The sequence below is a fragment of the Diadema antillarum genome, unplaced genomic scaffold (assembly GCF_040938485.1).
Source record: "Diadema antillarum isolate AM-2024a unplaced genomic scaffold, OU_Dant_1.0 scf00000180, whole genome shotgun sequence".
NCBI classification, from domain to species: domain Eukaryota; kingdom Metazoa; phylum Echinodermata; class Echinoidea; order Diadematoida; family Diadematidae; genus Diadema; species Diadema antillarum.
The window spans coordinates 3,961,333-4,026,664 of NW_027271069.1; the positions used below are offsets into that span (position 1 = coordinate 3,961,333).

Sequence of the window (65,332 nt, forward strand, 5' to 3'; positions counted from 1 at the left end):
CCTACAACCCCTCGACGTCTCCTTCATGGGCCCATTAAGCACATACTATGAGAAGGCAGTCCGTACATGGCTGAGAAACCACCCAGGGAAATTTGTCACCATCTACCAAGTTGGTGCTCTCTTTGGTGATGCATACACCAAGGCTGCTACTTCATCTACAGCTATCAGTGGTTTTGCAAAGACTGGGATATGCCCTGTTGATGCAAACATCTTTCGTGATCATGCATTTGCTGCCGCAGAAACCACTGACATCCAAATCGACCAGGGCCCAACTATTTTAGGCCAATCTAATGCTGCACCACCAACACATGTTCCTTCTGCTAGTGGAACCCAAGACCAGGTCCCGTGAACTTCAGGCTGAGCTAATACTACACCACCATCTCTTGTTCCTTCTGCAAGTGGAACCAAAGACCAGGTCCCATCAACATTAGGCCAAGCTAATACTGCAGCACCATCTCTTGTTCCTTCTGCAAGTGGAACCAAAGACCAGGTCCCATCAACATTAGGCCAAGCTAATACTGCACGACCATCTCTTGTTCCTTCTGCAAGTGGAACCAAAGACCAGGTCCCATCAACATTAGGCCAAGCTAATACTGCATGACCATCTCTTGTTCCTTCTGCAAGTGGAACCAAAGACCAGGTCCCATCAACATTAGGCCAAGTTAATACTGCAGCACCATCTCTTGTTACTTCTGCTAGTGATACACATGACAAAGAACCAACGTTGGCGGCGCACTAATTTAATCGGCGTATTTTGGAGCAATTTGTAGTCAACCCCACTTCCGATTGCAGGTATCGCTCCGTGCGCTATTATGCATGCATGCACGCTGCGTGCAGCAGCACGGCTAGCATCCCACATACTTATTCATCGCTTTCGTTGCATTAACACATACTTATACTTACTCGCATTTCGTCTGACCCGATTGAGTCTTATTTCGCTGCAAATTCACCGAATTGGAAAATCAACAGTGAGAATTTTGTGTAGACATCAGCATGGTATTCTTCTGTGAGGTGGCCATGTGTTGGTCGCATGATGCGAAGAGGAAGAATCCAGCGAAATACCCCTGGATGAGGAAAATCAGCTGGGTAAAATTCCCAAAGGACAAGAAAAGCCAAGGGACTTGGAATAAGTTGCTACGTCGCAAGGACGCATTTGAGGTGACCAGGAACTCACGTTTATGTTCCAAACATTTTGATTTTGAACAGTTAAATGGTGATGGAACTACAAGTGGAGAGCCAAAGTACTTTTTCTGGAACGATTTTGGCTTGAAAAGGTAAAATTTGCATGACCGATGTTGAGCAGAAGCTACCAATGCAAGTGAAACTGTGCATTGGTGTGCAGTGCATTGCCGTGCGGTGCATTGTAGCATTGTGGTGCAGTGCATTGCGTATGTAATGCGTCGGCGATAACCGGAAGTTAAGCTGACTGCATAAAAGCCAGGATGTTGATTGCGCAATGCATTCTGGGACGATATTTTGCTATATGCGATATGGAGAATTGATTTGCAATTGATTGCATATATACACATTTTTGTATGTCAAAATGGCGGATGCTGATCCTGTTCCTGTGAGGAGCGTTCCTGATAGCATCACTCCCTTTGAGCATCTATCGGCCCAAAAATTCAAAAAGAATGTAATATATCAAATGTAGGAGAGTTGTTGCTTCAAACCCAAGCTTCAACCACTACAGACATGAGGGAAAACTCCTTCATTGCTATTCTCAGAATTTTGTCCAACCCAACTGGTCATCACATCCTGTGGTCAGTCCACACGCCCTACCTCCCTAGGAGCCTAACCTCTCCCATAAACATTTCTGGATAACCTGTCTCCCCATTGTCTACCAGTGCTAAGTTCATCCCCATCATGTAATATGTGACTCATTGGTGTCAGTGACCCCTGGATTGACAGTGGGCATTATTACCCTACTCCTTTATTTTATTATAATTTGAGTCCCTCTATTTTGAATATTTGAATATTGTAGATTAAGCCCCTCCTTCGAGTATAGATGTACTATAAAAGTGACCATGTGCTTTTGGAGAGGAGTTCTCTTCTTTCACCCTCTTCGGGTAAAGACACCAGCGTTGGTCTCCCTTGCCATCCCTCTTTAGGGGCGATATATGGCCGTCGGATAGGGAGCACCTATTATTACACCTATTACATCAAATACTGTATATGTTAAATCTGGCATATTCCATCGTCGCCTGGGATATTATCACCGTTATCATAATTGCTGTCATATTCCGAAGTGAACATTTCTTCGATTAAATAAAGAGCCTGGATTGCACATGTACATGAACTGGTCTCTTGGTCCTTTCTTTGGAGCGTCGAGAAAACGTTAATACCAATGTAACACCGATTCCGCCATCGATGAACACATCAACTAAAATAAAGGTGTTACATTCTGGTGGCAGCGGTGTGTCAATTGGACGAGCCCATCTACACATTATACCGCTCTGGATTTTGCAGTTTGTGGACTGTTTATACCATTTGTTTCTCGACTGTCGATCATCTCGAGACAGTGACCTATCTCTTCTGCGGAACTGAATTCGAGCCATTGTGCAGTATAGGGCTCCTGCTGACACAATATATATATATATATATATATATATATATATATATATATATATATTTTTTTTTTTTTTTTTTTTTTTTTTTTTGCACTGTGAGATTTCAGTTTCACACAGTGAACAGCTGTGAACTATCACTTCTGCAGAGTTAACTAGATTTATCATCACTTTCCTGGATTTTGAAGCAGTGGATTGATACCACTTTTATAGTGATATTGTGCTCCTCAGCCGATTGTACCCTGTTGTGATATCGTCATCGCGGCATCATCGCCTGCTGGATTGTTTCGTGTTTTGATGTAAGCTGTTCGCCACTGCTGGAGAACCAACCTGTGCTGTTTTACAGTGCTGAGCTGTTCTTCATCCTGGATCTATTTTCATCGCTGACTTGTGCTGTGTAATACTCTTTAATGTTAACGTGAGTCTACCTGTGCTGTACCACATGGCTGTGCCTCCTGTTCAGTCGTCATCAACCAGTGACGTCATACATAGACTGTACAGAGCTACCGGTCATCTATGAGGGATCTGGATGAGTTCTTCTTATTCAAATTATTTGTTTTCCTTTTTCACTGAACATTGATTACTTAAATTTGGACAGACTCTTTTACAAATAGCCTTTTCTTTTGTCTTAATCCTGTCCTCTTTTTATGAGATTTGTTTTGATGTTGTGAGCATTGGTACATAGCTTCATTATACTCCGTTGTTTTAACAATTTATTTTTGCTTTCATTTTATATGCATGTTGATATTTGTATTTCATTGTAATTGTGTAACGTGTGTTTGTTTGTTGATGAAATTCCTTGTTTTTTTTACATTGATTACGGTTCATGATATATCGCTAGTTTTTGTGTGTCGGCTTATGCTTGATTTGGCATAAGTTTGTTTGATGAGTTTCATTTTTATGTTTGTATAGGGTGATTTATTCACAATATCTGCATATTTTTGTTCTCTTCATCTCTCTTTTTCTTCTCTCTCTCTCTCCTGTGTAATCAATTAGGTAAGTTTACATAGTACATTGATATTCGTTCTTTTCCCCATACTTTTTTTTTCAACACAATGTATTCTTCCCAGGGTCATCTTTACTCTCGAGATCGATCTCACAGTTTTCGACCCCATTCACCCTCTTACCATTCTTATGGCTCCGGCTATCACTCCCGTTCTCCCTCCCCGGAGCGCCATTCATCCTACTCCCATTGTCCTTCACACTATCGGCATCGTTCTCCTCCTCCTGGCTATGGTTCTTCCTATTCCTGACATCATCGCTATCACTCGCGTTCTCCTTCCCCTGATCATTACTCTAACTACTCTAACCGCTCCATCTCTTCAACCAGTCGGTATGGTTACGATCATTGTTATGATGATTCAAGTCATTATCGATATGGCCCCAATACACTCTCACCTGGGGTTTCATCGCAAACCACTGGTTCTCAGTCTCATGCATATCCCCAAGATCGTGAGCATTCCCATCACCCTCGTACCCCTTCATTTCTTGACACATCATATTCTTGGGATGATTCCTCCCCCCCTCGGACACCCCAACCAACCTCCACCAGACTTCATTCTCCACCCCCACCTCCACATGATACCCAAGGTGTGAGAAAGCTTTCTTCTCCACCCCCGCCTCCTTCTCCTGGTGGTCATTACAAAGGTGGTCATGACGATTTACCTGTATCTTCATCTTTCCCTTCAACAACAGACAGAGGTCATAATCCATCCCCTCTGTCATCTCCATCGCCAGCTGTACCGATTGAAGTAGCTTCACTTCCGTCATCGGCATCAGCATGTGCCGATTTATCGTCAATTTCATCTCCTCCCTCTCCTCCCGCTCCTCCTACTAACGTTGCCTCCTTTTTTAGTGTTCTGTTAGAACATGGTGTACGCCTTCATCAGGCTCAGCACCAGAATCCAATCATCCGGCAGGTCACTGCCTGGATCCGTTCTGGATATGTACCCCCAAAATCGGCCATCCCTCATTACGAGGAATGCTTGTTCAAGTGCCGACATCAGTTTGAGCGTTTCGTAATTTGTGATGGATTGTTGTGTCGGCGGAAGAGACATCCCTCTGGGATAATGATAGAACAGGTTGTCATTCCCTATTCTGTGATCCCTACTGTTCTGTCTGTCATGCATACTTCCATGTCAGCTCTTCACTTCGGTACAGCCAAGACAACTGAGCTTATTGGAGGGCTCTGCTACTGGCATGGGATGCGCAAAGACATTGCACACCTCTGCTCTCATTGTGAGGCCTGTAATTCATATCGCACCTCAGTTTTCCCACCTCCCTCACTACCACAAACATGTGCAGTGATTTCCCACCCCTCATCCCCATCGCCCCCTACTCCAATCCGACCAATGAAGTGCACTCTTCCCATCAGGGGGAAGCCCACTTTCCCCTCTTTCTATTGACTGCGACATTCTTCCCCTTGACTCTGACTCCGACGCCCTTACATCATCTTCCACTGGGACTGATTCGGACAGTTCAACCCCTCTCTCAGTCTTGACCTCATCTGACCCCATTGCAACGTCACATACACCAGATGCTTATGCAACAACCCTCCTCCACCGTTTGCACTCAGCATTTGAGCATGCCGACGCAAAGACTGAACGAGCGCGACACTCACAAAAAACGCATTACGACAGAACCGCATGTTTCATCCCGTACGAAGTAGGAGACAAAGTGCTTGCAACTGTTCCAACTTGTGACAAGCTCTCTGCGAAATGGAAAGGCCCCTATCGCACAATGCAGAAAGATGACAATGGCATTCTATACCACTTATCAGATTTGTCTAATCCCAGCTCTCCCCCTAAAGTTCTTCATTACAACCGCCTCAAACCCTATCTTGAGCCCACATCACAACCCTCGCCCCCTTCTACTCCCAACCCGCCCTCTCCACCTACATGTACATCTGAGGAACAAGTTGTTTTTCACGTACCAGTATTTCCACTTCCTACCTACTCTTCTTCTCAACCAACTGCTGAAGCTCCATCTCCTCCTCCTCCTCCTCCTCCTCCTCCTCCTCCTCTTCCACCCTCCCATGATGCCCATGCACGTAACCATGATCCTCCGAACTGTACTCGAAGCGGCCGGATTGTACACCCTCCTGATTATTATGGTAACCCCATCTCCTCAGACTTCACCACTTTCTCTCGTTGGGCCTTGGCAAACTTGACTTTCAGACAACCTTAATGAAGGATTGTTGCTATTTTGAAGTTTATTGCGTCATCTGTCTTATGTTCACTTATGTTTCTGTTGTCTGACTTCTGAATGCAAAGTAAAGAGGTATTGCCTCATAATGCCATTCCCTTGTATATATATTTTTTTTTTTCATGACCATCAACAGTTAAAGCAGGTCATGATTTATGTTTATGGACAAGTGTAGTTCCTACCGATTAACGCCTTGACATATTTGTTTGCTGTAATTTTTGTGTGATTAGCTTTTTTTTTTAAGCCAATGATGTCTTGCTCATATCTCACACGAGTGTTATGTAATTTAAGTTTTAATAATAGCCTTCCCATTGCTTTGATTTTTCCTTTCTTCTGTCTGTTCTCTGACTCCTCAGCTTTTAAATCTCCTCTCTCTATTTCATTTCACATGATACTTTCAACACATTTCTGCCTATCCACAGCCTCATGTGGACCAATAAACTTCCTTTGCACATTTCAGTGAGATTTCAATTTTTCACACAAGTATCTATGACCTTATTGCCATACCCAGATTGGCTTTTCTTTTATAAATCTCCGCCTGAATGTGTTTGTCTTTAAATTATGTTACGCAAACAATATCCTAGTTTAAGGTTTTTCATTCCATAATGCTTGAAATGCAAGATTATTGCATTTTCATTAGATTTTTTTTCAAAGTTGGCTTGATTTCTTTATGCTTATTCAAAACATGAACCTAACTCTGTTATCAAGATGAGTTTATTTTATTGACCGTTTATGCACTAAATTTAGGTGATCAGAGCAATCACTTTTCCCATGATTATCATTTTATTTAGTCGGAATTCTTTGATTCCCTTTTGTGTGTTGCGTTTAATTACACATGGAGTTAGTTGGTTTGGATTAATGTGTTCAATATTGTAGTTTTCGTATATTGTTCAGATAACATTGGTTTTTGTTTAGCTGTATAAACCCGTTGTGCACACAACTAGAGGGCGCTGTGCACCTGATAGGAAGAAAAAAATGGGGTGCTCCAGTTTGACGATTTTCATTCTTATTTTTCACTTTTCCATCTTTGGAGTTGTGAATTGATTTGGAGGAATTGAGGATAAAGAGAACAAGTAGTGCTGGCTGGATTTATATGAGGACAGGATGGGCTGTATTTCATGGTGATTTCGGAAGATTGTATGTATAATATCCACATGCACCAGGCATGTTGTTTATATCCGTTGTATATTGATGTGGTGTGAATGTACTCGGTACACACGGGTACTGAATGTACACATGTAGCATGACCATGCAGCTGCATTGTAGCCTCATACTATGTCGGGTAGAGGCTTGCTGTGTAATGTGTGACACTGTTGGACGTAATGTAACGATGAATGAATACTGTAGTTATAAGTTGCTTATTGAAAGTGATGTTATATAAGAATTTAGAATTACATGCAACATCACATTGCTGCAGTAATTTAGATATTGTGCTTTTTTTTTGTTGTAGAAATGTATTGTTATGAATGAGTGTGAACAGCACTGCACTGGCCACTGCACACTCAACACTGCCACTCACTGGTTATTAGGTTATGATTCAGAACATATAGTATAAGACAAGTATGGTTCTGAATTTTATTTTAGATTTATTCATCAGTGCAGAAAGAATATAATCTCTGCCTCCGGCAATGTTTGGATTGATTGTATTTATATACACTGTAGGCTATATGGAATGTTTATGATATTAGCACAAATTATCAGTGGCAGTACCACTACCAGTTCTGAAATTCTGACATTTTTGCTGGCTGGAGTAAATTAGCATGAGTTTGGTTTGGAGTTTCGGAAATTTATATTTAAGGATTGAAGGTTTTTTGTGTAGACAGTAGAGTTCACTGCTGTGTCTGTGGCTCTTGTGTAAAAGAGCTAGGGACTGTTTTATGAGTCTTGTGTTTAGAATTAAAGATACCGGATTGTGGATGTTATATTTGCCTGGTTTAGTATAGGTCTACACACCCCACAGTACCAGTAACAGTACTGTACATTGGATTTGCAGTTCAGACACTCGGGCTGACTGAATTTGATTTAATTTAGTTTTTATCATAATTGCTGTCATATTCCGAAGTGAACATTTCTTCGAATAAATAAAGAGCCTGGATTGCACATGTACATGAACTGGTCTCTTGGTCCTTTCTTTGGAGCGTCGAGAAAACGTTTAATGCCCATGTAACACCGATTACGCCATCGATGAACACATCAACTAAAATAAAGGTGTTACAAGAAGTACAGATTTTCAAAACATGAAGTTAGAGCGATTGCTGACATGCTTAACGATGGTGACCTTGACAGGAAAATGTGAAGGAGCAAAGCTCTTAGCAAAGGGCTGCAGATTTGCATAGCATTGAATTACTTTGCGAAGGGGTCAATCTTCGATGACATTGCAACCAACCACAATGTCGACTGCTCTACTGTATCCAGATACGTACACTGTGTGGCTCAAGCACTGTGTAACATCAAGAAACATGTGAGTATGTAAATAATCTACAATATATTCTAAATAATAATAGAACTAGACATCTATATCGATATCTTGCAAAGACAGTAGATTGCACATGGTGGAATATGTGCACAAATAAACTAGCACTAGCAGCCATCTACTGTTAGGGACAGTATAAACGAGCTTCAAGTCCAAGCTCAGAATGATCACTGGAAGCAGAGTAATTAGCTGAATTAGGCATAGACATAAACATAACCCAATGTAACCCGATCCAGGTCGCGAGAGAAATCAACAAGATCGCCGATAAGGTTGAGGAAGTCAAACGCAAGGCAAAGCACTTCGTTATCAAAGGCAAGAATCCGAAACAAGTTAAAGCACTCCTAGGTATCACCAGTTTCTGCAATTGTGCAGGGAAGACCGCAAACTCAAACAGCGACCATCCACCAACAATAGGAGTCATCAAACAAATTCCAACAAACTTAACAGAAAAAGATTTAGAGTCAGAGCTTTCATCCAAGGAGTCACTGAAGCAAAACGTATCAACAAACGCGAACAAGGAGTTCTAAAACCCACCACTGTAGTAACTTAACTTTTGCCTAAAGCAACCTGACCCCAACTGTAAGCATTGGTTTTGAAATTTTCCCTGTTACAACATACATACCGCCTGTCACCAGATGCTTTAAATGTCAAAGATTTGGCCACGGCCAAGAAACATGTCGTTTCAAGATTAGATGTGTGCGATGTGGCGACAGTGACATACACGTGTATTAGACTCATGCCCCAATAAAGAAAGCCCGAAATGTCTGAAATGTGGAGGTCCTCATAGTGCAGCGTATGCCGGATGCCCACACAACAAGAATGCCCGCCGAATTCAAAACCACAAGATCATAAACAAACTGTCATATGCAGAAGCCGCAAAACAAATTCAAGAGAAACAGAAACAACAACAAGCCCCGGCTCCCATCAATCCCCAACAGCAACTTCAACCCCAACCATTCATCCCCACTAATCATCAACCAACTCCACCCCTACCTCATCTAACATTCCAGGTCATAACCATGGAAGATCTCCTCGAGGTAATGGAGGACTTGCGCGTATTCGACGCAGAAGATCCAGCAGGGGGGGAGGGAGCCGCAGGACTCAGTCACTGAAAAAGGGGAATTCATGGAAGCAGAACAACACGAATTTGGTGCACTTCAAAACCTAGAGGACATCAAGGACATGTCTTTGTCCCCATATTTAAGGAAGCTGCGCTGAAGCTGAAGTCTGATGACTTTCACAACGGGGCAGAAATGGGCAGCCAAGTTATCCAACCAGTGGATGACATCAACCTGTCATCCAAGGCAGCCATGGAGTCGGTCAAGAGCATTGAAGAGGATATCATTGAGATCATCAGTGCCGCAGGAGACAGAACTGTTGGTCCAGTGGCCAACACATACATCCTGACAAGGTTCGAGAGGTACAGGGATGGGGAATGAGCAGCCCACCTGTTCAAGGAACTGACGCTCAATCAGCAAACCCTCCCTTGCTGCTTCCTCCAGCAGTACCTTCTGCGCGCCATGCTGGAGAAAGTCATGAAGCGTTTACGTGGAGAAGAGGCCATACCAGAGCAAGGCATGGATCCACTTTCGGTTCATGACGAGCAAGTAACACTACATCCTGTATGCCTTGTGCAAGAGGTATGGCAAACTGAAATCAGAGAGTGCACGCTCAGTGGCAGCATTTCTGAAGAAGTGGAGAAAGGCAGATGATGACCACACAGAATGTGACACATTCCTTCAATACACATCAGTTTGGCTAACTTTCCAAAGCAGAGGGGGACTGTTCATCGTTTCTGATGATGTCTACAAACTTTTCAGGTCATTCGAAATGGAAACAAGGAGGGTGCTCACACTTGGAAATGGCAAACCAATATTGCTTGTGTATCTGATATAGCCAGTACCAGTTCTGCTATGACTCAGCCTCCAGTGCATTTGAAAACAAACTAAGTGTCCACATAAGATTAGTGCAGCTTGACTCTCTTGATATTCCAGGGCCAACATCTTTTCAACCACCACATTACAAAACATCAATAAGGTCACAGCTTTCACTTGAACATTTCTCATTCTCTGAGCAGGATTCTCAGCAGGAGAAAGAAATGTATGATAAAGCCATTGTATATACTTTGGAGAGATATTTTTATGTGGTGCAGAATAAATCTTCTAACCTTCCTAGTTTAAGTGTAAATTGGCATTTGAGGGTGAACAAAATATAGAACATTCAGAGTTTTCAAACAGGTATGTACTAAATGACGTCTACGTCTTAGATCATTTTAAGAGGGGTTTGTTTGTGTCAAGTCTCACTGGAAAGGAATTTTCTCAGGTTGCAATGGATGAGGCTCATGAGATGCTGATAAATAAAGATTGCAAGACTGCATTTTCACAGCATTTACCTCAACATGTAGAAATAACTAGAATTATCACTGAAGGTGATTAATACCCCCGCCCCGAGTGTTGCTTCATAGTATGTGATGTCATGAGGGCAATGACGTCAATACCAAGTACACCAAATTTGACCTTCATAGCTTAAATGGTTTATTTTGATACAAAAATGAGTGGTTACCATGGCAACACATTTTCGTTATACTAACACATTGATGTCTTGCAAAACTACACTTCTAGATCATGATACATACTAAATTTGACTTTAATTGCTAGAATGATAGAAAAGTTATTCGATCTGCAAGGTTTTGGTAAAATTGTGGTTACCATGGCAACGGTTTGTGTGACAAACACAAAAATTATGTGTTCCACATCTATACCTCAGGGCCATACTGCCTACCAAATTTGGTTTCAATTGCTTGAAAACTGAAACTAAACACCAACTCTCATCAGTAATGATAGAAAATGAAGTTGATACTTAACATTTGAAGTAGAGGAATACAAATTATGTCCTAGTGATTTTCGAGGGATTGCTCCATTACATTAACTCGGTACATCCGATGTGTACAGGGTTTTCACCATTTAACAAAAAGGTAGGCAAATTAAAATGGACAAGAGAACATGTTGGACACTGCCTTTGCACTACCTCACATGTACACTATTTCAGTAAAGTTGTTGATAAATATGTTATGCTATATATTAAAGTCATCTGTTGGTACCTTTTTACTTTAAACAATTTCTTTTTCTCATAATGCTCATGTTTACTTATATCTGCACCTCCAATACCAAGTATTTGTAGGTATGAGGCCATTTTAAGTTTGTTAGCTTAAAAATAGTAAAGTTAAATACAGAACACATCTTATTAGTTGACTTATTTATAGCATATGTACTGTACTCTTGAATTATCAGTTTATTATGCTAACTACAGCATTTAAGTATAGAGATATTGCATTACAAGTAGCCGTCATTCTTTTTTTTTTTAAATCTTTTCTTTAAAGAATTTGGTGCACTTCAAAACCCAGAGGACATCAAGACATGTCCTTGTCCCCATATTTAAGGAAGCTGCGCTGAAGCTGAAGTCTGATGACTTTCACAACGGGGCAGAAATGGACAGCCAAGTTATCCAACTAGCGGATGGCATCGATTTGTCATCCAAGGCAGCCATGGAGTCGGTCAAGAGCATTGTGGAGGATATCATTGAGATCATCAGTGCTGCAGGAGAGAGAACTGTTGGTCCAGTGGCCAACACATACATCCTGACAAGGTTCGAGAGGTACAGGGATGGGGAATGAGCAGCCCACCTGTTCAAGGAACTGACGCTCAATCCGCAAACCCTCCCTTGCCGCTTTCTGCAGCAGTACCTTCTGCGCACCATGCTGGAGAAAGTCATGAAGCGTTTACGTGGAGAAGAGGGCATACCCCCTGCACAAGGCATGGATCCCCTTTTGGTTCACGATGAGCAAGTATTATGTTATGTTGCCGGCTACATCCCATATGCCTTGTGCAAGAGGTATGGCAAACTGAAATCAGAGAGTGCACACTCAGTGGCAGCATTTCTGAAGAAGTGGAGAAAGGCAGATGATGACCACACAGAATGTGACACATTCCTTCAGTACAAGTCAGTTTGGCTAACTTTCCAAAACAGAGGGGGACTGTTCATCGTTTCTGATGTCTACAAACTTTTCAGGTCCTTCGAAATGGAAACAAGGAGGGTGCTCACTCTTGGAAATGGCAAACCAATATTGCTTGTGTATCTGATGTAGCCAGTACCAGTTCTGCTATGACTCAGCCTCCAGTGCATTTGAAAAACAAACTAAGTGTCCGCATAACATTAGTGCAGCTTGACTCTCTCGATATTCCAGGGCCATCATCTTTTCAACCACCACATTACAAAACATCAATAAGGTCACAGCTTTCACTTGAACATTTCTCATTCTCTGAGCAGGATTCTCAGCAGGAGAAAGAAATGTATGATAAAGCCATTGTTTATATACTTTGGAGAGATATTTTTATGTGGTGCAGAATAAATCTTCTAACCTTCCTAGTTTTAAGTGTAAATTGGCATTTGGGGGTGAACAAAATATAGAACATTCAGAGTTTTCAAACAGGTATGTACTAAATGAGAAGGCAGACTCACCAGATACTTAAATTTACTGGGATGCTGGCTTGAAGGATGTGGCCAAGTTAACCCACAAGCAATCCACACTAAAAAGCTTAGGCAGCTGTACAAATTTCAAACGAATGCACAGATTTCTGTTACAAATATATGAGGCAATTCTTATGTTGCAAGTTTCTAGTTTCTTATCATATAAGAGTGATCATGAGGTTCGTTTCACCAAAGAGGTCTTCTTGGGCATTGTGAAAGATGTTTTAGCTCATGCAGATATCAAAGATGGTAAATACAAGTGTATGTAGATTGCCATAAGTTTTTGGCATCACAGCAGGTTTTTATCACACAATCTATCCAAACACCAATGCATAATGAGTTCAGTTTATTTTGTAATGAAATGTCTGAGAAATTTGAAACTTTCGGTTTTGAAACCAAGTTTTAGTAAAAGATTGCCTATGTCGGGTCAATCTTTGGTTAGCAATACGTACAGGGAATTGGAAGTTAAGGTTATCGGCTCTGAAATCAATGGTACCACTGTTCACTGCCTTTGATAGGCAAAATTATGCATATTTGATTCCGTTTTGTTTCCATCAGTTACGTTCTTTACCCCGATACATCTTAGATCATTTTAAGAGGGGTGTGTTTGTGTCAAGTCTCACTGGAAAGGAATTTTCTCAGATTGCAATGGATGAGGCTCATGAGATGCTGATAAATAAAGATTGCAAGACTGCATTTTCACAGCATTTACCTCAACATGTAGAAAAAACTAGAATTATCACTGGAGGTGATTAATACCCCCAGCCCCGAGTGTTGCTTTATAGTATGTGATGTCATGAGGGCAATGACGTCAATACCAAGTACACCAAATTTGACCTTCATAGCTTAAATGGTTTATTTTGATACAAAAATGAGTGGTTACCATGGCAACACATTTTCGTTATACTAACACATTGGTGTCTTGCAAAACTACACTTCTAGATCATGATACATACTAAATTTGACTTTAATTGCTAGAATGATAGAAAAGTTATTCGATCTGCAAGGTTTTGGTAAAATTGTGGTTACCATGGCAATGGTTTGTGTAACAAACACAAAAATTATGTGTTCCACATCTATACCTCAGGGCCATAATGCCTCCCAAATTTGGTTTCAATTGCTTGAAAACTGAAACTAAACACCAACTCTCATCAGTAATAATAGAAAATAAAGTTGATACTTAACATTTGAAGTAGAGGAATACAACTTATGTCCTAGTGATTTTCGAGGGATTGCTCCATTACATTAACTCGGTACATCCGATGTGTACAGGGTTTTACACCAGCTAACAACAAGGTGGGCAAATTAAAATGGACAAGAAGACATGTAGGACACTGCCTTTGCACTACCTCACATGTACACTATTTCAGTAAAGTTGTTGATAAATATGTTTTGCTATATCACAGTCATCTGTTGGTACCTTTTACTTTACACAATTTCTTTTTCTCATAATGCTCATGTTTCCTTATATCGGCACCTCCAATACCAAGTATTTGTAGGTATGAGGCCATTTTAAGTTTGTTAGCTTAAAAATAGTAAAGTTAAATACAGAACACATCTTATTAGTTGACTTATTTATAGCATATGTACTGTACTCTTGAATTATCAGTTTATTATGCTAACTACAGCATTTAAGTATAGAGATATTGCATTACAGGTAGCAGTCATTCTTTTTTTTTTTTGATCTTTTATTTAAAGAATTTGGTGCACTTCAAAACCCAGAGGACATCAAGACATGTCCTTGTCCCCATATTTAAGGAAGCTGCGCTGAAGCTGAAGTCTGATGACTTTTGCAACGGGGCAGAAATGGGCAGCCAAGTTATCCAACTAGCGGATGGCATCGATTTGTCATCCAAGGCAGCCATGGAGTCGGTCAAGAGCATTGTGGAGGATATCATTGAGATCATCAGTGCCGCAGGAGAGAGAACTGTTGGCCCAGTGGCCAACACATACATCCTGACAAGGTTCGAGAGGTACAGGGATGGGGAACGAGCAGCCCACCTGTTCAAGGAACTGACGCCCAATCAGCAAACCCTCCCTTGCTGCTTCCTCCAGCAGTACCTTCTGCGCGCCATGCTGGAGAAAGTCATGAAGCATCTACGTGGAGAAGAGGCCATACCAGAGCAAGGCATGGATCCACTTTTGGTTCACGACGAGCAAGTAACACTACATCCTGTATGCCTTGTGCAAGAGGTATGGCAAACTGAAATCAGAGAGTGCACGCTCAGTGGCAGCATTTCTGAAGAAGTGGAGAAAGGCAGATGATGACCACACAGAATGTGACACATTCCTTCAATACACATCAGTTTGGCTAACTTTCCAAAGCAGAGGGGGACTGTTCATCGTTTCTGATGATGTCTACAAACTTTTCAGGTCATTCGAAATAGAAACAAGGAGGGTGCTCACACTTGGAAATGGCAAACCAATATTGCTTGTGTATCTGATATAGCCAGTACCAGTTCTGCTATGACTCAGCCTCCAGTGCATTTGAAAAACAAACCAAGTGTCCGCAGAAGATTAGTGCAGCTTGACTCTCTCGATATTCCAGGGCCATCATCTTTTCAACCACCACATTACAAAACATCAATAAGGTCACAGCTTTCACTTGAACATTTCTCATTCTCTGAGCAGGATTCTCAGCAGGAGAAAGAAATGTATGATAAAGCCATTGTATATACTTTGGAGAGATATTTTTATGTGGTGCAGAATAAATCTTCTAACCTTCCTAGTTTAAGTGTAAATTGGCATTTGAGGGTGAACAAAATATAGAACATTCAGAGTTTTCAAACAGGTATGTACTAAATGACGTCTACGTCTTAGATCATTTTAAGAGGGGTGTGTTTGTGTCAAGTCTCACTGGAAAGGAATTTTCTCAGGTTGCAATGGATGAGGCTCATGAGATGCTGATAAATAAAGATTGCAAGACTGCATTTTCACAGCATTTACCTCAACATGTAGAAAAAACTAGAATTATCACTGAAGGTGATTAATACCCCCGCCCCGAGTGTTGCTTCATAGTATGTGATGTCATGAGGGCAATGACGTCAATACCAAGTACACCAAATTTGACCTTCATAGCTTAAATGGTTTATTTTGATACAAAAATGAGTGGTTACCATGGCAACACATTTTCGTTATACTAACACATTGGTGTCTTGCAAAACTACACTTCTAGATCATGATACATACTAAATTTGACTTTAATTGCTAGAATGATAGAAAAGTCATTCGATCTGCAAGGTTTTGGTAAAATGGTGGTTACCGTGGCAACGGTTTGTGTGACAAACACAAAAATTATGTGTTCCACATCTATACCTCAGGGCCATAATGCCTACCAAATTTGGTTTCAATTGCTTGAAAACTGAAACTAAACACTTAACTCTCATCAGTAATGATAGAAAATGAAGTTGATACTTTACATTTGAAGTAGAGAAATACAAATTATGTCCTAGTGATTTTCGAGGGATTGCTCCGTTACATTAACTCGGTACATCCGATGTGTACAGGGTTTTTTCACCAGCTAACAAAAAGGTGGGCAAATTAAAATGGACAAGAAGACATGTAGGACACTGCCTTTGCACTACCTCACATGTACACTATTTCAGTGAAGTTGTTGATAAATATGTTATGCTATATCAAAGTCATCTCTTGGTACCTTCTTACTTTAAACAATTTCTTTTTCTCATAGATAATGCTCATGTTTATTCATATCTGCACCTCCAATACCAAGTATTTGTAGGTATGAGGCCATTTTAAGTTTGTTAGCTTAAAAATAGTAAAGTTAAATACAGAACACATCTTATTAGTTGACTTATTTATAGCATATGTACTGTACTCTTGAATTATCAGTTTATTATGCTAACTACAGCATTTAAGTATAGAGATATTGCATTACAGGTAGCAGTCATTCTTTTTTTTTTTTGATCTTTTATTTGAAGAATTTGGTGCACTTCAAAACCCAGAGGACATCAAGACATGTCCTTGTCCCCATATTTAAGGAAGCTGCGCTGAAGCTGAAGTCTGATGACTTTTGCAACGGGGCAGAAATGGGCAGCCAAGTTATCCAACTAGCGGATGGCATCGATTTGTCATCCAAGGCAGCCATGGAGTCGGTCAAGAGCATTGTGGAGGATATCATTGAGATCATCAGTGCCGCAGGAGAGAGAACTGTTGGTCCAGTGGCCAACACATACATCCTGACAAGGTTCGAGACGTACAGGGATGGGGAACGAGTAGCCCACCTGTTCAAGGAACTGACGCTCAATCAGCAAACCCTCCCTTGCCGCTTCCTCCAGCAGTACCTTCTGTGCGCCATGCTGGAGAAAGTCATGAAGAGAAGAGGCCATACCAGAGCAAGACATGGATCCACTTTCGGTTCATGACGAGCAAGTAACACTACATCCTGTATGCCTTGTGCAAGAGGTATGGCAAACTGAAATCAGAGAGTGCACAAGCAGTAGCAGCATTTCTGAAGAAGTGGAGAAAGGCAGATGATGACCACACAGAATGTGATACATTCCTTCAGTACAAGTCAGTTTGGCTAACTTTCCAAAACAGAGGGGGGCTGTTCATCGTTTCTGATGATGTTTACAAACTTTTCAGGTCCTTCGAAATAGAAACAAGGAGGGTGCTCACACTTGGAAATGGTGAAGCTGAGGGATTGAAGAACGCATGATCAAGCAGATTTCAGACAACATTCTGGTGCAGAATATGTGGAGCAATGTTGCGGGCAGTCTGGAGCCACATTTGGCCAAGCCTCTCCTCTCAGTAATCATCAATTACTGGGTGAAAATACGAATTTCTTCGTATGTCAAGTGCTACCTGTCATCACTCAGGAGAGAGGCAAGAATCTCTGTGGGAAGGAAGAAGAGCTTGAGAAAAGAACTGAAAAAACAATATGAAAAGTAGACATGAGCATGAATATATGATGTTGTATACATCTCATGCCAGGAATGAGCAGGGAGGTGAGCTGAAACCCCTGGAATGACTAACACAGAGTTATGGGCATTTACCACTGATACATGTAATACATTCGCCAATCAGCTTTGCTTTATTTTTGATAATGCCATTGTTGTCAATTCACTTTAGCATCACAATGGCTGGAGAGTCAGTAAACTGGATCATCCTTTATTGAGTAAATCCCCTAAGGTAGCGCAAACTCACAAAGCAAAGGAACTTTGCACTTCAAGCGCACTGGAGTACTTCCTCTTTCCGAACTTCCTAAACGCTTTGGGGACACTTTCCTAACCAAAATGCTAACTTTCCTAACCAAATGCAAACTTTCCGAAACTTTCCGAAAGCGATTGGGCCAGCATGCCGTGTGAATAAAAGTGGTCATGTGATGGTGCAAAACTTTGTGCATGCAAGTAAATGTTGCTCTGCGCTTCGCCGAACGAGAAGAAAAGGACGATAACATTTTTAGAGAAGCTCCAATCTCTGCCTAGAACCCCAAGATAAGGTAGGCAAAGATCAAAGAACAATGAAGCTGATTTCCATTATTATCACTGCTGTTAACAGGAGTAAGTAACGGAAGTATTTTTATATAAACCCTATTAATTAACGTTCGTCATGCCATTTCATCGCAAGATTCAACCGAAAGTGCTTAGGGTGCCCCCAGACACAGTAGAGTCTACACCGTCGCCGGCCATGTAGGCAGCGATACAGTATTTAGTTTACAGTCGCCCCCGCTTAAGGCTTAGCGGGAGCGGGAGGGGTTGGGAACCAAGCCTTCCAACTTAAAGTTAAAGCCTTTAAAATAGGTTGGTATTCTGTAACTTACGGAAGTTATGACAGAAGTTTGTTATAACTTTTAAATTGGTATTCTGTAACTCAATCATAAGTCACTGATTTAAGAAAAAAGTTACGATCGAGATGGGATTATGATAAAAGTTATGACAAGGGAGGAGTTTCATTTGTGAACAATCTTGTACAGGTCACATTCTCCCTGTGTATAAGAAGATATTCTTACCCAAACAATTTCAGAGAATTATCAAGGAGGCTAACCAGGAATGGATTGCTACTGTTCTGTATGATGACGAAGGCCATCTTTGAAACACCTACAAGCAGAGCTGGTACCAGCCACCTCCATCCCCAAAGTTGTCACATTACCAGGTTACTAGTGTTTGCTACATCACACCTGTATACAATTATTTTACACTTGTTTTGAAATGTAGTGGTATTACACTTTGTGTTGGGCAGTGGTCTATCTTTATTTATTTTTTTATATGTTGTAAATTGATCTTCAAAGTTCACTGAAATGTTAGTTTCAGTATTGATGTCCTTAGAATTTGAGTTTTCTGGAAGCATATAGTAAATAATGTTATATTATGCTTAGTGCATTTATGTTACTATTAATTGTTGCTTTCTATCAGGACATGGAGGTCATAATCCAACTTGGCAGGGTGAATGCAAGTTGCTACATCAACACAGCCTGATGGGCTAGAGAGCATGAACCTGGTGCATTTTAGTTCTGTAAGCGTTACTCCCTGGCCAGGCTTTTGTTACACGTACTTTACACTGCAACTGTACCCCTATTTTATCTTTCACTTCTCTGCCTATTTCCCTCTTCAACAAGGTAAGAGTCTTGTAAATTTAGACCAATTACGCTCTAAGCTCTAATTGGGATGGACGGCCTGCACACCAAACAAGGCTAGTCCAAGAGCGCCCGCAGGAACTGTTTCCCAACCAAGTGGTAGCATTGGGACACCCAACAGAGTACCCCCCACGTTCTCCCGTTCTGACACCCCTAGACTTCTTTCTCTGGGGGTTTGTGAAGAGTCAAGTGTACTGACCACATTTCGCAGAGACCCTTTCAGTACTTTGGGACCACGTCAAAGCGGCCATGAGAGGTGTCTGCAGAGAACGTATCATCCACTCAGCTAGAGACGCGTCCAGACGCACCAGACTCTGTATTCAGTTGGAAGGGGTGCAAGTGGAAGGAAGAGTTTAGAGATCTAGTTTTATCTCGGATAGTGTTTTGAACTGCTTTGAATTATAATTTGCATTTCTTTATCAATTTTGGTTATGATTCCTTTTATGCCTAGAGAAGCAAACGCACCAATTTCATCCGCTTGATCCCACCATCCAAGTGCTGTGTGCCCTTGGCTATCATGCTACAGACGAATTGCTGTCTGATAGGGAAGAGATTCATCACATAAACATACCAACAGTGTTGGGAACAGTATGGGCAGTGGCCCAGGCCCTGATACGGAAGAAAAAACGAGAAAAGAGTATTGAAAATTTAGACCAATTGGGCTCTAAGCTCTAATTGGGATGGATGCCCTGCAAGCCTAGTCCAAGAGCACCTGCAGGAACTAATTCCCAACCAAGTAGTAGCATTGGGACACCCAACAGAGTACCCCCAACGTTCTCCCGTTCTGACACCCCTAGACTTCTTTCTCTGGGGGTTTGTGAAGAGTCAAGTGTACTGACCACCTTTCGCAGAGACCCTTTCAGTACTCTGGGAACATGTCAAAGCGGCCATGAGGGGTGTCGGCAGAGAACTTATCATCCGCTCAGTTAGAGACGCGTACAGACGCGCCAGCCTCTGTATTCAGTTGGAAGGGGCGCAAGTGGAAGGAAGAGTTGAGAGATCTAGTTTTATCTCGGATAGTGTTTTGAACTGTTTTAAATTTTAATTTGCATTTCTTTATAAATTTTGGTTATGATTCCTTTTATGCCTATGAAAATCATGTCAAAGCATAAAGTGCACTATTAATAAATATCAACATCATTGTAGTAACATGACCTTAAATGGTCAGCTCAAGTTGACAAAATGTTTAAACAGGCAAACATGAGACTCCACACGCTCAGGATTCTGAAGGGCTTTAACCTGCCTACAGTGCATTTAGTTAACGTTTACACAGCATATGTCAGGCCAGTCCTAGAATACTGCGCCATTGTTTGGAACTCAGGTTTGACAAAGAAACAAAGTGAAGAAATGGAGAAGATACAAAAACATGTATGTCGTCTCATGCTCGGCCCCTCATTTGTAAATTACCCAATACATTACCTGTTTGTGATTTATCAAAGTTATGTCAACGCCATCTAAAATTGTGCCAGAAATTTAAGTTCAGTTGTATTACCCATGATTATGATTTGCTCCCACCTACCAGAATGGAAACACATGTACGTAATTTACAGAGTAACTAGAAATGTCGCTATGGCGACTGATGCCTCCGCCATAATGCATGATTCTCCCAATAGGCGTATAGTACCATGTCTTCACAATGTGTGATCCATGACAGTTTCACATAACTGGCAAAATATTGATATGACAGGTTTGTCAGAAATGACTTGAATGTTCACTTTCCTTGAACTGGGTTTGCTATGATTGTCGAAGAGTGCAGGTACACATATTTGGGGAATTGAGAATTTTTACTTGAATTCTGACGGACCCTTTTATAAGTTTATGCATTGAGCAATTTCCAAGGTATGAAGAAAGAGTGTAATTACAGTACAAATAGATTTTTTTTTTTTTTTTTTTGGGGGGGGGCATAGAAACCTGGCCTTTGACCCTTAACCTTTGACCTTTGACATTCTGGCTGGAAATTTCCTGGAGAATCTCCATTAGGTAATGCATGTATATATCAAGTTTGAAAACTAATGATGCAAGCATTTCATATATACTAGTGTATGAGGGAAATAGTAAAATATTGTGGAGTTGACCTTGACCTTTGACCCCATGACTATTGACCTATGACCCCTAAATTCCCTAGATAATCTCTGCCAGTCAGTACATGCGTATGTACCAAGTTCCATGAAGATACATTGAACCATTTGTGAGAAAAGTGATATTACATTTTCACCTAACCTTTGACCTTATGACATTAAACTCTCTCTGGAGAATCTTTACGCAGTAGTACATGTCTACACCAAGTTTCAAGAAAATACCTTAGGGCATTGCATAGATATTGGGGAAATAGCAACATTTTTAGCATTTGACATTGACCTTTTGACCTTTGACCTCTTGCCAATGTCACTAAAATCTACTCAACTAATTGTCCCATCATACATCATCCTTGGACCAAGTTTGGTGAAAGCTGCTTCATCCAGTTTTGAGTTATCACGTAAACAGATAAATTTCAGGATTTGACCTTGATCTTTGACCTTTGACCTCAGTCCGATTTCACGAAGAAACTAATCAAGTAATTGTCCCATCATACATCATCCTACAACAAAGTCTGGTGAAATTTGATCGATCCAGTCTTGAGTTATCGCGTAAAGGGATACAATTTCATGATTTGACCATGACCTTTGACCTCAGTCCGATTTCACTAAGAAACTAATCAAGTAATTGTCCCATCATACATCATCCTACAACAAAGTTTGGGGAAATTTGATCGATCCAGTCTTGAGTTATCGCGTAAAAGGATACAATTTCATGATTTGACCTTGACCTTTGACCTTTGACCTTTGGCGGATTTCACCCAAATCTAATCAACTAATTGCCCCATCATACTTTATACTTCGACCAAGTTTGGTAGAATTCAAGTCAATATTACTCAAGTTATCGCGTAAACGAAAGCGGACGGACGTACAGACGTACGTACGGACGTACATACGGATGGACGGACGGACAACCCGAAAACATAATGCCATAGTGGCGGAGGCATAAAAAATGTGTTCAGTGAGTTTAAGTGCAGAACAAGTCATATGTATGCTTTCGTTCCTGAGCATATCATTTGCATAAAGTTTCCCAAAATCTGTTCCGGAGCATCACCAGTTTCCATTTTTTTAAAACAAATTTTGCCATTCCAAAGACCACCATTTTCGAAATTCGCTCCAGAGAATCGCCATTTTACATATGTTGGTGAACCTTGCCGTTCCGATGACTGTACATGCAATTTAGAGCAGCATTTTCACTCTCAAATTGGGTCAAAATGGCTGCTTGTTTTGGAGTGCCTCATTATCACACTCAAAACGGCTCAAACTCGTTCCGGAGACCCTCATTTTCATGTTCAACCGCTCGGGTTTCCGTTTTGGAGGCCCTGCATTTCTTTTTCTTGCTGCAGCACATACCTACCAAAATTTGGGGTGAGGAGGGTGAGTACAATTTTACACGCATAATGCAAAATTTTTCATTGCAAATATCCATGAGTGGAAGAATCGATCATGACGGAAAACCAAGCGTAGCGATTACAGTACAATGGCCCGGAGACAGTTGTGGTCAACCGACTACACAGAGTATGAAAGCTTTCCTGAAAGGAGATCGTTGGAGGAGAGGAAACCACTTATGAAATATGAAAGAGCATTGAATTTTATGTGGAATTCAACGTTTTTTTGACAAAAATCCGTTTAGAAATGGCTGAGAAAAGCAAAAATAAGTTGTCCGATAAAAGTGTGGGACCAACACTTTCTTGCGTGAAACGACCATACAAACATGTACCTCCCTCTACTGTTTGAATTTGACTGCACTGGGCTTGAGGCTTTTTCAACCGTTATCTTCCGCACACGCAAGCAATGTGTGCCCCGCACGGCTTGGTCTGGGAGGTTGACCTTTTCACCTCAATCTGACCTCCGTGAATTTGGGAGAGAAAGTGTGGGAGTGTTGCGTAATCACGGGTGCGTCGTCGATCGTTCGGTTTGTTTACCCCATGAGCTTAGAGGGGAGTCTCCGATCTCCCTGCTGCTGTTTCCTTCCAAACAAAAATGGACGCCGAAGAGATGAAACCGAAAAAGAGAAAGACGTACTTTGAATCTTATGATAGAAAGTGAGGAAACACTATGAAGAGGATACGAATAGGAGTAAAAACTCACGAGGAGTGGGCAAGATGCCGTAGCGACCTAGGATTCAAAAGGGACGACCAGCTCGCAGAGTTTTTGTTACAAAAGTGAGTACTGCATACTATCAAAATAGTAGAGGAGAGGAAAGGAGTTGCCTCTTAATGTGCCTTCTGCCGACGAGATGTCAAAACTAGAAAGTGTTCTAGAAGAGTACAGACTGTCACTGCTCAATCACGACCCAGACCACATTTACTGTGGAGGAGACATCACTTCAGGTCTACCGAGGAGCACGTTAGTGAAGATCGGGACAGAAAGCATAGTAAAGCATCCATTTCACTCATTTGTGAAGCGTTATGCATTCCCGAACAAAGACATAGCTGATAAAGTATGGCCAATACTATGCACTGTCCTTGAGAGACCGCCTTCAAAAACAGAAACAGTAACTGCATTGATAACATGTGGATGCATTCAGAGTAAACTTCTGAACTGGTTTGCATACTCTACATACATCAACGAGGTACATTCTGTGTATTAATGTGTGGATACCCCACGGAGTCGAGAGAGAGAGCGCTGTCACTGCTGGCCAGAAATGAGATATCCAGACACCGGGGTAATAACAGTATGTATGCGCTTTGAGCACTCTATTAAAGGGATAGTATAGTATTGGTGGAGATGAGAATTGGGCTTTTAACTTTTTGTGAGATACCAAGAAAACACTTATGAAAAAGTATAGAGCATACCATTTAAAGAGGAATCCAAAGTTTATTTGATGAAAATCAGGTTTGGAATGACTGAAGCATCCAAACACAAAGTAAAACAAAGCGATCATAATAAAATGTGGGTCCCAAACTTTATTGAATTGCTCTGTTTTGGATATCTCAGCCATTTCAAAACCAATTTTCATCAAATAAACGTTGAATTCCTCATGGAATTACATGCTCTTTCATATTTCATAAGAGATTTCTCATTATCTCACCAAAAAATGTTAGAAACCTGAAATTAGATCTCAACCAAAACTGTACGATCCCTTTAAGTGGATTTAGTGCGATATAAATTCATATCATTATTATTACAATAATGTACACATAATGCCTAAACCTCTAATTCTAATACTGAAAATCAAGTAATCCATACCTGCTCAATCACCCAAAGTAAGAAAAAAAAAGCATAGATGGGATAATGTTGCGACCTGAATTTTCACTTTGTTGTAGCAGGAATTTTGTTATAACCTTGTTTGTTATAACAAGAGTTCACTGCATTCATAGAGAAACTTGTTGATATTTTGCTTTTTTGATTATCTTAAATCAGCTGTGTATTTATATCTGATGCATACAATAGGCACGTCCACTTACTGTTTACTATCATTGTTGAATGTCTGATATTCATTGTATACATCGGTTGGATCATGCTTATTGTAGTCAACAGATTTAACTCTAGTCAAGGGGAGGGCCTTTTTGACCCCCCTGCCATTTTCTTCATTGTGCATCTAGTCTGATTGGAATTTCTAAATCCAAATCCAAACATTCCCCCTGATTCATAAAAAATTTGTACATTCAGATTTTTAATGAATTACATTTCAAGAAAAATGGTCTGATTTTTCATTCCCGACTTGTCTTATAATTGTGTCAATTTTCAAGTCAACCGTTCAATTCGTTGCCGAAATTTGAAAGGGGGGGGGGGGGGAGAGAAAAAGCCCCCAGAATTTATGCAACTTATTCTTGGGAATTGTTTTCTTCCTTGTGAGAGCATATATCAACTTGATGGCCACAGATGAAAATGCAGATGAGTATGCTGATGAGGATGCTCCATGTGCCATCCCTGAATACGTGCCAGCCCTCACCCATCTGTAAGTAGCAAGAATAGTGCTATTGCACACAATGATAACATTATGCAGCATAACTAATTTTGTAAGATGGCGAACAATTCAGATGCATAGATCTGTATGCATATGAAATCAGTATAACCTATTCTCATAACATTAATCACATTATTCACAAACCTGACTTAGCCCTATTTTGCCTGGGCTATTTGGGAAGGTCCATCCCAAGATGGGATCACTCATTGCTAAGGAGCCACTTGAGGTCCTGGTGATGGATTTCACTGTATTTGAGTCCAGCTCCAGTGGGTATGAGAATGTGTTAGTCCTCACAGATGTCTTCACGAAGTACACGCAAGCCATCCCAACGAAGGACCAGCGGGCCAGTACTGTTGCCAAAGTTCTTGTACAAAGCTGGTTTGTGCGGTTCGGAGTCCCAAAACGCTTACAAAGTGATCAGGGTAGGAATTTCGAGAGCACCATCGTGAAGGAGCTCTGCCAGCTGTATGGTGTGCATAAGACACGGACCACACCGTATCACCCTCAGAGTAACTCCCAGTGGGAGAGGTTTAACAGGACGGTGCATGATCGCCTTCGCACCCTTCCCCCAGAAAAGAAGAAGAAATGGCCAGAGTATCTGCCAGAGTTGGTGCATGCCTACAATTGCACTCCACACTCTTCAACTGGATATCCCCCATACTATGCTTATTCTTCAGTAGGGACCCTGTACTGCCTGTGGATCACCAGCTTGGGCTGATGGATTCAACTTCCTCCAGTGAAGAGTGGAAGTCTCTCCATCATAGCCAATTGCGGACCGCATTTGACATAGCACAGCGGATGACAGAGAAGGAAGTTCTCAGACGTCAAGAGAGAGTTAACAGAGTGGCAAAGAACACAAGCCTTGTGATCGGAGCGAGGGTATTCACTTAGAACAGAGTTCTAGGGAGGAACAAGATACAAGATGTCTGGATTGATGTACCTTACAAGGTGGTGGCAAGACCCTTCCCTGAAGGAAACGTGTACGTGGTGGAGCCCCTTGATGGAAGTGGCAGTCAGAAAACAGTACACCGTAGAGACTTGCTTGACACCCGAACCTTGGTGGAACATACATGTATCAATCCAGGCCAGGCTGATGTAGTCTCTTCACCTAGCACACCAGATGTCAGCTCTGCCAATGAACAAGGTCAGCTTGAGGTCATTTTCCATGTCAATCCCACTAGCACTAACTCCATGGCACAGAACCCAACCATTACTTCCGAAAATGCAGGGGAGCAGACCCTGCAAGATGACGAGGCAACTGAGGGGCAGCGTAGTGATGGTGAAGATGCCCCTGCAAATGAATCTACCACACCCATGCAAGATAATGAGGATGCTGTTCCCCAGCTGAGAAGATCGAGGAGATTCCAAGGGAGACCTCCGTCACCCTCATCCCTCTCAAGTGAAATTGTCGCTGACATCACAAGGTCTCATCTTCTGTTCATGCAGATGTTCGCAAATATCTCTTAATTTTCTTGTTGTTTATTTCTATCTTTCTAAATCTCTCTCTCCATCACTTTCTCTCTGATTTCTATCTATTCGCTGTTTCTCTTATTCTACCTCTCATTGACAGCTTTTGTTATATGCTTTTGATACTTGGAATTTACGCCTTGTTTATATGTTGGAGTGTCAGGACGACACTCATTTAAGCAGGGGAGGATGTAACAGCTAGTAATGATCGGGGTACACTGTATATATTTCTCCTCCTTTATTACACACTGTATAACACTATATTGTATACTACCACTTCATACCTCTACCATGTACTACCAAGTACATGTACTGTATATATATCCCTTTTTAGTGTACTACACAGAGTCTTGTGTGCACAATGTCTCACCCTTCCCTATTCATTGGAAGGCAGGGCAAGAAGTTTGTATGTGTGCACTTGATAATGAAACAAAAGGTGAGTCATGACTCAGATGGTCAGCCTTGGCTTGGACCATGAGAAACATTCTCATTTTTAGCCTTGCTGCCATGAGGAGAAGTTGGTAGTGGACAAGCCTGCCGGTCAGTGACTTCTTTGTCACACAACTTGTCATACAACTTGGTAGGAGTCTGGCACATCTTGTTACTTGTTACATGGTACAATGCTCACCTTCTAGGGGGTTTTGGTTTTTTTTTGGTTTTTGTTCGAGATTTGCTCTCGCAATAAAGATTTAATGCATAATAGCAATCAAAACAACTTGAGAGTTCCGTGCAGTTTGTCACATTACACAAGCATTACATAATCTCTAATTGAACAGGAGTATATAATGTCAAGCAATAGGTGCGGTACCACTCCCCGCCCACCTGCGGTACTCTCTGCTGCTATGTGAAGACTACCTGGAGCGCTAAACAGCTGTCACCTCTTCTTGTACGTCTCCCTAATGAGTTCATCCTGCTTGTAGTAGTGGGGGATCTTGCTTGACGACTTGGGGCTGAGATCGATGAGATTGCACGAGTAGAGAAACTTCTTGTCCCCCAGGCATATAACGTCATATTGGCTGGTGCTGCAGAGACAAAAATGTCACATTAAAATGTGAAAAGCAGCTGTGATATTTGACAGCTTATAAGAAATTATCAGTATTTGGGCTTTTTTTTTTCTATATGAATCTCTCATGATGCCTTGCATCATTGTGATTTGACATATTTCGCTGGATAAAATGACAGAAAATATCTCCATGAATAAGTCCATGGGGCTCTTTCTGGTGATAAAGAAAATAAAGGGAGTGGAATGATAACACAGTTGAAAATATGAAAATGGCTAAGTTTCCCATGACCACAGAAACTTTGCCTCTGGATTCTGCGATGCCAAACCTTGTAACAATTCCAAAATGTAACAAATAAAGACAGAATAAACTGACCAGAAAGAATATAAATTATTAGTGGAAAAGTGAGCAAAGAAAATGGGATTCCATCGGGAGTTGAACCCGAGACCTCCGGATTGCTAGACCGGTGCTCTACCGACTGAGCTATAGAAAGCCCTAGTACAGTGTTCGTCCCAGAAACCCTTAATTCTCAATGCTCGGGTGGTCAGAAGCTATAGCAGTGTGTTTTGTGTGTGACACACACGCACACACTTGAACCTGGCATAAACCCATTTACTTTTCCACTAATAATTCCAAAATGTGACAAACGCATTATGACATCACATGGAACCACTGATGAGGAGTAATCACTGAGGAAATTGGCTTCAACACAGTGTGACAAAGAATGCACTGTCAATGAAATATAAGATTAATCCTTTCGCTGCTTCATTTTACCAATTGGCACGTGTGCTGGAGTGCTTTCTTTGCCAACTGGAACAGATGTCTGGAAATAAATTGTCAATGAAGACCTAATCTCCCTCATTGCATCCCATGGACTTCCCTTTGGATTGATGCACATTGCTATGCCAAAGTAGGACTGCTAATCTACAGCTATGTCAAGTTTAGATGGATTAAGGAATGCTGCTTAACAGGCTTCTCACTTTAAGCTTGCTGCATGGGCACACAAGGGTTAAAAGAATATAATTTACAGAAAGCCTATTCGTAAAACCAAAGTGTAAAGGGATGGTATAGTTTTGGTAGAGGTGGGAATTCAGATTTTGACTTTTTGCAAGATAATAAGAAACCACTTATGAAGACTTGACAATTCAAGAGGAATTCAAAGTTTACTTGATGAAAATCTGATTTGACAAGGTATATCAAAGTGGTCCTATTAAAAGGTGAGTTCAACCCTTTATTATGACCTCTTTGTTTTTGGATAACTCAGTCATTTCAAAACCTATTCTCATCAAATAAACTTTGAATTCCTCTTAAAATTGTATGTTCTTTCACATTTCATACGAGGTGTCCTATTATCTCATAAGAAAGTTGGAATCTTGAAGCCCTATCTCAACCAAAACTATAAAATCCCTTCAAGTAGGTTTCCTCACTTTCAAATGACCACACATACTTGACTTACTCTGAGTTGAAGTCTAGGAGCGGTTGGAAGGTGATCATGATGGAGCAGTCCAGGACAGTCCTGGACACCATGTACCTCCGCAGGAGGGTGACACACGTCTCCATGGGAAGATCAGGTACCTTGGCGTCGCTGAACAGCAGCGGTGGGTCGGAGCCCAAGTAGTCCGAGTCATGAGGACCGTCAACAGAAAATCTCTCCCTGGGGGAACAGAGGGGTGATTATCACTCCTTTCAGTCACAACATCAGTTAGAAAAATTCCTTTCAAGCTCTCAGAATGTGACAGAAAATTCATAGATATGATTAGTATACATAAACAAGAAAAAAAGAAGTCAACAGCAAAATAGTCTGCAGCTTGTTTCTTCATTGCCTGTTAGTTTTTGATAAACCAGTTTAAAGAGCACAATCTACAGCATTCCACAGTATTCAAATGATATCCAAATGCAGTTCTATATCACATGGAAACCACCTTACAGCACAGCTTTTTCTTGAATGAAATCAAATAAAGGCAAATAGGTGATCACTAAAACTTGTACATATACCTGCAAGCAAAGAAAGAGATAGCTCCTTGTATACGCATGGAACAACGATTTTGGCTTAAAACCACTGTCTAGCAACAGATCAAACAACCTTGAAGCTGTTTTTTTTTTTCTTTTTCTAACATAATGGCAAAGCATGTCTTCTTTGGAGAGTAATTGATTGAGATCATTTAGATAATTATGACTACTACAAGGAGACAACAGACATGGCTACTATCAGTGATATCCATTCCATGCATTGTGACATACGAGACTCACCCATCTTGTGGATGTTGGATGATGTGCGTTTGGTACCTCTGGTAGACCTGATGGATGAACTTGATGCCATAAGAGTTGAGATGCTGGGAAGTAAGGATGCGATGGAGAACACACCCCTTTGGAAGCTTGTTTTCATGAGACTGATCTGGGTCTGTCATTACAGCGTGTGGGAAATACAAGTTATGTGATCAAAAACAACAATAATCATACTGACATAAATTCAGACTTTGAACCTACACAGCAAAATAAGGTCATTGGCCTTGAAGGTCAAGTACTGTGGGGACTCATGGGTGACCTGATTCACTCGCTGCCCATTCGAAAACCATGCATAGCAACAGTCAGTGAATATGTGCATTGAAGCATATGTTCATTTATAAACAGTCCACTCCAGTCAAGATTCACTTAGAGATCAGTGATAAAGCTGTTCACAATTTGTTACAGGGATTCTCAAAAATATTCAAGCCAGACTAGCCTTCCCATTCCATGATATCCCAATGCTTCTAGGTATTCAAAGCAGACATTTCATCTCTATAATAAAATTCAAAGTCTTATATCTAAACTACCTCCTGTTCAATTTTCAAGAATGGTAAGACAGAAATGTCATTTTGAAGCATGTAATTATTGTCTTTCAGGTAAATTATAATTCTGATGGCATCAAATCTTGAAATCCAACAATAATGTCTCCACAATATATATCAATGGCAAAGCTAACAGTCTGCAGAACTTTAGCATACAGAAATATGAAAATTGAGGCAAGGTTAGTATCTCAGCCATGAAATGCCTAGTTGTGCCCAAATTTTGCCTTGTGTGCATTTTTTGATGTACTCTACAAGACTCCTTTGACAGAGTATTTAACTAAAAGATTTCATATATTTTGAATCAAAGCGAAATCAAAATGGTCATACTTAATCCAAGCCTGTTCTTACCAGATGAATCAAGGCTCGATGCCAAACACGCTGTCCATGACAGTTGAGACGTGTCCAGTTGGCTTGGTTTATTGTCTGGCTTACAGAGAGCCGTGATTAGAAGACTTATGAGACCTTGAATGGAAGAACTGGTTGAGGGGAGAAAACAAATACCATGGCTGTCTCCTTTATTTACAGTGCACTCTTGTTACATCGAACATGGTTATAACAAAATTCTGGTTACAACAGAGTAAAAATTCAGGCTGCAACATTATCCTCTCTTTGTTCTTTATTGTTTGTTCGGTCATAAGGAACTTTGAGATAATGAAAGGAAAATGCCGGTCCTAAGGACTTTGTTGTAACGGAGTCCACTGTGATACCCAACCCCTTTTTCCTCCTTTCTCCTTCCTCACTATCTTGATTCTCTAGTCTCTACCCTTGATAACAACTCTATGCTACAAATTAACCATCATTCATATACTACCCACTCACACTCAAATTATTTAAACGCATGTAGTTGGTTATGAACCAGAAAGCTGTTACTGTAGTTTTGGGGGGTATTTATTTATTGGTATCATATTGTAATGCTCAATTTCCTCTACATTATGGTTTCAATTATCAACTATATCAATTTTCAGTAATATGTTAATAATCAAAACCACTACATACTTTGGATTAAATAAACTTTTATTTCATGAATATTGATTGTTTCATTTTCATTTATGCTTAAATCTTAGAACACTATAGCACACTTTTGGTTCTCAGCCAAAGATGTACTTATAGATTTCTTGTGTGCAACAAGGTAGAAAAGTATAATATTCATGGGGGGGGGGGGGGTGGAGTTCAAATCAATCTACTGACACCAATATAGAAAAAAATAATGCATCGTCTAACTTCAAAATTTTTGAAAAAAAAAGTCTGTACCTATCATGCTACAATATACATAAAACAGCCATGAAATGTAGCACACATCACATTCTCACCTACTTGTACTTGCTTATCAGGGTGTCTGTAAAGATAACAATCTCCCATAAACAAGAAGGAGCTTGATGAAGTCTAGTAAGGATTCATTTTGACTTCACAAGTAGTGACCTCTCTATTTGGAAGATGGTGAGTACATTGTAAGCTCACCTTGTTGAGAAATGGTCACGGGGGCCTCGCTTGAAATCTTTAGCTCCCAGCCAGGAATGAATGGTGTCCATCACATCTCTTCGCTCCTTCTCACAGGGTAGTGAAGTACCTTGTCCTGGGTAGATTAACCTGCTGTCCTGTGTCCAGAGTGGTGGTGGTTAAAGGGATGGTACAGTTTCAGCTGAGATGGGACTTCAGGTTTCCAACGTTTTTGATGATATTTTGTTTCTTGAGATAGTGAGAAACATTTTATGAAATATGACAGAGCATATAATTTTACGAGGAATTCCAAATTTATTTGGTAAAAATTGATTTTGAAATAATAAACTCTGAATTCCTGTTAGAATTGTATGCTCTGTAACATGTTATAAAGTGGTTTCTAAATATTTCACAAAAAGTTAAAAGCTAAATCCTCCCCTCAACCAATATTATACTATCCCTTTAATGATGCAAGTGTCCTGACCAGTGTAGTAACAAGTTTGATGCAAAGCCATGGATAATAAGAACCTCATCAAATAAATGTTTGCATCTCTTTAAAAGTATGTTTCACATATCAGCAGTCCACTCAAAACTCTTATATGATTATGCACAAACATTATTCCCTACAATTCACACTTTGTTTTGACATACATGTACTACTACAGATAGAGAAAGAAAACAAAATGCATTGAAATGTTAGTTTGTCTGTCTAGACCTAGCTGACGAGCATTAAGAAATCACTATCTTCATTAACTTGTTCAATTTTGTAAACTGAACTCATTTGAAAAAAAAAAAAAAAGAGAGAAGAGTTTCTCAACTTGTACTATGGGCTTCTCCAGCCCAGTTTGACAAGAAGGCAATAACTGTTGTGAGGTGACGAGGCCATGTGGATGCCTCCATCTTTGCACATCCAGCTGACCAGGGCCCCATTGCAAGAAAGTTGCAATCAATTGTAAATAATTGCTAATTTTGAAACAACCATTCTGATTGGCTCAGGGTCTGCCCTATTAAGAAGACATGCATGCAACAATGATTTTGATTGGCCAGTGACAATCAGTTGCAAGTTGCGTTTAAACGCAAAGTTTCTAGCAACGGGGCCCTGATCAAATAAGTTATCTAAACTTACTAGCCACAAGGATGAATCAGCATCTACAACACTATGATGTCAGCATCTTAAAGTGAACAAATCATAGACCAAACCCAAAAATGCATTACCATGTACAATTAAATTACTGCTGTAAAGGTAATAGAGAATCCAGATATAACTGGATTAAAGCAACTCTGGATCAACATTCATTGCAATTACACATTAGGCTAGATCAACATTTCTGCCCATCATTCGATTGCATAGCAGTGTCACATTTAACTTTTGACATAGTTTGAAGGGGCTTACCTTGAAGACAGTAAGGTTGTTTTGAGGTGTTTCAAACAGACCTTCTAAGGTGTGCCTCATTCTCCGATGGTCTCTAATGCAATGGGTGGGGCAGGAAGAAATCAAAAGCTATTGGGATTCAAACGTTCCATTACAATTTCAATTACTGATAATCTAAAACCTGATAATCAATGGATGAAATACAGCCTCGTGCACAGTACACAAGGCACTGTTACTTTTTGCAAATCATACACTTCAACACACGCACACAGAACAAGCCACAACCATAAACTGAATACTGCAAACAACTTACCAAAAAAACATACCCAATACTGTATGCACAATACTGCAATTTTTGCGTGACTAATTTTTCGCACTCACACAGGAATGATGAATTTTTCATGTTTCTAATTCCCTGGAATCAAGACACTCATTCCTGGATCATATATCAAGCAAAAGTATCTGTGTGCCTTTATTTCTGTACTTATTTCCTGGTCACCTGAAATGCATTAAAAATTTCCACTTTTACAGTACATTTTGCATCCAATTTGTGTCTATTTCTCCCAGCATCTAAATTAATAGTTTTTTTGTTTGTTTGTTTTTTTTTTGACTAGGCAGGCAAGAGTAAAACTCATTTGGTCTGCTATTTTTAATCGTATAAATGCTGCTAGCAATGCTAAATAGATGTATGTGTGAATAAAATTATGTTTGCACATAAATTAAAATACTAGCTTCTGCAACATTCACAGCAGAAAAATAAATTTACTCACCCTGAGAAGAGATCTATTGGACAGTACTTGCTAGTGTAGTCCCAATCTCCATCCCTTTGCTGTCCAAAATGCAAGATAAAAACGATATTAAGAGTGGGCACTTTTAATCATCTGTCACAATTATGAATGTAACTACAATGTATGTACTTCAGTGGAGTGGACAAAACAGTAAAAGAATAATTACTTTGTATGTTGCACATTAACAGGACAGAAAAATCTGGTTTAGGCACAGGATGCTTGTTTTGTCTGTTGCTGTTCTACTGAAAACAAAATCAAGCAAGTTGGTCGACTACAGCATCATAAGAGAACCAAAGTCTGCTGAGATGATAGAATTCCATACCACAATGATAGAATGAGAAATAGAGTAGAAATGTATGTGTCTTCCATTTCACTGATATCATTTGACTCCCAAAATTTGCCCCCCCCCAAAAAAAAACAAAACAAAACAACAACAACAACAACATACATCATGACATTATCTAGCACATGCAATAAATTGTGCAAGTCATACAGCTGTATACGTTATCTGCATAGACAATGCATCTGGGCATTACATCATTATTACAATGACTACTGATGAAAGTTTCACAGCCACATACTCGACCATCAACAATCATTTGTCCTCACTTACAATTGTATTATTTTTTAAATGCATCCTTGAAAAGGAGAGAAGCAGCTACACTTTCTACTACATACATTTCCATTGTACGTTTGACCTCCAGTCCTCCCAACTGCCACATCGTGGAGTATCATGGTGGAACATATGCATCAGTGACAGGACTAACCTTGAGAACCTGCTGCATACAGAACAAGCAGGCATCTTTTTTGTCTTCACAGGAAACAGCTGTTATGAATCCACGTTTGGGCTGCATCAAACATAACAATTAGATGACTCAAGATACATACGCAATTCTTAACATGGCAGCATACATACAGGCTGTAATATATTTATGGCAGCACATGCAACTTGTAGTTTCAAATAGTCGTCCATAGTTAAATGTACATTTCCTACAGGTTTTCATAACCAGATACAGCACACAATCTCTTGCAACAAATGGCATCACACAATTTTGAATGTCAGCTTCCCTTCAGCAAAACGTACAATGTGCAGTATACATGTACGCACTCAAAATAGTTTTGTGTTCACTATCTTCCTCAAAACTATTTTACCACACAGGAATATGCTAGTTTGTACGTGACATGTACCTTGATTTCAATGGTTATTGTCGCCCTTTGTCCACATGCTCTTGGCCCATGTAAGAAGCAGAAATTTGGTTGGCTAACGACAAATCTCTGATGTGGGTCGATGATCTTGTGTCTTCGTTTGGTTGGTCGCTCCTTTTCAAATGCTTGGCTCATGCGCCTTACAAACTCTTCAGTCACTGGGACACATTGCTGAAGAAAAATACATGTTTACAAAAAGCCTCTAAATTATTGAGTATCAGAAAAGAAAAGCTCTGGTTTGCAAAACCTGCTAGTTGTCAAAAGAATACCAATACAGTATTTTTTTATTTCTTGTTTCTCGTAATCTTTATTAGTTATATGTATCTCGCAACATTCACCAAACAAAACAACACCCCCATATTCATCAAATAATACAACTGAGTAAAGAGGAAAACTTTCTCTGTAAATTATATATAAAGGTAACAATTTGATCCTTCTGATAGAGTAATTGATTTGAAATAATTCATAGGGGCAGGCTAATTTTTTTTTTAATAGAAGCAAATTTAGTTCAATGAAATCTGAGAACATCTTTAATTGAGCAATAAAAAGAAGTGCTCAGCAAACATTATGAGAGCATAACATGTCAAGAAGCAATGCAATACGGCATTATTTTCATGCCTCACTCACAGGAATGTTGGCAAATTGGCCCAGAAGTGGCTTGAGCACCAGGCGGATGAAATCAATCTTGGAATGACACTCACTCTCCCGCGATGTCTGAGGTGACTGCTGCATAAAAGCAAAAATAAATGAATTACGTTTACTATTTCATAATGAGCGCAGCAAAAGCTTACTGCTGAAAACTGCTCATACAATAGTGGCTTGCAAGTGGAGTCAAATGGAGTCAAAGGGGGCCTGAGGTTCAGATTCTAGCAGTATCTTCACCAGAGGCAAAATTACAAACATTCAGGGTAAAACAGACACACAATATGGACTACACAAAACAGGCCCAGGGTGAGGAAGGCTAGGGACCCAGAACAATAAACACAAAAGGGGCAGGTTAGAAGTCAAAGGTAAAGCCAAACAATTAAGGAAGGGGGATTAACAGGAAGCTGGGTGAACAGACAAAAGGCAGAAGTGGGTTGGTATTGTTCCTAAGGACCCATGATCTGAGGAAAATTCTAATCTGTGAAGGATAAAGATGAATAGCGAGGCAGCATAAAAGGATCAGAACAGAAAGATGAAGGATTGGGAAGAGGTGACATAACACGGCATTATTAACCGGAGTTGTTTAGTAATAGTATGTGCACATTCCATCAAAGCCTGTTTATAATACTCTACATGTGCAGCTGTACCTTTTCAGTAGATCTCTTGGCCTCACATTTCCAAAGCTGGTAAATGATGTGTTTCTGTTGGAACAGTTATGAGAAAATATGCACAGATGCAATGTACTATTTATCTCTTCACATGAACAGATTTGAGTGGTATTACACATTTCACAATGACAAATCATGCAGATGGCAATTGAGATTAAACAACACATTCCTTTTACAAGGCAACATTTCCTTTTGTTGATTATGTTGGAAATACTATGCAACTCACAAAATAGCAAGAAATCATTTCCACCCTCTAAAATAACTTTTACAGTAAATTCTTCTATGTGCATTATTGCAATTGAGATATCAATTGCACACACATTTACAATCTTGGAAAATTGATAATGGAAACCCATTTCTGCTCAGTTACAGCATCCTTTTATCTAATGTAGCATTCATATCAGTAGCAAATCCATGATATTAGAGTCTACAACTGGCTCAATATTACTAAAACCTGTAAGGTACATGTACAAGTCATATTATTTTCCCTTGATAATACAATCAAGTTTCATAATTCGTAACATTTTGAGCATAGATGATGTAAAGCATACCAAGTAACAAGTTACAGTGTACTCACTGTCTTGTGCTCTACAACAACAGATGCATTTCCTTCCTTGATGTACATCCATTCTGCAGCAGTTTCCATGGCAGCAAACTGAGGAATCCCACCATTCCAGTCACTGAAAGGTGTTTTCAGTTCCAATTACAGTTGTGTACATAACTAAATAGAAAGGAAAATGACCCAAAAGAGTATTTGAATAAAAAAAAAAACACAACACTGTATACTCATACCTTTTTCACAAATGCATCTCCATTATCATCCATATTTCAAGAGTACTGCAGACAATTCCATAAAAATTGCATTCATAAAACCTGAATATGATATGGGCAGGGCCTACACTTTTTTTTTCAAGCCCCCGTAAAAAAGAAGTCCAGTAATTGTCATGGCAACTGCTTGGTGAATGTCTCTCTGATGATGGTATGGGGAAAGGTCACCTTTTGACTGCTTCTTGGAAAAAAATGCATTCAAAAACTCGGTCTGGTTGTGATGTGGATATTGTGTGAATAACAGCAGTATAAACGTACGGTGTGGATTACCGTACTGTCTAGCTTAGCCCAACCAGACGCTGTGCGGAGCACAGCGACTGGACTGTGTATAGTGAATATGTCCAGCTCTGATTTACACCAATTTCGTTATAACCGAACAAATGCAATATGTAACGAAAACAAGGAAAGCCACACATACCTGTATATATCATAATTGTTGAATACTCGTCATACACTGGAAAGGTACAATTGTATGTGAACAATAAAACAAATAGGTATTCAATTTCAGATTATTGCATTACAATGACGCAAGTTCCCCTCGGAAACTGTGCGTGACACACCAAGCGAACACGCAGTGATGTGACACGTTCGCCCATGCAGAGACGCTACAAATGCTTGTTCCGCTACGTATTTTCAAAAGCGATTATCATTTCGTTATAACGGAGGACATTTTTTTTGTTTTTCTTTGTCAGTGGCGCTCGGAAAAGACTTTGTTATAACGAAAATTTCGCTATAACCGTATTTGTTACAGCTGTATAAGCAAATTTTGTACCATAGACTTTAATGCCGATAATTTTGGGACCAGAAGTTTTACTTCATTATGACGAAATTTCGTTATAACCGTGTTCGTTGTAACGGGAGTGCACTGTACATGTATAATCCGCATAGAATTTAACCGAGTCTATCATGGAAGGGGCAAACAAATAGAAAAAAAAAAGCTAACAAAAAATGACTAGAACTACTGCCGCCTTAATCCGCATTGTAATTCAGAATAATTGCCAGATGAGTGACTCAATGTTCAATACACGCAGCTGTCTATTCAATGGTAGCGACATGTAACCAACTGCACTTGTAGGTACATTAAAACTCTTTGCTATCAATGCAGAATTTTGGGGTATGTAGTGAACAGAGCTACCAGGTCTCACACATTGTGAGTGAGACTCAAGCATTTAGGGTCTGTCTCACGATCTCACGCATGACACCCATTTTTCTCACGCATTGGGAGCATAGCTTAAAGGATTAAAGTGAGAGTTGCAATTGAAGGCCTATTTCCCTTTTGTCTTTCAAAATAAGTAAAAAATAATCACCTAAGTATGCACCAGCTTGCACCATTAGGAGCTAAAAATTGAAAAAGCTCCCTACCATGGGAGGGCGGACACCACCCTGCCACACCCTCCCCTCGCTCAGTTGCTTTGCTCCCTCGCTCACGCACATATGCGCGCGCAGAGATGCTGAGTCAAGAAAATCTCACTCATAAAAATTTTTTGAACTTGGCATCTATGAGTGAATGTCTAAATGCATGTTATTTAGAATCTACCACTAGAGAAAAATTTGAAGTGAATGTGCACTGACCACTGTATGTTGTGTTGTGTAAGTAAAAAGTTAAGCGCCATGAGCGCCTGACTTGGCGGATACTGGCGCTATACAAGACTTCATCATCATCATCATCAAGTAACTCATGTGAGTTGGTGTAGACATTTTGAGTTTAAAAATCCCCTTTTCCTGTGTTGCCTGGAAAATTCCCCTTTTCCTTGAAAACTTAGATCTGTTAATTAGATTGAAAAAACAAAATCACAGCGAGATCACTTCCAGATAAAAATTAAAAGGAGAGATCCAGATAAAGGGAGGCTGGATAGATGTTGAACTGCATAAAAATCAAGCACATACACAGACTGACAGAAATTCCACTGAAATTAACATAAAATAACAATGTCCTCATGATGGTTTCTTCTTCTTCTTGCGTTTATTCTGCCTCTTTCTATCTTGAAGATTCTTGAAGATTTCCTACATGTTTGGAGTTTTATCATCAGTTTTGTTTTGTCTGTTTGGTTTTTTTTTTTTTTTTTAAGTCATTGACACAGAAATACAGCTTGTCACACTCACAATTTTTGAAAATAAGGTTAAATTAACATGATCAGACAGTTTATCACATCTGCATTGACCTAACACAAGTTTTGATTGAATTACCCTTAATGTGCCAGACCCAAAACCCCTAACATGCCAGACGTTTTGACCCAACGCCAGAAAGTTTGCGAACTGGATTGACAATGTAATTTAAATCTGCCATATCTTTGAAACTATTGATTGTTTTGAATTAATGCCCCAGTCACATATAACACGGATGCTCAAGGATCTACACTGTGATCCAGGGAGATCCGGGATTTTGGTATAACTGTACACACGGTATCAACACAGCAGCTTCACGGATAAGGCCGGAAGAGCAGGGCGTCTACACGGACAAACACGGCATCTACACGGATCAACACGGCAGCTACACGGATCAACAGGGCAGCTTCACGGCAGCCACACGGACCACCCCGGATTGCTCTGCCTACACGGCAATCCCCGGATGACGCCAGATGTATTTGACCTCCAAAAGTTACCATGTTGGCCTCCCGGCGTCAACACCGATCTCTCCCCCGATCAGATCCGGGGTGGTCCGGGGTGATCCGGGATGTCTAGGTGACTGGGGCATGATCGAGTTCTACACAACAAATTTATCAAGAAATAATTGGTCTTTCATGTCATGTAGTCAGTTTGCTGTAATATCTATCTGAACCTGAAATATTGCAGAAATAATCGATATCATTAAAAAAAATATAAATTTTTGTGTAGTATGTAAAGAAAGAGTAATTCGTGATTTTTCTTCAATAGAACGCTCCCTTGACTCTGTGAGAAAGTTTTAGCGCTACATTTCCTCTTTCAAATGATAACAAATTTGTCTTCTAGAGTTGCATAATTCCAAAGATACTGGCAGTTCAATTTGTCTTTTCAATTTCTTTTTCTGCCTTGGTAATTCATTCCCAAATCTGAGTCCTTCAGTCCCAGATCTTGTATTTGAAACTAAAGTACTGGTAAATCCCGGGTCCTGGAATAGTGTCTTTTGTCCACTTCAGACTGAAGCACCTAATAATCCTTCTTTTGTCTATGCAGACTGCAGGCTGGTGCACTCTATTGAAATCAGCAGGCCTTTGTTTACAGGTCTACTTTCAGTCCACTGTACATGTGCATCTAGACAAGAACAAAAGCGTGTTCTTCCTTAGTATATGCTAGCATGGGGACGATTAGTGAAGTTCACCAAGACAAAAGGATGAAAGACTTCACCGATGAACGAAAACTTGACCCTCTTTGAGGGACAAAATGAAAGCTGCTCCTGCAGGAGAGCACCCAAGCAGAACAATGCGAGTGGAAATGCATGGACAACACACGCAGATTCAGTAGCATACACAACTGTGGTTTATCAATGAGAATTTTGATCTATACACAGCTTGCAGAGGGTGCGCTCTCTGCGGATTTTCCCCGGCGTGAAAAAAATACATCTAGCTGAAAAAACACATATTGTTACTCAAAATTTTCCTATGTAAGTATACTCATATTTTTAGTGGAAACGATGGCTATGCTAATCAGCTACCAAAACATATCAGTGGCAGTTTCTTGGTGTAACGTATTATGGTACCACAAGAACTTAAATGACCAATGTTTTTCTTGCTCTTCTTAGTCGCCGATCGGCGACCATGGCACGTTAAAAGGAAAAAGTTTGTTCATTGCATGAAATTATTGCACCTACTGCAATATTCTTTAGGACTGAATGAAGGAGGCAGAAAACAATCAAAAGAAAAAGAGCTTTGTCTCGTGAACAGAGGTGACTTGATACATCTTCTTGGACTTCAAACTTTGGCTTTTTAACCCCAACTCCAGTAAAAATTTGATAGAAATTAGATCCCTACTAAATATTAGAATCCTACCCTTCATCATCATCATCTTTACCCATCCAATCTAGCTTCAGACAGAGTAACCGCAGCAGCGACCCCAATACGGACCAATACGTACCGTAAAGGGCTGTTAACAGCGCCCCGCGCTGTGGTTACAGACAGAGGCAATAAAAATTTAAGCAGATGAAAACAATTGCAATGTGGCATGTGATGTATCGATGATGGAAGCTATTTGAGCGCGACAGACCTAACGTTAGTAATGAAGAGGACAGGATCACGAAGATGCGTGTTAACCGTATTCCATAACGGACGAAAAGCTGAATAGAGGTATCACACTATTCAAAGAGCAGGTGGGTAGACTCGCACTCGTGGGGTAGTGGGCACGACAAGGGGGCCTCCGATCCAGGGTGGGGCCTCCGATCCAGGGTATGGCCTCGCAAGGGCGGTGGTGGGTCCAACGTTGCACCTCTGCTCTGGTAAACCTCTCGCACTGCACTGCACGTGCACATCACTTGAGCCTTGTCGCACGAGAACGTGGTGTCTGGAGTGTCGACTGCAGCAAAGTGCAGTTCTTTTCCCCGAGGCACACGGCTAGCTCCTGTTTTATCTTATCTAAGGGCAAATACACCACATAGAAATCTGTAAATATAAAGTACGATACCTTATTTTCTACTTCCAAATGAGAATCAGGTGCATCACCGCTGAACATTGATCCCTGCAAGAGAAAAGTCAGCAAACTATCCCAACAAGTTCTATTCGTTTTGAACGATTTTGTACAGAACATATGCTGCCGTGGAACGGCGAAGTTACTTTATTTGTACTAAGAGACTGGACGAATAGTCTAATCGACGCACCCAGGTAAATGCAAAGTCCACTGGCCTTCCTCGGCATGCATTCTTGCATGCAGAGTTCCATGCCACCAACACTTTGCTTTTGCTCTTGATCTACGGACGGTTTCACAATCCTGGCGCTGGCCCGGGCCGCGGGAAAGGGATCAGCAGGCATACAGAGCTTGAGCCGAGCTAAAACCACGTTCAGAGGATCTTTTTGGCTATAGAAACGTAGCTAGGAATCAGCATAGCACCTAATCAGTTCTACTGTGACATCCATAGAAACATAGACATGGGCCTCTTCAAGCAAATCGTTGGCGTGTGCATCTTACTTGCAGCTTTTACTTTGAGTGTCATTAAAGGGTTGATGATTTTAACATCGGCACTGATATTTCGGGGACGCAAGTGGATGTTCGAGGAAAAGGCGAGAGTTTCAAGACCATCTTGCATGCAAGACCCCAGTTTGGGTACTCACAAGTCCGTGCGAGTGAAGGTAGAGTCTACCACCTGACCACAAACTGGGAATTATGACTCTTGACTTTGTATTCATTGTTTCGATCTGAAGTATTCTGCTTTGTCTTTTGACAATACCCCGACCAGACGCGGCCAAGCAAGCGACTGGGGCTGGGCTGTGTATAGTTTAGAACACTCTATGTTGTAGTTTATATTGACAATGAATAGACCTAATCTTATTCATTTCATGACATATATTTCTATATATTTCTTTGTTCAGTCGATAATATAGATTCTACACACCACAAGAGTAGCCTGGCCCCGACAACAGTGCAGTTGTCCATACACAATTTTATTTTTGCTAACATCATCATCATCATCATCATCTGTATGTAGATCTACAGGAGTGTAGGAATATAGGCCTAGATCCTGTCAAGTCTCCCGCAATCCCGGTCAGTGTTTGGTAGCACGAGTAACAGTCTATATTAAGCGTGGGCGCGCAGATGTCAGACAATTTTAAAATGTTTGTCTGACCAGAATGTGTCTAAACCATGTTTCAAAGATAACAACAAAGTACAAAAAATAACAGTTCAGTAGATTCTAACAAAAAATTTTAACAAAAATTACAAAGCAAGGCCATCCTGCCTGTTGACACTGTTGTACCATATGATTGAAATAGGGTGATACCTGTCATTTACAAATAAGGACAGAAGGTCAAAGGATAAATCCATCAAGTTGACCCAATTCTACTCACAAACATGAGTTAAAAGGACTGTACAGTTCTGGTTGAGGTTAAAGGGTGTGTACAGTTCTGGTTGAGGTGAGAATTTTATCAGATTCCTTTAAAAGCAGTCTAAAAACTCACCTGTTTAAGGACTCCTTTTGATTACTCATTATTTTGAATTATGTATGTTCTTTACCTCCTTCACTTTCTCTTCCTTCCGCACCTAGAGCACTCTACAGAGTGGATTTGGCGCCATATAGGCCTAAATCATATCAATTATCATTATCATTATTATTAGCTTTTAATGTTTGGCAAGATATTCAGAAGAGTATGAGATGTCAAAGAGCATGCAATTCTGAGGGGAATGATATATTGAAAAGTTTATTTGATGAAAATCGGTTTTGAAATGGCTGAGATCTATCAAAAAACAAGGTGAAACAAAGAGATCCTAATAAAAGGCTTGGCTTGTTGCCTTTTATTATTATCACCTTTTTTTTTATATCTCGGCCATTTGAAAACCAATTTTCATCAAATGTTGAATCCTTAAAATTGTATGCTCTTTCATATTTCATAAGAGGTTTCTCATTATCTCACTTAGGAATGTTATAAACCTGAATCCTCACCTCAACCAGTAGTGTACAGTTTGTAATTGATATTAAAAACTCAAAGAGGCAAGTACAGTATTATATGTAAGTGCGGTTATGAATATTTGAAGGAACAAATAGTGTATTGGATTTCAGTCTCAGGTAAGCTTGATTCAAGTCATGCAATCAATCAACCAACCAATGGGTCAGTCAATCAGTCAGGCAGTCAATTCAAAGACTTGTTGAGGACCATCCAACACTGACTGATGGTCAAATTCTTATTCCTGTATTTCAGTCTAGATATAGATACCTATTTTATTAATTCATGATAAATTTTGCAAGCATGAATTAGCCTAGTAATATCATGTCACACACTGTAGTTTTCTATACTATTTAGTACATGTTTGATGTAATGTTTAGCCTGCAGAAATTCTAGATGTTAAAATGGGTCATTTTATATCTCTATCATAGGGGCTGAATTTCCATGTGGTGGTCTGTGGTGATCCCCAAAACCCTCTCATGCTCTTCCTCCATGGCTTCCCAGAGTGCTGGTATTCCTGGCGACATCAGATCAGGGAGTTCAGTAAAGACTACTAGTGAGTCCCACCCACTTATTTGAGTTTGTATAAATTACTGGATCATTTATGTGTGTGAGATTTCTTCATCAACATCGCAGTTCATACTGTAAGTGGAAATTTTCGTTGTGTTTAAATTTTCGCACATTTTGCGCAACCAGACGCAAGCATGAAAATAAAAGCAAGCAAATATTTTTCCTTGCCATTAGTCTTGAAAATATCCACTTTTAAGGTACTACTTTGTTTGAAGATGTAGACACTATCTAGAGTTTTAAGAATACCCACAAAAGTATGCATATTTTACCAAAGTACATGTATACTCTCACAAATGTGATGTAAATGGATCATTTGTAGCTATAGTGATACTAGATGGTGATATCGGTGAAGGTTAAAAAAAAATTCAAGTGAATTTTGCTACATTTATTGCCAGAGTTTGGAATAAAGGCATTTTTCTTAACATTTATAAGCCGAGTTAAAACAATTGTCCCATTGATGAACATTTTAGATATCATTTCAAATGATATGATTATGAGAAGTTTCAATAGGATAAATCTTCAAAGTTTAGTTAGATCAAAGCAGGATGTGAAAATAGGCAGTGTCATTTGCTGTGGGTGTATTAACTTTGCAGCCATTAAGAGTTAGCATACACATGTCTAAATTTAGTGTCTTAGCTGTCACTATCATAATGGTATTGATGTACCCTGAATGAATTCTTCATATTTTGATATCTTGTCATTGTAGTTATGATTATAAATACAGGTGTAACTATTTATCAAGCATTGCTGAGTCATAGTTAATTCATTGTAATTATTTCACTTAAATTATTCTTGCTTGGAACAGCTGTGTAGCCTTCGATATGCGAGGTGTTGGAGAAACAGATGCCCCAGTTGGTGTGAAAAATTACTGCATGGATGAACTCGTTGGTAGGTGTAGCTGACACTTTATTCTGGTCTAGTAGATAATCATGTCTGTTAATTGCTTTCTAAGTTGGGGTTTATTGAATAGGTTTGAATTTGATGTGTGGATTGAAGTCCTTCAGAATGCCAAGCAGAAATAAAAGTGGACAGTGTTAGGTGTTCATGTAAATGCCTTTGAAGGTGATATTTTATTAGAATGCTTCTGTTTTGGCCTGTTGTTGACATCGTATTAAAGAGAATAATAGATAGAACTTGATGTCAAATTCCCACTAGTAGTCAAAGTACAATTGTATCTTTACAACTGTATTTCACCGGTTGTAGCACACTGTTTTGTATGAAAGTTTTTGTGGTTAAAAGTAAATCTAGTTGTCAAGAATATTGATATTGACATTAGTAGTAATACATGTATTAAAGAACAATGTACACATTTATGAATGTTTAGATATCTGACCAAAAGAAGTATGCATCATAGATTCGATACATTTTACATCATCCTACCACTCGTGGTCAAAATTGAAAATAAATACTACAGTGCACTGCCATTATAACAAACTGAGTTATCACAAAATTTTGGATGAAACAAAGTAAAGTTCAGGTCCCATGATTATAATCTACATGTCTTTTTGAATACACCTTTCTTTCCTCATTTTTTTTCCTTTTTTTTTTCTTTTTTTTTTGTTCAGCTATACCAAATTTTCAAGATAATGAAAGTAAACTGCAGGTCCCGAGAACTTGGTTATAACAGGAGTTGCTTGTGCTAGTTGTACATAATTGTAACATATTGCAAATATTCTATTACAATTTTGGGTGATGTTGTGTGGTTTGTTTTCTTTTTTCGCAGGTGATGTGCAGGAGCTGATGAAAGTCCTAGGTTATTCATCATGCGTGCTCGTGGGCCATGACTGGGGCGGGGCTGTTGCCTGGCAGTTTGCAGCTCGCTTCCCTGGCCTTGTGGACAGATTTATCAACATGAACGTCCCCCACCCCGGTGTTTTCACCAGAGTGATGCACTCTGGCCTAGCTCAGCTGAGGATGTCTTGGTAACGCTCGTCTGTAAAAATGATGATATCAGTATGATAATGATATGTAGTGTCAGTAGTACTTGTATGTAGGTTATTAGGAGTAGTAGATAATTTGTGACCCTGCACCTCAAAACAAACAAAAAGTCGCCAGACACAAATTTTTAGTTAAGACCATATCCTGAAAGAGCAGACTTTAAGCTTTAAAATGATGTATAACTCAAATCAAATGGACTCTCTGAACCTATCAAAATATTGGAAAGAAAGCACAAACTCAGGAAAAGTGTTAACTGAGAAAAGAGCCTCTGAAGTACAGTGTCTATTCAAGCGCTTAATCTTTACCAAACCATGCTGGCTGTGCGATGAATGGGACAAAAAACAAGAAGTAAACCACCACAGTGACAACAATGAAGGGATTATCAGATTAGAGTGAAATTAGGCATGCCTCATTAACACATTCTGTCCATAGTTAATGCCAACTTTCAAAGCAGTAGCACTATCCTTTCAAAAGTTATTAGAGTTGAAAGTGAAGAGTGTGGACAAGGTTTTTCAGAAATGAAAAAGGGATTCTAAAGACACACCTAATCACACTATTCTACCAAAAATATTCGAGATAAACTGCTAAAAAACACACTTTCCTGCCCGTTTTATGATACCAAATTTTAGCATAATGTAAAAGAAGACCCGCTCTTTCAGAAAATATGAAAAAGTCAAGTTCGGCTAGGTTGACCCATTTCACTTATTTTCAGTCCTCGCGCAAAATCAGTGTGTGCGACTTTATGTTCATTTTGAGGTGCACGGTCACATTTATACTTAGTGACAGTTCCAATGATAATGGAAACAACAATGATGATGATGATGATTTTGATGATAACAATACTGTAATTGGAAGGCATTAATATCATTACTATTACCAATCATCATCACCAATAATATTCATGACCTTGTAGTCTTCTGAAGTACGGTATGTAATTAACACTACTCTTCTTAGACACTGAGATGATGCTAAGAATCAACACAAAATTGACATTTGTGCATAGAAGGTATTGATTTTTTTTTTCTATTTCCATGCAGTTGAGTATAAGATTCAAAGACAGAATTCATTTTCTATTCTTTATGTAATTTATGAAGTGCAACAGAATCAAGTTTACACTGACCATGTTGACTTGACAAACAACTTGTCATAAATGTATAGGTATTTCTGTCTCTGTCCTCTTTTTACTCATACACTGTAAGTGAATCATGTAGTTCGTACTCTCTTTTTCCAACTGCTGTAGGTACATCATGTTCTTCCAGCTTCCAAAGTTGCCAGAAATCATGATACGCATGGGTGACTACAAGATGATTGCTATGGCTTGCAAGAAGGGTCCCACAACAGATGAGGATATTGAAGCCTTCAAATACTCCATGAGTAGGCCAGGTAAAGTAGTTTGCAGACATATTTGAAATATTAAAAGGGTTATTTGTCCAAGTCTTTGTGACACATTAGCCACAGGCATACTGGCAAAAGATTGCAAAGTTTAAGATCACAATCTTGAAGTTTTACCAGAGTGACCACAAACTTCCCGCAAAACTTCCTACTCAAACTACATTGTAGGTATGTTTCCCAGGCCCCTATCAATCTTCTCGATCTTTGGGCCATATGAATGCTTACAACTGAAACATGAAAGTTTGTCATGTGACCAGTCCACTGTCTGTTTGCAGGCTGTGCCTCTGAAATGCACAGCCATTGTGATGTAAGGTATTCATTGTTACATCACAATCACTAGCCGTCAGACAGCATACTCTTTCTGCTTTCTTGCGCATGTACACTAGTAACCCAAACTTCAAGAACTTCAAGATCAAGAAGTTTGGCTGCCAGTGTGAATGGACGACCAAAATTAATAAAGACATCATGATCTTGAACTTCGTGATCTCTTGTGAGCGTGACCACGGCTATTGTAAGAAAACTTTGAGAGCAGTTGAGTTTTGATCATTGATCTCCTACCAGCAAACAGTCAACTGCAGTCCTTTTTAATATTTCATATACATAGAGTTTATAGAATTATTGAAAAAAACTGAAAAGGGTATGAATTCTGTTTAATGAAAAGGAATTAAAAATATTTTTTTTTAATTATAAGTACGTGAAAAGAATGAAGTACTGTAAAACGAGGAATTTTCGCGTGCACTTTAATTTCGCGAATTTCGCGAGCGCCAAGATTGGCGAAATTAAAATGCACGCAAAAGTCCTTGTTTACACTATATGCATTGAACGCCAGTGGCACTTCGCGAAAATTTCATGCCACGAAAAAGGCTGTCGGCTCCAATTCGCGAAAAATTCATGCCGCGAATGTATATCATGTTTTACAGTATAGTTATGAGGGTTTTGATATCAGTTTGTCATCCTACACACCTCTTTTGCACAAGAAAGAGAAATAGAATGAGCAATTAATTAACTAGCAGTAGCAATGGATGGTCATGTAGAATCACATATTTGCAATGACAGTTGATTGCAATTTGATAGTACCCTGTACTTCGTCAATTGGTATTGTGCAGGCTAGTGATTGATTGCCTGATGGTATGTTATGCCAGTAATTTGAAATCCCTGTTGTTCTCTACCACAGTTTGCTATGTATGTAAACCTACATGTACTGTAAGAGTGCCTGTCGTACATACCATATCAGGGCTGCCAACACTGGAAACTAGTTGAGAGTGAGACTCCCATAGGCCAGTGCTATAATTTAGGAGTCACAATAGAAATGCATGCAAATGGAATAAAGTTTTAGAGTGAGAAAGGAACAAAATGCGTGAGAGTTGGCAGCCCTGCCATATGTTTGCAATACAATTAATTGCAAATTAGGACTTGTAGAACAATCTATGTAAGTTCTTGAATGGGTGATCAAGAACAAAATTCAATTCAGTTTCCTTAAATTGATAGAACGAGAAAGAAATAACCACTTTTGAAAGAAAAAGTTTTCCATGTAAAGACATAAGCAGTGCACATGTGTTCCACAAAGAATGCTATGTTTAAAAGTTTTCTTCTTTATCAAATTGTCAGCTGTCTCTTTTTTGTTTGTTTGTTTGTTTGTTTTTTGTTTTTTGTTTTTGTGTGTGTGTGTGTGTGTGTGAAATCTGGGTAAATGATAATCAAAACAACTTCTTTGTCTTTCATGCCATAGGCCATGCTACATCTTTCATCAACTACTACCGAGCTGCTGTCAGATACGGTCAACCTACAAAGCTGGACATGATCCGCTGCCCCACCCTCCTGATCTGGGGGACAGGAGACTTCTTCCTGCACACCGACAACTCCTACGGCACAGAGAAGTACTGCGAAAATTTCACGGTTGAGCGCATAGAGGGCGGCGATCACTTCATTCAGCAGGAGCGACCCGGTGAGGTCAACGACATCATGCGTAGTTTTCTTAGCGCCCACTAACTCCAGACAAAAAATCTGTGCCTTAATGTGCTAGCTTTCTATGGCAGTTGCTCTCCTGTTTTTAATACAAAACTTGTACATGTACTTACATATTGTGTGATTATTCAAGATTGAAAAGAGAAGAATCTGTTACATTCTTTGAAGTGGACATGCAGTGAATAACTGTTCAAGGTTAAGCAGGTTTAAGATTTTGATAGAGAAAAACTCTGATACATGTACTTATTGTCTCTCACTTTTTGTCTTATTATCAGTAATAATTGAAAAAAGGGAGAAGAGCATTGGGGACTGTCGGCTGCATGATTTGTATTCAATTTTTATCAAGATTAATACCAAAACCAAAAAAGGAAAAGAAGGAGAACAAGGCAACATTGTGTAGTACTTTCTACTCTAAGTACTTATAGATTTGATGCTGAAACCGGTCATCCGAATTTTTTTGAATTGGGAATGGAGAGGTCTGGTATGTACTTTGAATCTCATTAACTTTTCATCCAAATACACTTGTAGCTCAAGTTTACTCAAAACAGCAAGAGAAAAAAAAGTCAGAACTGGCAGCAGGATATGGTATCTGAAGAAATCAAAAGTCAACCTTGTCTAAGTTGACCTCGCATAAATCGAATAATCGCCCAAGTCAAAGGTCTTACCAAGCCCTCTTCTCTTTATATTGTATCGATTTCAATCCCTCATTACTCAATTTTTTTTTTGTAATTTGAAGCTATTTCTTCAGTCTAAATAGACTCGACTTAGGCAAGGTTGACTGTATTTAAATTGTTGAAAAGATGTAATGATTGGAACAGAGAGAGAAAGAACGCAACATCTAAATTTATGGATGAAGTTGAATAGTTGGCATACTAGAATTTAGTGGAACATACTGCAATGGTTATTTCATGTAGCCAATGTAGTTTTGAAACAAAGAGCAGATCCTTCCATTTTAAGGCAAGACGAGGTTGATTGAGCATTCAAAGAAAGTAATGAAGAGGAATGAACTCAAACTAGTGCTTGAGATGTAAGAAATGATACAAACCGATGGTGGTCAGAGGGATGATCCTCAGACCAAGAGTCTTATGTTGCAAGGGCACGGAAAAGAGCACATTGTCCTGTTAGTGCATCGGAGATAATTGCAATACCAATACTTGATCGTCGGGTCGAGATATGATTTTCAGACTGTATTAAAAAGGTCAGTGTTTACCGAAGATGTATTACAGATGTTAATGATTACAGTACTGTATTGCCTTGCTGTGTACAAAGTGCTCCTCCATCCTTGACAGTACATTCCTTGAAACCTTGCGTGCAGTGCCGTTATGTTGTTATTTTCTTTAAGATTATGAAACAGGTTCACAAGAGCACATCTCTTGCAAATACACTGTACAACAGTAGTAACATAAATGATGCTACCATCAGAACAGGTGACTCCTGTCTCGGGACAGGCAGATTTCTTTCATTATGCACTATATCAAAATTTTGTTATAGCAGAACATTGAAGTATGTTAAGATGTATAAATGAGAATTTTGGGAATTTGATATTTTCTTTGTTGTAACAAAAATTTTTTAAACAAATAAAGACAGAATAAACTGACCAGAAAGAATATACATGTAAATTAAATCCTGATGGAATCCCATTTTCTTTGCTCATTTTTTCCACTAATAAGATTTCTTTTTAATACAATGTAATTGTGTTTTTTATTAATAATGGTACTGCACTGCAGTAATAACATGGCTTAAAACTGATGGGTGTCAACTTTAACTCCTGCTTCTGTAATCTTGATGTACAGTCATGCAAGCTCTGACATGAATTCTTTCTCATATATTTCCCCTTTATAGAGAATGAAATACACTGTACATGAATTCATGAAATAGAGTGTGTGCTGTGGAAAAAAAAAAACGTATTACAATTGTATACAGAAAGCATATTACACATTGTGCAACGTTGATATTAGAATCAAGTACAGTGAGAGAGTCATAATCTACAAAGGGATTTAAATGCTACTCATAGGGATAGCACCTAAGTGGCTTCTCGGCATATTACAGAATTTCAATTTTATCAATAATTTCACAATTAGACTAAACAGGAATTTCATAGTTTTAATCATTACTGTGTCTTATGATGATGAAATTCATAGCTAGGTAGCATTTGATGCTACATGCACAATGATGTTAAAGTCTCGGGCACTTACAACATTCCAGAACTGGTTGAGTTTGAATACATTTTTGTAGTTAAGAAATAGAGCTCGAAACCAAAGAAATCGATAATCCGGAACCAGTACGGCTCCCCTACATACAGTGTAATACCCACAGAATGCTGTGAGCAATGATTTTATGTAACTGTTACTACCATGCTGTAACAGCATAAATGCACATTACACTGTGTTTAAAAGTAAGACTTATTCACTGGATAGTAGCTTTGGAACAGTCAGAAACACACACAGCAAAGCTGAGTTTGTTTTACACTGTATGGAGGTGAATGATTTACTCACACCTGACCAAATAATATGCATAATTTATTTTATAAAATGATGATGCAATTTAAATTCTGCAGTAGAAAGATTCTCTGGCCAGCACCAGCTCTAAGCTAACTGAACTGCAAATATACTAATGATTGCAATGCATGCATAATATATGAGCAGAGCAGCGAAGTGCAGACTAGCAAGCATTGTATCAGTCATTAATGTACTAATGCTTGGTGCATTGTAAAGTTAGTCTTTCGGCAAGATGAAGGCTGATATGTGTTAGCTTTCAGCCAACCACTTGATTAGGATCCATATCACCATTTGTAATGCTATTTAGCATATACATGTATTGAAAATGAATATTACAAACATATTGTTGATGATGGTTATTGTGACTATGATAATAAATTATCATTATGTTCCTCAATGAAATAATGTAGTTTATTGAGTATGTATGTTTGGATATGGTTACAATAGAGTTTGAGTGTAGGTGAAATGAATGTCAAGATACTGTACAATATAAAGTATAACATTACTTGATCAAGCACAGGAGTAGAGTAACCTTTTTGTCTTTTCTTGATATCCACAATGATTTATGTCTTGTCTGTAAGTTTTTGAATAAAAAGAAATGCAACTTGGCTTGTAGTCACAAAAATACATAATTTACTGACATGAAAATCAACAATGCACGGATGATTTACAAAATACACTGTACTAGATACAAATGATGCAACACTCTCTAGCTTTATCAAATTAAATTGGAGTAATATTTCCCTGGAAATCGTAAAGGCCAAGGTCACAAACAAAAAACTTTTGAGACACTGGAGTTGTGCTGTAGTTGATACCTAGCATAAGGCGACACAAACTTGAACCTCATTATACCCTTATAATGTCACATCTGCAAAAATCAACATTCTCGGGAATTTCAAATTCCCAAATTCGGGCGTCAATGTTTGATGATTCTATAAAGCGTTCTTAGTCACTAATCGCATTTTGTCACGCTCTTATAGCTTTGGCAAGGGAGGGAGATTTTCAGGGACAAAACTGAACATTTTCGCGACCTTTGGTGTTTTTCCGCAGAAAGACCACCTTGTCAAAGGCGAGATTGTCATTGGTCTGTCTAGTCCATTCGCCAGGTAGATTCTTGTAGATAAGAATTGCCAGGATGGATGCGTCGAACCTGTGTTTTGGCGTTCGCGCCCCCTCGGGTCGTATACACCTCTTCTCGAGCGCACATTTCAGCATCGGCTGAACGATGCTGCGTTGGATAATGGAACTGTTGATGTATAGCTGCCGATTTGCAGCTGCGTGGGGTGCCATATCTAGTGATAAGTAGTACTGAGTTCTGTTCACTCCGAGGTTGTCATAGAGCGCGGAATGGGTATAAAAGTACTGATGTCGGATTTCTTCTTTCACCTTTGGGTCGAATCCATGGAAGTGAGTGAGGTAGCCGTGATGCTTTAAGGCGACGGGAAGAATTTTCCTCAGAGAAGCTTTTAGGCGGATCGATGAATCGCCCCAAAATATGACTCCAAATTCTTTCAGTGCCATCTGCCAAAAGTCAATAGAAAAAAGAAAGAAAGAAAGATGATACTCTTGAATCAAAGTATAGGCCTACTTTTCTGAGTAATGTATACATGTACTCCCTCGTGTCATTAGCCAAAGTCAATCGATCATGCACTGGCAGCAGATTGCTTTAATATTGCTAGATTGTATTTTGAATTTTCTTTTAAATAAGTAAACAAATACAACATCCACTAGCGCTAAAAAGCTTTCGACTTTCTGAATAATGTGTTTATCTGGTATTAGTAACAGGTAATTATTTACACATTTCTTTAGCAGGGTTTTGGAAGTAGAAGGGATGGGAATAATTTTATGTTAATGGAATTTGAGAGTCTGTCGCAGAGAGTTTTAAATCGCTCAAATCAGGAAATCGTTGACTTCGTCAGGCTTTCGCTCAGACGAGTCACAATTTTCGGCCTCCTGCACGCCGCTGTTGGCCCTCGAGTTCTCTGACGTAGCACATTGGATTTTTTTTTTTTTAAATTGATAATGCATACTGAATTCTCAGATGTTGCACGATGACTCACATCAATAATGATTGGCTTCCAGGCGTACGTCAGAAGGTGTCTCACGTGATCCGGGTAGCGGTGGAAGGGAAACTTGCGCAGCTCCACGTTACATAACAGTTTGACCTGCGGATAGCAAAGTGACAGAAAGGGGATACCGTGAACTAAAGATGCACCTTGTCCATATTGTGTACGTATGCTATACAAGGCACCCCCAAATATCTCATGGTTGAGATATATTTTGTCAAACATCAGTTTACTGTGCTTCAGGATTCTTACTTAGGTATTATTTACACTGAAGGCAACTGTTCTGCGAAATGGCGCAAAGGATCAGGGGCCCGTTTCATAAAACTTGTCATCAGTGACAAGTTGTCATAGATGTGACAAGCTACTGAAATCCTTGCGCCTGATTGGCTGAGAGCAAATTTGTCATTGAAATGTGGCAGTTGTCACTGATGACAAGTTTTATGAAACGGGCCCCAGGACATGATTTTAAAAATATACGCATGTATAGACACTTTTTCCACTCCTGAAAAGAGGTTCTGTCCTCACTACAGGCATTGGTCTTTGCCAGTTGGACAAAATTGTATAATTTGTGTGATTTGCTGCATTAAGGTTACGGTCAGAATGGCAATAATATGTAATAAATCTGGAAATAAGAATTTTATGTCAGAAATCTTTAAGTGACTTATATTGGTCAGTTCTGCTTACAGGAAGTGAGTGTGTCTTCATAACCATTTATTGGAATTAACAGAGTCTAGAAGTATTTTCTGTGCCTGCCGTTACTGGCTTTCAAGGGAGATCCGGACACATTTGGGAAAAAATACCGATATACAAACATATACTTCAAAACTGCTATGGTAATGTGTAAAAACAACAACTTGAATGTAGACTTTTTGCAATATTTTGTATTTCATGAGATGCTTCAGAACTGAGATATGAATCTGTTCTTTGCAATACATTGCAAGACGTCCATTCTACCGGAATCTTCCATCCCAAAAAAAGGAGGGGGAGGGTCGACATTGAATTTTTCATATCGTGTACATCATAATGGCTGATTTCAAAGTCTGAGAATAGGGATCCTATTTTTATGCCTCCGCAACGAAGTGGCCGGAGGCATTATGTTTTCGGGTCGTCCGTCCGTCCGTCCGTCCGTCCGTCCGTCCGTCCGTCCGTCCCGTTTTGTTTTTGTCGATATCTCAAGAACCGTGTGATGGTTTTACATCAAACTTGGTATGAGGGTATATCCTTGGGGGATAATACTTTGTGTGGATTTTAGGGTCACAGGGTCAAAGGTCAAAGGTCACAGGTTATTTTGTGAAAAAAAGATTGAAATTTCATGTTTTTCTCCATATCTCGCAAATGGTTCAAGGTATCTTCATGGAACTTAGTATATTATGCTTGTACCGATGGGCAGTGATTATCTAGGGAAGTTGGGGGTCATGGGTCAAAGGTCAGGGGTCAAAGGTCAAGGTCAACTCCTCAAAATATCACTACTTTCCTTAAAATGCAATATGCCTGAAGGTTTTTTTTTTCTTTTTAACTTGATGTATGGCATGTATTACCCAATATATATTTTTGGGGAAGTTTCTTGCCAAAAGGTCAGAGGTTAAAAGGTAAAAGGTCAAGTGAAAGTGCTAAATTGCACTTTTTCCTCCATATCTCGAAAGTAACTCAAGGTATCATCATGAAACTTACATATTTATGCATGTTCAACCTAACAGTGATTCTCTTTGGAACTGTGAGGTCAAAGGTCAAAGGCCAGGTTTAGATAATGCTATTTTCCCATTTGATACTGAAATTATACTTATTCTCAATACCTTGAAAATTACTCAATTAATGCATAAACTTATAAAAGGGTCAAAAGTCAAGTAAAAATCATCAGTTCCCCAAATACCTGCACTCTGACATTTTAATCATTCATCCAATTGAACCTAGTTCTAGGAAAGTGAACATTCAGCACATTTGTGTCAAACCTGTCATTTTAATATTTTGCCAATTGTGTGAAACTGTCATCACACATTGTCAAGACATTGTACTATAGACCTATTAGGAGAACCATGCATTATGGCGGAGGCATATCAGTAGCCGTAGCGATATATCTAGTTGGTGTATAGTGTTTGCAAATCGCAGTAACAATCCAAACTGACACCAAAATAAAGAAAGACGGTGCCAACATGCATTCCCTTATCCTTATAAAGGGATTTCACTCACCGTTGTTCATGGATAAGTCTAGATTGCCGAGTATATTTCTCACCAGTCATAAACTTTAAAAGTCAAGGTCTTTGAAATATAAGTGTGCCAAGATCCTGAAAGCCAATAATAGTCTATAAAACCGCATCCGCACTGTATGAATCAAAGTTGCGCTTTGTGTTCATTGTTCGTCATGTCGGATTGTCCTTGCCAACTATATGAAGATAATCCAGGCTCAGAGCCCTATATAAATATAATTAATAATGACCCTGCCTCTTGTTTTGACATTCTTGACGAAGTACACAGCAGTTCAGTTTTGTATATGCTTCAAAAACTGCTGTGTTCAGTTTGAATACCCCTGTGTGTTCGAGTGCGTTTCATCGCGCTTGTGTGTTTGTTTTTCACTATGATTACACCTTTTTTGTAACCCTTTGCAATGACACACGCACCCAAAGTCCAAAGTACAAATGAAAGACGAAGATTGTCCTCGATTGTTGAGTAGTCTAGGTATATGGCGAATAGGCCTATATACTGGGAAATGCACTTGTTTATAATGAAGCTGCAATGACATCATGAAATATAAGGTGTCCTGGTAGAAATAACTGTAGTCTCCTGTTGGACTCTAGTCCTCACTCAAAAGGAAAATGTGATATTTATATCGGTAAGTTTGTGTGTCTGTTAAGTCACTCTAAACTAAGTTTGATTAAGATTGTATGATGCTCCCGGAAAACAATGATAAACAGATAACAACAACAATAAGGAAGAAAGATAAAGATCGTTAGAAGACAGTGTTTCATGACGATGATGCCGCAAACGTCATTTTTATTTATTCTAAAGAATCAAACATTGCTGGCGGGCACTAAAATTGAAAGCCGGAAAGAATATTTTGTGAAGCCTCGTTCTCCTAGAGATGGATTTTTTTTTCCCAACGGGCAAAATTATAACTTTCAAACGCACCTTTGGGCGGACGGTTTTATTGAGGCCGAGATCGTAGACTATGATCTTCTTGTCGGGCATAAACTTTTGTAGGGATGCGATCCATGGCAACGCCTCTTCGTAGTGATTGGATGAGATGGCTGTAACCACGCCCAGACGGCGGTACAACTCGTCGATTGACGGGACTGCCTTATCTATATCCAAGGGTTCAGGCTGCAAGTCGAATTCAATCATAAAAATGGCAATAAACAACAACGACGACAAATATAATGTGCTTCGTGGCATTTTATCAGTAAACCAAAATGTGTCAGTCGCTGATGTAACGACGTATCAATATCGCTTGTTGTTTTGCTTTAAATGATAATCGCAGAAATTTTCCCTACTTAGTTTGGTAAGTGTTCATTATTGTCGTACAGAGTACAATTTTTCTTCTCATGCCAAGAAACATTCTTTCAATACTAGAAGTAAACAATGCTATATTTTACCATTTTATCGTCTGAAAATCAGTCAGTCCAACTCAATAAAGTACAAAGGGGCTAAATTGTGGAATTTGTTAAGCATGAAACTGAAATCTGTTAACACATTGAATCTTTTTATGACTCAATATAAGCAGCTTCTTCTTAATCTGTATTGATTAATGTTTATTATATATGAATGAATGATGAATAATTGTGCAATTCCCATACAAACCTTTGACAATTACTCTGCATGTTTGTTTTGTTTTTCATTGTATTGTATTATATCGTATTAGTTCAGTTGTTGTTTTGTTTCCTGTCTCCTGTCTCTATCATAATGTATTGTTGATTTCGTAACGGCCTCTAATCTAAGTTCTGTTTTAATATATATATATGTTTCATTCAAAACTGTGATTTTTAACTATATTGTAAAGGAAATCTCCATTTCCAAGCCCTAGGCTTTTGTGTGATTTCCTCCTTTGACTCACACATTTATGTAAATATTTTATATGTGATTTTATGAAATGAATAAATTGAATTTAATTGAATTGAAAACAGGAACCCTTGGAAGCTGATACTGGTCGGTTTACGTGGAAATCAGTATGCAGTGTATATGTATAAGACTCGAGTAATGAGACAAACCTTGAACAGGCCGAAAAATGCTTTTAAATAAAGTTGTTTATAAGCTTAAAGAAATAAGACAAAAAGCGAAAGGGCAAGCAAACGAGAGACAGAAATAAATTCAAAACACAGTGTTACCTTTTCCCCTATTTTTGTTTGTTTTCAAAATCTTTCCAATTGACTGTGCGTGTGCTTTTTGTGGTCAACTTACATAATACAGTGTACAGCGTATTTCGAAAGGGGTTACACTTTTCATCCCTGTCTTCTGTTATTTTTCTGTTGTTTTAATTTTACTTCTATATAATGATAAAAGCCAACGTGAGAATAGTGTGGATATTCCTTCTCGCTAATAAGAGAAGGGTTTTTATATTAAAAAAAAAGAGAAAGAGAGAAATCGCTGAATTGAGAGATATGTTTATGCCTAGGAAGAAGGTACTAAAGAGTCTGCAAGTAGGTGTTTAACAAAGGGGGTTTATAATACGAGTATACTATTTGTGGTGAGGAAAACCTCTTTGGTGTATAACCATCGGATATGTGTGTCAATGTGGTTCATGACTCACGAACAGCGTGTCTTTTACAGATCTCGCACGTGATTTTAGCCCAGCGGACGAATTCAACATGCCTCTCACCGCAGCCAGTCCGCAGCCTGTAAACACGGCCTCACTTTGAGAAAGAGAATTCAGTGCGTTGTCAGGCGTCTCCAGACCTTCAGAAAGATACATTGGAGGAGGAAAAAGCAGTAATACTTACTTGAGGCTCCTTATATCATAACCAAACACTAACGAATGGCTAATTGCATTTTTCATGAATAGGGCAAAAGATAAACATGGACTTATCATGCGATAGAATCAAACAATGAAAAATACACACTATATACATGCATGGCGGAATCTGTTGCTGTTAAAGAATCAACAACAAACTATTACACGTGCACAAATTAAAAAAAAAAAACTTTAAACAAAGTTAACTTGATAAGTTCCATCAACTAACTCTATAATCATAGAAATTGTAATATCAGAAAGTGGATGGTTTGAGATGTATATGCTGCATTGACAAGACATAATATTCTCGGTTTACTGGAGAAAATTCCTGAAGAGGTTCTATAGATCCCTAGATCGTTTCTGTAACAAAGAGGAGGAATAAAATGCTTATTAATTTCCGTAACACTTTGAATGGAACGATTGCTATATATTTTTAGTTTAAAAAAGGGAGGTATACTATTGTAAAACATTGCAGATACATGTAAGTAGGCCTAATTCTATATACTACAATCGCATAGATAACTAACTCTTCATGGTTATGGTGCAAAATTTTGGTATTAGTGATATGCGTTGATATAGTACTTACACAGCTCATCAATGAGTTTTGTCGTGTTTGAAGCAAACAGATGTATGAGAACGACGCAAAGGAATGCAAATGAAAAGAGATAGGAAAATCCCCGCGTGTATCTGTGGCGACACCTGTAATATATTGATATAAAATAGGAAGAAAATGAGTCGCATTTATTCTTGAGTGAGATGCACAGCGCGAAATTAAAGGAGCCTTGAAAATAATTAGTGCGTAATAATTGACTACATAACTGTTATCATATCTATCTCGTGTAGACTTTCCAGGAACGTTGAATTAGTTGGGAGGTACTATGTCAAGTATGATCAACACAGCTTTGTATAAGCAAACTATGATAATAAAAATATGTAATAACATAAAGACGTGATTAAGAGGTTGTTATCAAAGCATCCGTCATAGGCGTCTATTCCATTTTCAGGTAATGAAATAATGATTTACTTTGTATTTACAGATACAACATAAGGGCTACACTTCCTAGAATATTCTGTAGTCTGGGTCTGTATAGTGTACGAGGACAGACATCAGTTTTGTTTTAAAAAAAATACAATTAGTAGTACAGCAAAAAGTTAAAATTGCAACACGATATGTTAAAAATATGGGATGGACAGAAATATACTGTGATTAGAAGTGTAAGCGTTCAATCATTGTATTTTTTTTAGGGTTGATGTAGGAAATGAGTACTGATTAACGTACAGACGATGCAACAACATTACTGTTCATATTGCTTTAAAAGTATAATGGGTACTCACATGTTCATGATAGCGCTCTTACGACGTAATCCAATGTTGTACTGTAGGATAGCCTACACGTTGATGTTGTTGTATAGGCGAGGAGAAAAACAAGTTGAGACATTATTCGTATGACGATGTGTTCACAAGACAAAATAATGTTGTTCCTACGATGGCAAAGACTCATTCAGGACCAGTGCAAAGGAAAAGAGGGATTATTGGGATGCCAACTCTGCAGAAGACATTAAATCTCCCTAATTAGGTGGTTGCCAGTAGCACAACCGATATAGGTCTGAAGGAAGATCACGATGGAAGGTCATGCAGCGGCCGCCTTAAGTAAATCTGAAGAGAAGGGAGCACCTGAACTTGAAAGGTGATGTGGCTGTTATCTCTTCGTCAATCAGATAATGGGAAATGAGAATTTGTCGCCGCTTGCGGCACCAACAACTATGACGCCTGCAGTGTGTTCACATTGTCAGTGTCCGTCGACAGACACAATGTATGATGCTCGGCAGCCGACCTTTCGATGAAGGTGCGCGGGAAAGACACCGGCATGGTTGCCGTATGTTTTCATCACTTAGTTTATGGGAAGTTGGGATTTCTTGGCTTTTGAGGTGGCGGTGGACTCTAAACATGGCACACGTGTGTTCACATTGTGTCCAATGATGACACAGCTAGTGCTCTTTATAGCGACCGTCCAACAAACATGGAAGGGGAGAATTAAGGCAGGGCTTATCAGAGCTTGATCAGATAAGTGACGTACGCTAAACATTATACTCATTAGTCCCCGATGGATGTATATATCGGTCTACCCATCCAATGGATTCAAAGGCGTTTTACTATTATTAGAGAAGTTCAATGCCTCTATAAAATCAGCACTATATGTGACTGTAGATGTTCTGGCGGCGAGAAATAAACATAGTTTATGACTGTTTTTTTTTTTGGGGGGGGGGGGGCAGTGTGTGCAGCGTCAGTTGCAATTATTAGGCTCTTGATATATAGATATCACACAGATATAGCCATATTTTGTGAATCAAGAATTAAAGCCATTTATATGATTACTGTTGTGAGGTTTAGTATAAAATTTACCTTTCTAACTCTGGGCGTTAAGGATGTGTATTTGATATAAATACTGCCGTATTCTGAAACCATATCATAGGAATCTCTGTAAAATTGTACATTTTATAAATCATTCATCATTTTCGAATGTCCCATGACACTAAAGTATAATTTCAATCGCGGATACAAGAAGAATGATATGACGCAATGCGCAAGAAGGCTAGTTTCGGGGGGGGGGGGGGGGTGACACCCCAGAGCTCAATCTCGCACCTGCCAATAGAATGGACCGTTTTATATTATATCTCGTGTCTTCACAAAGGTACTGAAACATGAGTTCCTATATGAACGGAGCTTGAGCAGGTGAAAACAGCTCTCGAAACGTTCAGGATTGAAGTGAAATAAGCTGGAGGGATTACTTAACTTTGGGTTTAATAAGGAAAAGGGTTTTGAACTGAAAGCCCGACGTAAAGCACAGTCCAGGAGCATCCAGTTACTGGTTATGAATTAGAGCTTCTGTATATGGACGGGAAATTGCGCACATTATGCAAACTCGCAGTTTACCCATCCGCTGGTCGACTAAGGTTCGGGTGATGTTCATTAATTCCGAACCCGAAATTGAAATAAAGTTCGTTATTAATCCGAAATATAAAAGGAGGTGCTTATTACTAACCAGCTTTTGGGATTACGAACCTTGTGTCATTTTCATTTCATTTCATTTCTTCTTTATTTACTTCATGAAAAGTACAATAATTATGCTAAAAGGATTCAAAGGCACAATTTCATAAAACATGTACAATGAGGCCAAAAAACCCCCAACACCCCATACCCCCCCCCCAAAAAAAAAAAGAATGAATAAATAAAAATCTTGATATTGAGGTGTTACAGCGAAAATCATATTCTCGGTCATGTCGAGCGTTCCAAGAGCATCGCTAAGTCCCCCGTAGACACCCACATCCTCACCACAACATACCGCCCTGGCCACCAGACTCGAGAAAACACACCATCAACGCTCAAGCCCCCAACAGACCGTTGTACTGCGTTTTTGTCACGTTTTCTTCGGATTAACAAACCTTAACGAATGGACGTCGTTTCATCTTCAGATTAACGAACCTTCGGAATAAGGAACTGTGGTGTCTTTGAGAGTAATATGACAACTGTGGCGCCATTTTCTTTTTTCTTTTTTTTTTGCTCTTCTTATTTGCTATGAAGACATGAAAAACAAAAGAGAAAAACAAACTCAATGTGATTCTTTTTTTATGGAAGTGGGTTCATCACAATTTGAACTAGTCAAGTTTCAAGATAATATACAGAGCATCACCTTCAGTACAATATATTATCAATTACGAATTTTGTCAAATTAACTGGTATGCCATCGCTACATCTCGAAGGCAATTTGTTATAACAGTAACTTTGAATCAATTTTGAAGTACACACGAAAGAGATTTTCTCTTTGGTACAATCATACACACGCCCGGGTGCGTGCGCGTGCGCGCGCGCACACACACACATACACACACACACACACACACACACACACACACACACACACACACATACACACACACACACACGTACACACACACACTCCCCCTCTCTCTCTCACTCTCCCCCATCTCTCTCTCTCACTCTCCCCCATCTCTCTCTCTCTCTCTCTCTCCATTTTTCACTTCCCTTCATCCCCATCTTGTTCCCCTTGAGATAGCATTTTCAAAATATCCATATTATCATATATATTTGTCACTTTTTTTTTGAAAAAAAAAACCCGGCATTTTATCTTCTCATTGCATACATCGACACATCGTTGTAATGGATACGCGTCATGTAATACCGAATGCAGTCATTATAGATTCTTATTTCGTAAGTTTCAAACCACATTATGTGATAGACATAAGGAGCATTGTAATGTTACGTGAGACCCTAACATAAACTAACGAATAAATGAAATACAAGCGAAATATCTTTAAAAAGCTTCGTTTATTTCTTAACTGATACAGCCTTCGCACCAAGTCGCCTATTGTCCATTAAATCATCTAGTTGTGCTTCTTGTGGCACCTGCTTTCTTCTAAAAGCGAATCAAAACATTAAGTCACAAACGTCGTAAAACTTAAAAACACCAGTATAGAAGGAATTCCAGTGCAGCAGAAAATTAGTCTGAAAAGAGAGGGCTTTTTCTAGCAAAACAATGAAAATTTGATTAAAATCGGATGAAAATAGGTATAGGTTGTACATAGAATTTTGAAATTTCTACTCCTTTTTTCACTCAAGCACAATCACGCCCAGGTCTCGTATCCTGATATATCTAACTGGTCATTATTCTGGCGTTATTCAACCAAGAATAACATTATGTTTTACACTTTGATAACAGAAACACTGATTTTTTCGTGTTGTTTTTCTTTTTTTACATGATCAATTTCTACAGAGAGTTATGAGATATTGATGTCACTAGCTCACTCATTTGCATATTCATGTCAAATGCACAAGAACTGCTCTTCCAAAATTAGCGAAACCTTCTTAATTTGTATCCAATTTCGATCAAATTATCACTGTTGCACTCGTCAGATTTTTACTCTTTCTTGTCAGACTAACTTATATCTGGACGGGATTCCTCTTTGAACTGATCGAAGTTTGCTTTTGGCTTTTGACAGAACCTCACTTCACTATACGCGAGGCGAATTTCGGATGCTGTCAAACCCATTACTTTGCTTTGCCATGGAAATAAGCATGGTTTCGAGTCAACTGACCAAAATACTTTGTATATTATCATTTATGATACAAATTATTCACATTTTTGTTTGTTTTTTACTGAGGAGGCCCTGCGAATCTTCGCACGTTCATTGCTATACCACGCACCAAAGCAAGCACGATATAAGGAGTATAAATCAGGTTAGACATTTGCCAAGTTCCATCTACACATCTGGACGGTCACAATCAACAATCGAGAGCTGAGATAATTACCTGGATACCTGACAACAAGAGATGGCGCCCTGTTAGTTTGTTGGCCAAAACGTCCTGGACGTTCTATGACAAGGCACTGTGGATTTTAGTTGTATCAGTTTTATATCACCAAGAACAACAACAACAAAAAAGGACAACCAAAACCATCACATTATACCACACCTAGACTTTCACACAGTATAAGTGTCATGAATGACGTTGTTAATAGATACCATCCTGTCTAATCCTAAAAACTGGGTATTTATCGAGTTATGACATACTAAGTATTGATCAAAATAACGATCAGTACCCAACCTATAGTTCTAAAATGTAACAGTAAAAAACAAAAAGTATGAGTTCGCTCCACGAAAAAGTCATCCAGTAATACAACCAAAAAAAAAAATGGACTTTAAAGAATTTGAAAGAAATAACAAAAAGTAACAGAAATAATTGCACTTCTCCTGCCGAGCCCAAACGAAGACGTATTACTTTGTCATGGTGGTACA

At 39.3% G+C, this 65,332-nt stretch overlaps 4 protein-coding genes and 2 pseudogenes across 5 annotated transcripts; 3 read left to right on the forward strand and 3 right to left on the reverse strand.

Annotated features, from left to right (window-relative positions):
- The first annotated feature begins 9,761 nt into the window (after positions 1-9,761).
- Positions 9,762-12,385, forward strand: LOC139723040 (uncharacterized; annotated as a pseudogene).
- Positions 12,386-14,574: 2,189 nt separating this feature from the next.
- Positions 14,575-17,676, forward strand: LOC139723042 (uncharacterized; annotated as a pseudogene).
- Positions 17,677-26,968: 9,292 nt separating this feature from the next.
- LOC139723043 (inositol-pentakisphosphate 2-kinase-like) lies at positions 26,969-30,224 on the reverse strand. The gene is made up of 3 exons (XM_071634317.1): positions 30,067-30,224; positions 29,273-29,470; positions 26,969-27,837 (listed from the first exon to the last, which is right to left on the reverse strand). The coding sequence occupies exons 1-3, from the start codon at positions 30,222-30,224 to the stop codon at positions 27,690-27,692; spliced, it is 504 nt and encodes a 167-aa protein (XP_071490418.1). The 3' UTR covers positions 26,969-27,689.
- Positions 30,093-42,254, reverse strand: LOC139723090 (inositol-pentakisphosphate 2-kinase-like). Of its 2 annotated transcripts, none has more exons than XM_071634360.1 (11): positions 42,182-42,254; positions 37,338-37,481; positions 36,740-36,793; positions 36,075-36,170; positions 35,430-35,618; positions 35,009-35,089; positions 34,224-34,282; positions 33,475-33,547; positions 32,103-32,330; positions 30,993-31,120; positions 30,093-30,217 (listed from the first exon to the last, which is right to left on the reverse strand). In XM_071634360.1, the coding sequence occupies exons 2-9, from the start codon at positions 37,404-37,406 to the stop codon at positions 32,280-32,282; spliced, it is 672 nt and encodes a 223-aa protein (XP_071490461.1). In that variant the 5' UTR covers positions 37,407-37,481; positions 42,182-42,254; the 3' UTR covers positions 30,093-30,217; positions 30,993-31,120; positions 32,103-32,279. The 2 variants fall into 2 exon arrangements, with proteins under 2 accessions (XP_071490461.1, XP_071490460.1); XM_071634359.1 differs by having other exon boundaries at positions 36,075-36,173.
- A 216-nt stretch (positions 42,255-42,470) lies between these two features.
- Positions 42,471-50,185, forward strand: LOC139723091 (epoxide hydrolase 4-like). The gene is made up of 6 exons (XM_071634361.1): positions 42,471-42,843; positions 44,583-44,707; positions 45,527-45,609; positions 46,445-46,643; positions 47,900-48,042; positions 49,781-50,185. Exons 1-6 carry the CDS (start codon positions 42,643-42,645, stop codon positions 50,038-50,040), a joined length of 1,011 nt encoding a protein of 336 aa, XP_071490462.1. The 5' UTR covers positions 42,471-42,642; the 3' UTR covers positions 50,041-50,185.
- Positions 50,186-53,344: 3,159 nt separating this feature from the next.
- Positions 53,345-60,053, reverse strand: LOC139723044 (uncharacterized). Its single transcript, XM_071634318.1, has 5 exons — positions 60,047-60,053; positions 59,388-59,464; positions 57,704-57,895; positions 54,575-54,679; positions 53,345-54,035 (listed from the first exon to the last, which is right to left on the reverse strand). Exons 1-5 carry the CDS (start codon positions 60,051-60,053, stop codon positions 53,517-53,519), a joined length of 900 nt encoding a protein of 299 aa, XP_071490419.1. The 3' UTR covers positions 53,345-53,516.
- Positions 60,054-65,332: the final 5,279 nt, after the last annotated feature.

Coding starts and splice junctions, on each gene's coding strand:
- LOC139723044 (XM_071634318.1), bottom strand. Junction 57,896..59,387: donor CAGGCTGCGGACTGGCTGCG/GTGAGAGGCATG, acceptor TTCGACTTGCAG/CCTGAACCCTTGGATATAGA. Junction 54,036..54,574: donor GGAAGCCAATCATTATTGAT/GTGAGTCATCGT, acceptor GACTTTTGGCAG/ATGGCACTGAAAGAATTTGG.
- LOC139723090 (XM_071634359.1), bottom strand. CDS start 37,406: ATGGAAACTGCTGCAGAATGGATGTACATCAAGGAAGGAAATGCATCT. Junction 36,174..36,739: donor CCAAGAGATCTACTGAAAAG/GTACAGCTGCAC, acceptor GCTTTTATGCAG/CAGTCACCTCAGACATCGCG. Junction 34,283..35,008: donor GTATGCAGCAGGTTCTCAAG/GTTAGTCCTGTC, acceptor CATTTTGGACAG/CAAAGGGATGGAGATTGGGA.
- LOC139723043 (XM_071634317.1), bottom strand. CDS start 30,224: ATGACAGACCCAGATCAGTCTCATGAAAACAAGCTTCCAAAGGGGTGT. Junction 29,471..30,066: donor ATCCAACATCCACAAGATGG/GTGAGTCTCGTA, acceptor CTGTTCCCCCAG/GGAGAGATTTTCTGTTGACG. Junction 27,838..29,272: donor CTCCTAGACTTCAACTCAGA/GTAAGTCAAGTA, acceptor TTGTCTCTGCAG/CACCAGCCAATATGACGTTA.
- LOC139723091 (XM_071634361.1), top strand. CDS start 42,643: ATGGGCCTCTTCAAGCAAATCGTTGGCGTGTGCATCTTACTTGCAGCT. Junction 44,708..45,526: donor GAGTTCAGTAAAGACTACTA/GTGAGTCCCACC, acceptor TGCTTGGAACAG/CTGTGTAGCCTTCGATATGC. Junction 48,043..49,780: donor ATACTCCATGAGTAGGCCAG/GTAAAGTAGTTT, acceptor TTCATGCCATAG/GCCATGCTACATCTTTCATC.